Source organism: Oncorhynchus mykiss, chromosome 15, assembly GCF_013265735.2.
Source record: "Oncorhynchus mykiss isolate Arlee chromosome 15, USDA_OmykA_1.1, whole genome shotgun sequence".
Classification (NCBI taxonomy): Eukaryota; Metazoa; Chordata; class Actinopteri; order Salmoniformes; family Salmonidae; genus Oncorhynchus; species Oncorhynchus mykiss.
Window position 1 is genome coordinate 36,848,118 of NC_048579.1, and position 72,089 is coordinate 36,920,206.

At 41.3% G+C, this 72,089-nt stretch overlaps 1 protein-coding gene across 6 annotated transcripts; it reads left to right on the top strand.

Annotated features, from left to right (window-relative positions):
- The first annotated feature begins 21,095 nt into the window (after positions 1–21,095).
- Positions 21,096–53,947, top strand: LOC110490032 (cullin-2). Of its 6 annotated transcripts, none has more exons than XM_021563120.2 (22): positions 21,096–21,636; positions 22,603–22,741; positions 24,257–24,359; positions 24,558–24,652; positions 26,422–26,527; positions 27,967–28,049; positions 29,319–29,415; positions 36,400–36,510; positions 37,960–38,146; positions 42,036–42,160; positions 42,412–42,519; positions 42,794–42,853; positions 43,058–43,186; positions 43,462–43,548; positions 43,986–44,138; positions 47,763–47,840; positions 48,005–48,071; positions 48,738–48,832; positions 49,522–49,698; positions 49,787–49,888; positions 50,005–50,121; positions 53,204–53,528. In XM_021563120.2, the coding sequence occupies exons 2-22, from the start codon at positions 22,623–22,625 to the stop codon at positions 53,333–53,335; spliced, it is 2,331 nt and encodes a 776-aa protein (XP_021418795.2). In that variant the 5' UTR covers positions 21,096–21,636; positions 22,603–22,622; the 3' UTR covers positions 53,336–53,528. The 6 variants fall into 6 exon arrangements, with proteins under 6 accessions (XP_021418795.2, XP_036800220.1, XP_021418796.2 ...); XM_036944325.1 differs by having other exon boundaries at positions 21,096–21,310; XM_021563121.2 differs by having other exon boundaries at positions 21,097–21,402; positions 53,204–53,947.
- Positions 53,948–72,089: the final 18,142 nt, after the last annotated feature.

Sequence of the window (72,089 nt, forward strand, 5' to 3'; positions counted from 1 at the left end):
AAGGGGCATGATTTGTTGACATAATTGTCATCCAAACCCAACCTTAATTTGCTTGTTGTGATGCACTGAGGTTCCAAACTCTGTTTTAGACAAGTCTGACGTCATAACCCAAAATATTTACACTTTGTGGTTAATTGTAGTCAATTGCGACATAGGTCATTTTCAAAGGGATTAGATACCTTTTAGGGGCAGTCGCTCTTTAAATTTTAATTGGTTAGCTGCCGAAAAGAAATTTGATGATCATGCTTATCGGTATATACAGTAGGTTAATTAGCATTATTTAGTGGAAGTAAATTGGCGCGTGTGTATATTTGTTATTCACCATGTAGGTTATTTATCACATGCTGACAGCATACAGAGCCTAGTTTGAGAAGCGGAATAGCAATTCACCTGACAGACAGTGCGAGAACAGCTCCTCAAAATTCTGGTACTGGAGTGAAACGTGCTTTTATATGCCCAGTTATTGTGCAACAAATAACAATTCTAAATGCAATCGCGTGTTAAAAATGGTTTGGATTGCCACCATTAAAAATAACTATTTCTATTTCTCAATCTCAACTCGTAATTAAAGTGCGCCTCCCATCCGAGTGCATAGTCAATGTTAGGCAGGCTATCACAGCGTCACCCACCACTTTGCAATATGAGCTTGAGGCATTATAATTGTTTGAAACCTGAACATTTTACTTAACTTCAAACAAGCAGTATTGGGAAAACATGCCCTCCCACTATTGCCTCCTAATGCAACGCTTACCCCAAAAGTTTACAGCAAACATTGAAAGGAGCCGACACAAAGGAGTGGGTGCCTCTGCTAGCCATTAGATTGCATGCAGAAACATGCAAACACAGACCTCCGAGGAGAGTACCATCTGTGGCTCTTCAACATCAGAGAGGGGACTCTGGTTCAGAACCTAACAATTTGCACCCGCCTACCATAAAGCCAGCTGCGAAGCAGAGGCCGGTCAAAAGAGGGCGGCTGTCATAAACTATAGAAGACAGAAATGTTTTTTTTTATATCAACTTTCTTTTGTTGTCCAGAAGCCAAAGGCACAATACTAGTCCTATTAGCAATCCATCCTGGTTATTGCTATTAGATTCCCTCTCTTTCTCTGTTTCTAACAGATACTTTGATCTTTACAACATATGGAACCGCTTGGATTAGGTGTGCTGTTTAGAATGGCCTAAATCCATTTAGCGGGAAAACACCAATGTTTGAAAATTAGGTTTTATTAGCTGGCTTCATTATGGGAGGTGAATGTTTGCATGTTAACCTCTTAATGAAAAATGTCTGGTCCTTGTATGCATGCATAGTGTTTTATGTTGGGCACCTCATTTTGCTGTTTGTTGACCGGTTAATTTGCATCCCTACATGTGATATCCTTAGGACAATCTCTTTAACTTCAGCTCCATATAAGAACGGCACTTCGAAAGAAAGCAGTGGATTTACGGGATCCTGACCAACTGCTATTTTGTTAGTTTTTTTGCGCTGATATTAATTTAACTTTTGTACGTAATGTTTCCAGTATCTTGTCTATGACCGAAAAGAGCTTCTGGACATCAGAACAGCAATCGCTAACCTCGATTTGTATGAACATTTCTACTTCAATGAGTCGGCGGCACAGGGCATATTGCTCACCCCGGAACCCCCAAAAAACTTTGGCGGCGAGTACATAAACCGCCTCTACTGTGAACCATAGTCCTTGTGCCCAAGAATTCCAAGGTAACCTGTCTAAAGGTAGCCATGAAATGCTTTGAAAGACTGGTCATGGCTCACATCAACACCATCATCCCAGATATCCTGGACCCACTCCAATTTGCATACCGCTCCAACAGATCCACAGAGGACACAATCTCTACTGCACTCCACACTGACCTTTTCCACCTGGCCAAGAGTAACGCCCATGTGAGAGGGCCAAGCACGCCACCATTCACATATACGGGGCTGTATTGGAGTGGGTCGAGAGCTCCAAGTTCCTCGGTGTCCACATCACTAAGGATATATCATGGGCCACACCAGTGGTGGAAAAAAGTACCCAATTGTCATACTTGAGTAAAAGTAAAGATATCTCAATAAAAAATGACTCAAGTGAAAGTCACCCAGTAAAATACTACTTGAGTAAAAGCCTAAAAGTATTTGGTCAAAGGTAAATGTAATTGCTCAAACATACTTAAGTATCAAAATTAACAGTATACATTTCAAATTCCTTATATTAAACAAACCAGACGGCATGATTTTTTATTTTATTTTTAATTTACAGATAGCCAGGGGCACACTCCCAACATAATATACAAACTAAGCATTTGTGTTAAGTGAGTCTGACAGATCAGAGGCAGTAGGGAATGTTCTCTTGATAAGTGTGAATTGAACAATTTTTCTGTCCTGCTAAGCATTCAAAATATAACGAGTACTTTTGGGTGTCAAGGAAAATGTATGGAGTAAAAAGTTAAGTTGTCAAATATAAATAGTAAAGTACAGATACCCAATGAAACGACTTAAGTAGTACTTTAAAGTATGGCCTGTGTCTCCCATAGAAACCAATGGAATAGTAGCTGGGGCTGGTCTAATTCGTTCATAAACTTTCATTGAACCAGGAAAAAACTGGAGTGTCTCGCTTCCTCTTCCGTCTCTGCCAACTTCCACTGCAGATGCGGTGGCTGACATCGGTGGATACCTGCAGTAAACAGGATGGTCACAGCCACACGTTCACTGGTTGGATAGAACACAATATATATTTTAAATAGGAGCAATAGTAATGATACATGCCATACCTACACCCTTAATGTGAAGCTACATAAACCAATAAATTCAGAGTAAAAGTACTATTTTTTATCTTCATTTCTAAAGCAATGTCAAATATTATCTTAAGAACAAGCATATAAGGTTCACATATTGGAAAAATCATTAATATCAAATGTAATTTAATACACCTTTGGCTCATAAATATGTACCGTGAGGGTAATGACTTAGCATTGTGGTAACGACAGAGTGTGGTGGAAATTACATTTCATATAAAACTGATGAAAAATACCATTAAACATTTTAATGTCTCAGTTGTACATGTTTAATTTTTATTGAAGATATAGAACAGACCATTCGTTCCAATTGATCATGCTTTATGCACGGGGGCATTGTCATGCTGAAACAGGAAAAGGCCTGCCACAAAGTTGGAAGCACAGAATCATCTAGAATGTCATTGTATGCTGTAGCGTTAAGATTTCCCTTCACTGGAACTAATGGGCCTAGCACAAACTATGAAAAACAGCCCCAGACCATTATTCCTCCTCCACCAAACTTTATAGTTGGCACTCTGCATTAGGGCAGGTAGCGTTCTCCTGACATCTGCCAACCCCAGATTCGTCGGTCGGACTGCCAGATGCTGATGTATGATTCATCACTCCAGAGAATAGGTTTCCACTGCTCCAGAGTCCAATGGCGGCTAGCTTTACACCACTCCAGCCGACGCTTGCATTGTGCAAGAAACCCATTTCATAAAGCTCCCGACGAACAGTTGTGCTGACATTGCTTCCAGAGGCAGTTTGGAACTTGGTGGTGAGTGTTACAGCGTAAGACAGACGTTTTTTACGTGTTTCAGCACTCGCCGGTTCCGTTCCTTGAGCTTGTATGGCCTACCACACACTTTTGCAACCGTTGTTGCTTCTAGACTTTTCCACTTCACAATAACAGCACTTACAGTTGACCAGGGCAGCTCTAGCATGGCAGAATATTTGACAAACTGACTTGTTTTAAAGGTGGCATCCTATGATGATGCCACGTTGAAAGTCACTCAGCTCTTCAGTAAGGACCAATGTTTTTCTATAGAGATTGCATGGCTGGGCGCTCGATTTTATACACCTTTCAGGAACGGGTGTGGATGAAATAGCCGAATCCACTAATTTTGAATGGGTGCCCACATACTTTAGTGTAGGTCCTTTTCCTCTCCTTGGTTGATTTAGGGGGCATCTTATAGAAAAATGTAAAATAAATCATTAAAGTCAGTAATAACCATTGTAAGTCACATAATGTCAGCGTAGTGTGTATAGGTGGCAGGGAAGTCAGGCGCAGGAGAGTCAAAATGGAGTGTAAATGGAGTCTTTTAATAAATGTCCACGTAACATGCTCCATAACACTAAAATGTACAGACATAAACAAACATGGGTACGAGGACCCTTCGTGCACCTATACAACATAAAACTACACTGACAATAAAACAATCTCTGACAAAGACATGAGGGGAAACAGAGGGTTAAATGCACAACAGGTAATGAATGGGATTGAAAACAGTAGTGTCGGAAGACAAGACATAACCAATGGAAAATGAAAAATGGATCAATGATGGCTAGAAGACCGGTGACGTCGACCGCCGAGCACTGCCCGAACAAGGAGAGGCCGAAGTCGTGACACATAAACAGACATCAAAATCAGTCAATCATCCTAACATAATACAACATTTAATGGTCTTAGCAAATAAGGGTTCAATTTCAATTTAACCATGATCATATATGTAATTTGCTTGTCTTTTCAGGTCTTAAGGTAAGTAGAAATGTATGAACTAATACATTTAGTCATTACCACCACATTCTGTCCTTACCATCACAGTTCATTATGTGGTGGTAATGACGTGTGTTGGGAATGACATTTTTACAGTCTTTGGTCATAAATAGCAGGTAATCTAGCATGCCAACTCCTGTTGAACAGCTAGCATACAATGTATCCTAAAAATACCCATAATTAAACATAATTTCAAAAATCAAACATAATTGTATGAAATTATAGCCTATTTGGTAATGACGTACAATAAAAATATTCTCTTCTCAAGTCATATTTACCTTTTATTTTTCTATCATTTCCTGGCATCAAAATGGGAATTTCCATCCATGACATCCATGTGCCAACTGTCACTGTTCATATCCATGGTAACGAAGTACACAAACTTTTGACATTTTTTATTATCATGTCATTTGCTTTTCTTGGTGGTAGTTATACAATACTTAGACAATTTTGTGTAAAAAAAAAGTATATGGTTTCCATTTATCTATTGTTTAACCTGTACATTAAATATTTTGTCATTATCAAAACTTTTGTAAGTGTAATACATAGAAGAATGTAAAACGTTTGGCTGTGAGACAGGACAAAAACAGTGAAATCCAGACATGGAATGCTTTAGAAAATAAAAAACAAACATTTTGAAAGCTGAAAAAAAAAGTTGAAGGTTATTTTAGTCTCTACTTAATGGATATGAAAAACATAAAAAATTAAAATCTAACCATGCGACCCAAAAAGGCCCATATTTGCAAAATCCCCTTACTACAATGGCAGTGTATATGGCAGTGTATATATATTTTTATGAATTCGACAAGACATAATGAAAGGAAACCTTATTAACATCACACACTTTTCTGAAGTGAATGGGTTCAACCATTATTCTGCCTTCGAACAGCGGTGTATTTTAATATTACACTGCACAAGTGAGATATTACATTGCTTGCAGCTCAAATGACAGTGTGTTTACATTAGGAAGAGCCACCGATCTTAACTAGCTAATGTTAGCTGGCTGGCTCATTAGCTAACGTTATGTGACGTGTGTGTGTGTGATCTTAAACATTGTTTACCTAGATAGGTTCATTGTTTTCCTAGCTACCTAAACCCCCTCCTGAATCAGCTAGCTATATGACTTAAGCTAAAGTGTACTGTTAGCTAGGGTTCTTGTACCCACTTTTATTTATGTTGTATTTTGGATTTGAAGTTTTGTTAAGTTTATTAAACGACTCCATTCATACCAAGTTCGATTCTCCTGCGCCTGACTTCCCTGCCACCTACACACACGTTGTTACAGCTTAGGAGGGTGTGAATGATGCTGAATGGGTGTAGACAAAGAAGAGCTCTTCACTAGATACCAAAACATTCAAAGACGATTTTCTCAAAAGTGAGTTTACAAGTTGATCAACTTTCAAAGCAGAATTATTTTCCCATTGTTCCTCAAATTCAGTGTATGATATACCATTTTGTTGCTCTGAATCTCTACTTTTATTCTATGTAAAAAAAAAAGCCATTTCACATTTTGCTACATAAGACTGAATCCAGATGGTGAGTCACGTTTTTTCCAATGGTAATTCATTTTGGATCCATCCAGTGGTGGGCTATGCAAAGATAGGGGAGAAGTGACATGCCTCACAAACATTCATTAAAGGCTGCTTCCCTATATACATAGACTTGAAATCACTGACCACTTTAATAATGGGACACTAGTCACTTTAATAATGTTTATATATTTTGCATTACTCATCTCATACAGTATGTATATACTGTATTCTATTCTACTGTATCTTAGTCTAGGCCTCTCTGACATTGCTCGTCCAAATATTAATATTTTCTTACTTTAGATTGGTGTGTATTGTGTATTGTGTGTATTGTTGTGTATTGTTGTGAAATTGTTAGATATTACTTGTTAGATATTACTGCACTGTTGGAGCTAAAAACACAAGCATTTTGCTACACCCACAATAACATCTGCTAAACACGTGCATGTAACCAATAAAATTTGATTTGGTGTGTGTGTGTGTGTGTGTGTGTGTGTGTGTGTGTGTGTGTGGTGAGCAGAGTTGGGGAACTGGTCCACCCCCCTGAGTGGAACTGGGATCTGGGCAGCATTCAGTGAGTGATTAGGCACTGAACATTTTGCAGAGTGAGTGGATGAGGATGGAAGCGAAGGTTAAGAGCCCAGAGTTCTGACTGGGAAAATGTTTCACAAGCTCTGGGACCTCGAGCCTCCCTCCCGCCAGCTTTTGCTCTTTGAATTTTTTTTTTGTTGCTTGTTGTGACGCAGCCTCTGCTGCTGCCCATTGAACGCTGTTTAGATCTTTCCTCCTCAATTTCTCCGTATTGTTTCCTTAAGCAGCGACATTGAAATGAACCATTCTGCCCACAATAATTAATTTTAAGAACCTTACCGAACGTGAGGTTCTTAAAATCTTACCGGTTAAGAACCTTACCGAACGTGAAATATGTCTCCCGCAATGTAAAATCTTACATAGCATGACATTCACTACAGGTAGAATGACATCTACACTAAAGTATGAATGGTATAATTAAGTTATATGATATTTTTATCTGTCAATTCATTATCAAGTCCACAATGATCTTCATCACCAAAACAAGACAGAGGTTTGCAGGCAATGAGGAATAATAGCCCTGGTAGTCAACACAAATTTAGCAGTTGGTCAGCAGTGCCCCCTGGAGACCTGTATAAGCATGTTTCTCATATATTTTCCTAAACCACCGCGTATGAGAGCATTTACATGAAACGATATATCAAAAACAGCTTAAACCACATACAAAATACTACAGTTTACTATAGAATACTGTAGTGCTCTTCTTTAGTAAACTGTGGTAAACTGTAGTATACTGTAGAATACTATACCACATACTGTAGTATCCCTCAATTGTGTAGTGCTTACCATATAATTTTGTAGTACACTGTAGAATATTATACTGCACAAGGTAGTATCCCTCGATTGTGTAGTGCTTACTATAGAATGTTGTAGTATACTGTAGAATACTTTACTCCACACTGTAATATCCCTTCCCATGTGGATCAAGAGTGGTCCACCACTCAAAGGACATCCAGCCAACTTGACACAACTGTGGGAAGCATTGGAGTCAACATGGGCTTTCCTATTGAAAGGTTCTGAATTGAAAGAAAAAACATTTACCCACGAAAGTGGGTCCACTTTGAACTCCATGTCTCTACCTGTGCGTCCCAAATGGCACCCAATTCCCTATGTAGTGCACTACTTTTTACACTACCCTACAGTGCCGTCAGAAAGTATTCATACCCCTTGACTTATTCAAATTTTTTTTGTGTTAGACTGAATTCAAAACTCATTAAATATATGTTTTCTCTCACCCATCTACACACAATACCCCATAATGACAAAGCAAATTTTTTTTTTTTGAAATGTTTACACATTTTTTGAAAATGAAATAAAGAGATATTTCTCATTTACATACAGTAAATATTCAAACCCTGTAAGTATTCAAACCCCTGAGTCAACACATGTTAGAATCAATGTTGGCAGCGATTACAGCTGTGAGTTTCTGTGTAAGTCTTTAAGAGCTTTACATACCTGGATTGTACAATATTTGCACATTATTCTTTAACATTTTTTTCAAGCTCTGTCAAGTTGGTTGTTGCTAGACATCCATTTTCATGTCTTGCGATAGATTTTCAATCCGATTTAAGTCAAAACTGTAACTAGACGACTGAAGAAACGTTCAATGTCGTCTTGGTAAGCAACTCCAGTGTAAAATTGGCCTTGTGTTTTAGATTATTGCCCTGCTGAAAGGTGAATTTGTCTCCCAGTGTCACGAATCCCGTTTCCTGAGTCTGTTTTTTGCCTATGTTCTGTCCTGGAGTGTTTTTTCCGGCGTCCTGGAACGCACCCTGTCTGGTTGCCGGGCAATGTAGCCAGTTGGGGTTTCTGATTACCCGCACCTGTATCCCATCAGCTATCTGCACACCTGGTCCTGATCATCATCTCTCCTCTTCATAAGCCCGGACCTGACATCCATTCCCTGCCGGATCGTTAGCCATGAACAGTATGTTGTGCCAGAGTATCAGCCTCAAGTTGGATAGAATTTGTTTTGTTGTTTGTTACGTATTGCTTGCCTTAAACTTACCTCCGTTTGTTTTGTCTTCAGTTACTCACCCGGATCATTTACCCCATTCCCGCCTGGTCGTCGGAGGATTCCGCTTCCCCATTGGATCCACCTATTTACTCCCATCAACTCACCACCGCTGCCCGCTACGCCACCTGGATATATCTAACCATTCACTTTCACTTGTAAATAAATACTCACCTTCTTCCTACTCTCCTTGTCCTGGTCTGCTTCTGGGTTCGATTTTGAAGAAACCTGACACCCAGTGTCTGTTGGAAAACAGACTGAACTACATTTTCCTCTAGGATTTTGCCTGTGCTTAGCTCTTTTTTATTTATTTTTTTAAACTAACTAGTCCAGTGACAAGCATACCCATAACATGATGCGGCCACCACCATGCTTGAAAATATGAAGAGTGGTACTCAGTGATGTGTTGTGTTGGATTTGCCCCAAAACACAACAGGCTGTACAGGCTTCCTTCTTGTCACTCTTTCATTCAGGTTATTATTGTGCAATATCTACAATGTTTTTAATCCATCCTCAGTTTTCTCTTATCACAGCCATTAAACCCTAACTGTTTTCTTTCAGTCAGTCAACTTTGGTACAACATACTATGGGGAGTTGCATTTTTGCGACTTCGGTTGAAAAATTTTCAATCACGCCTGACAAAGCCGGATTCATTCCTTAAATTATTTCTATCTTCATCTCAATGTGAACGATTCACGCTACTAAAACAAACAATTGGAAAATGAGTTTTTTTTCTTGCTCCAACTAAACTGTCCCATAGTGGTAGAGCGTGCTCACCCCCTGGGCATTGTGTGCTGAAGGTTGTACTTGTTCTCATAAGTGTTCTAATCACAAACAATTAGTTATTCTTCAATTTGCTGCTGCAATGAGTAAGATGGCTAAGTAAACGATAAAGAAAACGATGGCCAGCTAAACGAGCGCTGCATAGCTATTACTAGCTATTTCTGCCTCCCCACGGTGGAGTTGCTGGGGTAGCTTCTTTGTTGAGTATAAGTCGCTTGGTAATTCTATTTTCAGTTGCTGGAGTTGGAGAGAGTGAAGGAAACGGGGTTTGTGTGCATCGTCGATGAAGATACAGCCCCCTGAGCACTTGGCTGGGGAACCCCCGGAGCGAAGGGTCTTGGCACAGGTCTAAGTGACCAGTGTGCCTCTCCGCAAAAACATTACTTTGGCAAACGGGGTACTATGTCAGCTTTTTGCCAGAGCCCCCTCTGCCTGTAAAGGGGCCAGGCTTCATGCAGGCTTTACAGTCTCACGGAAGCACAACGTATGTTGGAAGCTTGTCTATGTTTAATTTGGTCCCCTCTATTACCCTGTGTTCCACTGTGTTCATAGGGTTCAAGGGGTATATTTGGGTGACTGCTCACAAGGGGTCTTCCCTACCCATAGCTGGCTCATTACTGAGATACATTGCTGATTTCTGCCTGTAGCTCACTAGTCCCGATGTAGTGTCTAATCTAGTGATACAGGTTATGAGCTCCAAGGTGATTAGTTGTTGGTAGCGGAGTCGAGGGAGCGAGCAGGGTTGGATATGACCACCCTTTTATCCCACACACAGTCTCTGTGGTTCATATGAGGCCCCAAATGAGCTGCTTGTCTCCAGCTCAACCACAGGAGGTTGGTGGCACCTTAATTGGGGAGGGAGGGCTCGTGGTAATGGCTGGAGCGGAATAAGTGGAATGGTATCATATACATCAAACACATTGTTTTCATGTGTTTGATGCCAATCCATTTGCTCAATTCTCCCCTCAGCAGCCTCGACTGAGCTCAACACTATTAATTCATGGGAATCAGACGAATCACACCTGTCTGTTACAACAGACGGGTTCAGTTTTTCAGAGTTGTCCCATTCCCAGCTAGGTTACAATGCACTTTGTCGCCAGTACCTATTACTGGTCGGCAGGATAAAGTCTTTTCCCTGGGTCTATTTTTTATGTGTGCGGTCCAACGCTGGGTGCTAGCCGATCAAGGCTAATTGTGACAACAGTACCCCCAAGTAGTATGGCCAATCAGGGTACGTCGCTTATCGCCGGAGCCCATGTACCCAGAGTGGGCCGGGCTTTAGGCAAACCTTGGTACATAAACACAGTTTTTTCAACTGAGTTCCACAGTGTTCACGGGTGTTAAAAGTGTTCTCTGGAGTTCCAGTTTAGCATGTGAATGGAGAAGAAGCTTGTGGACGAGGCTATTAGTTAATTTTGCCAAAATTGTACTTTTCATTCCACTTTCTTACATATCATATTTGATTGATGAGTTAGTCAGTTACTTTTTTGATTCAAATGTCACATGACCTGAGGAGCAGAAGACCTGTAACGTTTCAACCGCGATGGCAAACGTGAATGGTAATAATGGTGCCGACTCCAGTCCAACTGTTCCAGAGCCTCATGCGGTCACACTCCCCATAGATCTTCAGAACCTCCGTACGGTTCTGGTCACGGAAATTACAGCTACCATTGCCACTCAGCTCAAACTGCCATCGATGCTGCTCTGGCCCCCTTCTCCACCATCCTAGATGGTGTACGAGCCGCTGCGGATGAACAAGGCCGCCGAATTGACGGCTTTGAACATGACCTGTGTGACTACAGTGACTGCATAGTAGCACTTGAGAAAACTGTCGCCCGTCTGAGCTCCGAAAACCAAAAGCTGATTGACAATACCGATGACCTGGAATCCCGTTCTCACCGTTGCAATCTTTGTGTTGTTGGAATACCAGAGAAACGTGAAGGAGGGAACTCAGTTAACTTCATGTCAGAATTCTTTGCGGATGTGCTAAGTCCAGCCATCTTTCCATCACCTTTGAAGCTGGATAGGGCCCACCACATTAGCCCCTCCCCAGCGGGCGAAGATGACAACTCCAAGCCTAGAGTGTTTATCATCCGTTTTCACTACTACCGTGACAAGGAGCGCATCCTCCAGAGGCAGGGCAGAGACCAGCTACACTTCTGCGGACGCAAGGTGTTCATCTTTCCTGACCTCAGCTCGATTGAGCTAAATTCCTCAATGTGAAACGCAAACTTCATGAGAAGAAAGTGAAATTCTCACTCCGCTTCCCTGCTCGTCTGCACATTGAACACACAGGGGAGGGATCTACAATTTGACTCCCACGAGGATGCCTAGCGTTGGTTTGACAGTCACTTCTGAGCCATATCTTGGATCTATGACCTAATATTTTGTCAGGTAGCATGCATAGCCTAGCCTTTAAGTCGAAGGTATGTTTGACTTTTACTGCAGGGCATTTTTTTCTTCTCTCCCTGTTGCTATTCCTTTTCTACTCGGCAGTAACACTAACGTTATTGAACTCTGATAAAAATGACTAATATGTGAGGTTGTCATTTAAGCAACATATTTGGGAGGTCCTTTTTAATTGGCTAGATGGCTAATGTAGTAATGCATGGCTACAATTCCAGGCTTTTGCAGAGCTTTCCTCAAATTTTTTTCTTTCTTTCCGTCTAGATACTTACTGAAGGACTTTTCACCACTTTACGCCCTATTGATAATTCGTCCATGTACAGACACTCAGCCCCTTTTCTTTTTTGTAACAGGGTAACATACTGTGGGACACTTATTTGGCCATCTTTAAGACACATTGTACGTATTGCAATGATTGAAGACTCCCTGAGTCACGACAGTTCCTTTTCACTGTTATGGGGTGTTTGTTTTGGTTATCTGTTGACCTACTTTACCGTTTTCAAATATATTTCACGACTGGTGCCTTGGAGCCTCTCCGTGTTATTAAAGGAAGTTTTTCTGTTTATATGCACTGAAGCTGCGCAAACTTCAATCTGCTGTCTCCATTTGCTGGGGAAGGAGACTTTGGGTTTGGGTGGGACCTTTTTCGGTCCTATTTTTGTATCATTTTTTTCTTTGCTTTTTTGCATTAGTTTTCTCTGATATCTTTGCAAATGCTTGGTCTATATTAGGCAGGAAAGTCACTTCTATGGACATGTCACAATATACACTGAACAAAAATATAAACCTTTTTCATTGCAATATTTTAGATGGCTAACAACGCTAATAATAGTACTATAGGTAGGCCTAATCCTTTAAAGTTTTTATATTGGAATACTAAGGCAATGAACAATCCTGTCAAGAGGTTTAGTGTCTCTCATTTGAAAAAGCTAAAAGCAGATGTGGTATTTTTACAAGAAACCCATTTACGCATTAAAGATCACTCAATGCTACAAAACTCCAGGTTTAGTCAGGTTTTCCATTCAGACTTGAACTTTAACAAAGCCAGAGGGGTTGCAATTTTGGTTAGTAAAAGAATACACTTCTCTACTACTAATGTTATTTCAGACAGTAATGGGAGATATTTAATCTAATTAATAGATATTTTAATTGATATTTTAATTGAATTAATAGTCCCTATGGGGGTGCCACAGGGTTCAATTTTTGGACCGACTCTCTTCTCTGTATACATCAATGAGGTCGCTCTTGCTGCTGGTGAGTCTCTGATCCACCTCTACGCAGACGACACCATTCTGTATACTTCTGACCCTTCTTTGGACACTGTGTTAACAACCCTCCAGGCAAGCTTCAATGCCATACAACTCTCCTTCCGTGGCCTCCAATTGCTCTTAAATACAAGTAAAACTAAATGCATGCTCTTCAACCGATCGCTACCTGTACCTACCCGCCTGTCCAACATTACTACTTTGGACGGCTCTGACTTAGAATACGTGGACAACTACAAATACTTAGGTGTCTGGTTAGACTGTAAACTCTCCTTCCAGACCCATATCAAACATCTCCAATCCAAAGTTAAATCTAGAATTGGCTTCCTATTTCGCAACAAAGCATCCTTCACTCATGCTGCCAAACATACCCTTGTAAAACTGACCATCCTACCAATCCTCGACTTTGGCGATGTCATTTACAAAATAGCCTCCAATACCCTACTCAACAAATTGGATGCAGTCTATCACAGTGCAATCCGTTTTGTCACCAAAGCCCCATATACTACCCACCATTGCGACCTGTACGCTCTCGTTGGCTGGCCCTCGCTTCATACTCATCGCAAAACCCACTGGCTCCATGTCATCTACAAGACCCTGCTAGGTAAAGTCCCCCCTTATCTCAGCTCGCTGGTCACCATTGCATCTCCCACCTGTAGCACACGCTCCAGCAGGTATATCTCTCTAGTCACCCCCAAAACCAATTCTTTCTTTGGCCGCCTCTCCTTCCAGTTCTCTGCTGCCAATGACTGGAACGAACTACAAAAATCTCTGAAACTGGAAACACTTATCTCCCTCACTAGCTTTAAGCACCAACTGTCAGAGCAGCTCACAGATTACTGCACCTGTACATAGCCCACCTATAATTTAGCCCAAACAACTACCTCTTTCCCTACTGTATTTTATTTATTTATTTATTTTGCTCCTTGCACCCCATTATTTTTATTTCTACTTTGCACATTCTCCCATTGCAAATCTACCATTCCAGTGTTTTACTTGCTATGTTGTATTTACTTTGCCACCATGGCCTTTTTGCCTTTACCTCCCTTATCTCACCTCCTTTGCTCACATCGTATATAGACTTGTTTATACTGTATTATTGACTGTATGTTTGTTTTACTCCATGTGTAACTCTGTGTCGTTGTATGTGTCGAACTGCTTTGCTTTATCTTGGCCAGGTCGCAATTGTAAATGAGAACTTGTTCTCAACTTGCCTACCTGGTTAAATAAAGGTGAAAAAAAAAAGAAAAAAAGAAATCATAACTGGCACCATTTGGCACACACTTGTAGTATTGGTCAATGTATATGCTCCCAATTTTGATGATGTTGAATTTGCCAATCGGTTGCTGGGGAAAATCCCTTCTCTGAACACTCATATTTTGATATTTGGCAGGGATCTGAATTGTGTTATTAGCCTGGCTTTAGACCACTCCAACCCCAGAACTATGTCAAAGTCCTTCTCAGATTGTATGGTTCAGAATGGGTGTACAGATCCCTGGAGGTTTCAGAATCCCCATGCAAGAGAGTATTCTTTCTTTTCACATGTACACCATTAATTTTCTCGTATTGACTATTTCTTTATTGATCATAAGTTACTTCCAAATGTCACGTCTTCTGAATATTTTACCCATTGTAATTGTTGACCATGGACCTTTAGCCCTCGACATTGTCCTATCAGGATAAACTCATACTCCTCCCTGGAGATTCAATTATCTTATCCTGTCTGATGCAGACTTCTGTAAGGTTCTCTACTTCTATTGATCATTTCCTTTTTCAAATCAGACAAGCTCAACCTATCATTCTCTCTTATGGGAATCACATAAGGCCTATTTTAGAGGAAAAATTATTGATTGTTCTTCTCATTTAAACATAACTCTGAAGCTGAACTTGAAGAACTCACTAAAGCCATCCTTGACCATCAATATTCCCTGACGCCATCCCCAGAGCTATATAAGCAACGCTTACAATCTGAATTCAATCCACTACAGATGCAGAACGGTTACTATTGCATTCACGTGGTACCTACTATGAGCATGGTGACAGGGCAAGTCGTCTGCTCGCACACCAATTAAAACGCAGTGTTGCTACCCGTCTGATTCCCCAAATTAAAGATTCCACTCATTTGATTTTTGACACTACGGGGATCAATGACACCTTCAAATCTTTCTATTCATCCCTGTATATGTCTGAATTTCCACCACATACTGCCAATATGACTACATTTTTGGGTGAACTGGAGACTCCCACAGTTGAAACTGTAGATTACTTTAATTCCCCTCTCAACCTTGATGAAGTTATTCAGTCTATCAAGTCAATGTAGAGCAGCAAGGCTCCAGGGCCTGATGGGTTTCCAACTGAGTTCTTTAACAAATTCTATACCAAGTTGGCCCTTTTACTTTTATCTATGTATAATGAATCACTTGAACGTGGCTCATTGCCACCTACCCTAACACAGGCTTCAATAGCGCTTCTCCTTAAGAAGGGGAAAGACCCCACTTCCTGTTCTTCATTTAGGCCCCTAAGTCTCCTTAATGTGGATGTAAAGGTGCTGGTGAAGGTGATAGCGAGGAGTCTGGAAATAGTCTTACCAGGACTCATATCACAGGAACAAACCAGCTTTATAAAGGACAGATATTCATGTTTTAACATTCGTACGCTGTTTAACATGATTTATTCTAAACAATTCTCCAACTTCCCTGAGGTGTAAATCTGCCTAGATGCATTCGAAAGAATTGAGTGGGAGTACCTATATGCTGTTCTTACAAAAATTGGATTTGGGGACAAATTTAGCTCATGGATCCATCTTTGTATACTTCTCCCCAGGCCAGTGTCGGTACCAATGACACCCGTTCTGATTATTTTGCCCTGGAATGTGGGACATGCAAAGGCTGCCCACTGTCCCCTTTATTATTTGCCGTAGCCTTCGAGCCCCTTTAAGTAGCTTTGCGGGCATCCTCCTCTATTTCAAGGTGTAACACGGGAAGGAGTTGAACATAGGTTATCATTATATGCAGATTATTTGTTACTCTAGGTAAATAACCCTGTAACCTGTTTACCTTCTAACCTTTCTATTCCAGAGAACTTGGCTCCTTCTACAGTTACAAGCTGAATCTCCAGAAAAGTGAGTGCTTCCCAATCAATACAGCAGCGCTACAGGTCCAGCAGACAGACTTGCCCTTTCAGCTTAGCCGCTCTGGTTTCATATACCTTAGAGTGAATGTAACTCATTCATTACATGCTCTTTTCTCTGCAAACTTTGCTCCCCTCCTTGCCCAAATGAAAACTGATTTTCAGAGATGAGGTAGCTTACCACTATCACTTATAGGAAGGATTAATGCTGTAAAGATGAACAGTTTACCTAAATTCCTTTTATCTTTTTCAATGTATCCCATTGGTTTTACCAAAGTGTTTTTTTTTTAAGTCAATCAATCAGGCTGTTACCACATTTATCTAGGGAGGAAAGGTACCCAGAGTCAGTAGATCTTTAACTACTAGAAAGAGGAGGAAGGGAAGCGCTACTAAGGTACACAATAGTACATTTTGGTAGATAGAAGGTGCTCTTTGGTAAATGGGGTAAATTGGTCATCAAAAAGAAAGGAGTACCAAGGCAAATGGAATACAATGTCCTCTTTTGAACAGCTTTTCAATTAGCCCTAATTGGAAGAGGGAGTGGTTACACAATTGATTGGACACACCTGGTAAGCAATACTATACACATTAAAAGGTCAAATACTGTAGCTACTCCTTGCTGTCCCCAGTCCACCTGACCGTGCTGCTGCTCCAGTTTCAACTGTTCTGCCTTATTATTATTCGACCATGCTGGTCATTTATGAACATTTGAACATCTTGGCCATGTTCTGTTATAATCTCCACCCGGCACAGCCAGAAGAGGACTGGCCACCCCACATAGCCTGGTTCCTCTCTAGGTTTCTTCCTAGGTTTTGGCCTTTCTAGGGAGTTTTTCCTAGCCACCGTGCTTCTACACCTGCATTGCTTGCTTTTTGGGGTTTTAGGCTGGGTTTCTGTACAGCACTTTGAGATATCAGCTGATGTACGAAGGGCTATATAAATAAATGTGATTTGATTTGATTTGAATGTATTGTTTAGTGTTGTGTAGTGGCTTTGCTGGCATTCATCCCACATGTTTTATTTTTTGCCCCACCAAGATTTACATGCTGAAATCGCCACTGCCTATATATATTTCCTCCAACACTGCCACCACGCACCCCTTAAATAGGCCTATCTCCTTTTTGCGTCAGACTTGGGCCTCATGTCTAAAATGTCAAATCTACTTCTGAAAGTGCCATGCTTAGATTCATAATGACATCTCAGATGGAATTATTTGCAAACAGAGACAGTTGCGTTGCAAACAAGACACACTGGTTTGGCATTACGGTACGATTCATATATTTTAGAGTAGGTAGGTCTATTAACATTGACATTGGTAATTTTACCACTGTAATTAGATCAAAATTATTACATTGTAAATTAATGAATTATCCCGCTAACCACGTGTTAAATGTGTTGTGTAGTCTACATTGTGTACGACTCTGAATTGTGCAGCTATAGGCTATTTGATAATAGGCTAATTCTGTTTAGCCTGCCAGCTAGCTAGCTACAAGCTCAAGAAACAAACTGGCTGGATGCGAAACCTAGTTGCCAACACCATTGCATAGGCTATTGTGGGGCGGCAGGTAACCTAGTGGTTAGATCGTTGGAAAGGTTGCTGGATCAAAACCCCGAGCTGACAAGGTAAAAATCTGTCATTCTACCCCTGAACAAGGCAATTTACCCACTGTTCCCCACCCTAGGCCGTCATTGTAAAATAAGAATTTGTTCTTAACTGACTTGACTAAATTCAATCATCCTTCAAATATCTCTGGGGCTTAGAACTGAACTTGAAGAGTTCATGGTTGTCTTGGAGAAGTGAAATGTTATTGTTGCTCACCAGTATGCTTTGAAGAGGAAAAAAAATACAATGTAACCAAATGTAGCTTGCAAAAGGCACAGATGTGAGATGTGTATTTCCCTACAGTGGGGAGAACAAGTATTTGATACACTGCCGATTTTGCAGGTTTTCCTACTTACAAAGCATGTAGAGGTCTGTAATTTTTATCATAGGTACACTTCAACTGTGAGAGACGGAATCTAAAACAAAAATGCAGAAAATCACATTGCATGATTTTTAAGTAATTCATTTGCATTTTATTGCATGACATAAGTATTTGATCACCTACCAACCAGTTAGAATTCCGGCTCTCACAGACCTGTTAGTTTTTCTTTAAGAAGCCCTCCTGTTCTCCACTCATTACCTGTATTAACTGCACCTGTTTGAACTTGTTACCTGTATAAAAGACACCTGTCCACACACTCAATCAAAAAGACTCCAACCTCTCCACAATGGCCAAGACCAGAGAGATGTGTAAGGACATCAGGGATTAAATTGTACACCTGCACAAGGCTGGGATGGGCTACAGGACAATAGGCAAGCAGCTTGGTGAGAAGGTAACAACTGTTGGTGCAATTATTAGAAAATGGAAGAAGTTCAAGATGACGGTCAATCACCCTCGTTCTGGGGCTCCATGCAAGATCTCACCTCGTGGGGCATCAATGATCATGAGGAAGGTGAGGGATCAACCCAGAACTACATGGCAGGACCTGGTCAATGACCTGAAGAGAGCTGGGACCACAGTCTGAAACAAAACCATTAGTAACACACTACGCCGTCATGGATTAAAATCCTGCAGCGCACGCAAGGTCCCCCTGCTCAAGACAGCGCATGTCCAGGCCCATCTGAAGTTTGTCAATGACCATCTGGATGATCCAGAGGAGGAATGGGAGAAGGTCATGTGGTCTGATCAGGCAAAAATAGAGCTTCTTGGTCTAAACTCCACTCGCCGTGTTTGGAGGAAGAAGAAGGATGAGTACAACCCCAAGAACACCATCCCAACCATGAAGCATGGAGGTGGAAACATCATTCTTTGGGGATGCTTTTCTGCAAAGGGGACAGGACGACTGCACCGCATTGAGGGGAGGATGGATGGGGCCATGTATTGTGAGATCTTGGCCAACAAGCTCCTTCCCTCAGTAAGAGCATTGAAGATGGGTCTTGGCTGGGTCTTCCAGCATGACATTGTTGAAGAAATTCTAAATTCCTCTGTTTTAATTTCCAATCAAAATTAAACACTCTGTCAATGCATTAAGGGTTTGTAAGACCCTATATTTTATAAGAATGGACAGAGCCCCGGTCTTAAAAGTCAAGTAACAGCCTTTAATTCAAGAGAGTACTCCCTTCATACACATTTTACCACAGGTTATAAACTGAAAATGACATCAGCGTTTTCTAAATGTTCTATCTCTTCTTGACACTGGTAGAGAGGCCCTATAGTTCTCAAGCCTTCCCTCCTCGCCTAAAGCCAAGGTCATTCAGTGTAGATAAGCATTCTAGACAGTCTGGAGATAGTCCATTCATTTGTACCAAGGCATTGTTCTAAACTCCTGACTAAATTATATACAATTGGGAATGGGAGCAAGAGAGAAAATTCATACATGTACAGTACATAATAGCATTTGGACTAGTCAGTCCTGATTGAAATGTATACATAATTAGTCATCATTGATAAAAATTCCTTTAACAGACATCGACCCGAAACACACAGACAGGGCAACTAAGGAGTGGCTCCGTAAGAAGCATCTCAAGGTACTGGTCTCCAGACCTAAACCCAATAGAAAACCTTTGGAGGGAGCTGAAAGTCCGTATTGCCCAGCGACAGCCCCGAAACCTGAAGGATCTGGAGAAGGTCTGTATGGAGGAGTGGGCCAAAATCCCTGCTGCAGTGTGTGCAAACCTGGTCAAGAACTACAGGAAACGTATGATCTCTGTAATTGCAAACACAGGTTTCTGTACCAAATATTAAGTTCTGCTTTTCTGATGTATCAAATACTTTTGTCATGCAATAAAATGCAAATTAATTACTTAAAAATCATACAATGTGATTTTCTGGATTTTTGTTTTAGATTCCGTCTCTCACAGTTGAAGTGTACCTATGATAAAAATTACAGAGCCTCTACATGCTTTGTAAGTAGGAAAACCTGCAGAATCGTCAGCGTATCAAATACTTGTTCTCCCTACTGTATATAGCACTGGTCCTCTTACATTTTTATTCCAGGTTGCATATCACAGTATTTAAGCGCATAAAAAAACAGTCAGTATTTGGTGTGACCACCATTTGCCTCATGCAGTACAACACATCTCCTTTGCCTGATTGTGGCCTGTGAAATGTTGTCCCACTCTTCTTCAATAGCTCTGCGATGTTGCTGGATATTGGCGGGAACTGGAACAAGCTGTCGTACACATAAATCCAGAGCATCTCAAACATGCTCAATGGGTGACATGTCTGGTGAGTATGCAGGCCATGGAAGAACTGGTATGTTTTCTGCTTCCAGGAATTGTGTACAGATTCTTGTGACATGGGGCCGTGCATTATCATGGTGAAACATGAGGTGATGGCGGCGGATGAACGGCACTACAATGGGCCTCAGGATCTTGTCACGGTATCTCTGTGCATTCAAATGGCTTACTACATGATTCCATATGTGCTATTTCATCGATTTGGTGTCTTCACTATTATTCTACAATTTCGAAAATAGTAAATAAAAAGAAAAACCTTTAAATGAGTAGGTGTGTCCAAACTTTTGACTGGTACTGTAATATTAATAGCACTGTAATAAATGTACAGTGTAACAGTCAATAATCAAGTCCACTTGAATGATACACTACTTTTTAAGTACACTGTTTCTTAACCGTTCCAATCACACGAATAATACTGCATATCTCTTAGTATTTATATACAGTTTGTATTTATATGGATGAAGGAAACGTTTAAGTTCTAGTTTTCATAAAGGACTCTTTGCTCTACCACAGCTCCCAAACGGGTACCCGTAGTTTTCGCCGACACCATTACAAAATAGGGGTCTTACTTTACAATGTTGTTCTGATAAGTCTTTGAATCGACGCCGTCTGTAATTGTGACTTTTGTTGGTTATTAATATTTTAATTGTGCACGGTACAAATTTAATTTGTCGAATATGAGTATACTGAATACTCATGACTACTACATCCTTAACGACTCCATTACAGTACACCTACAGCTGATACAATGGTATATTCCATAAGGTATGGAAATGGCAGTGCTGTAAGTGAGAGATCAAGCTTGTGACAGCGGAGAAACTTGACTTTTTAATAACACGTATATATATTTATTAGAGGTATGTATATACAGACAATCTCCATTTGACGTTGTAAACGTGTTTACCTAGCTACCTCAAATCGGTCGCTACTAGCTAGAATTAAGTGCCTAGCTCTAGCTAACTGGATCTCAAAGCTAGCTACTACTATTACCTAGCTATGTTGTTGCTTCTTCCTCATCCTAGCATGGTTAGTTAGTAAATGTGTAACATTGTTCGAGAAAAATATGACTGTTCGTGACTTCAGTGAGTAAGGTAAATATGTATGCAGCATGCTGCAATATTCTCCAAAACTGACAAGCTATCTAACTTTAGCTTGCTTGTTTGAATGACGAATGAAATTGATAGCTGCTAACTAGCTACAGTAGCTAGACAGCTAGCCAGGCCTTCTTGTATAAATCTTGCAGGATATCTAACGTTGGCATTCGACTCACCCTGTTACCTGTGACAGTTCAACTTAACGTTAATGCAACGAATGACTGCATATTGTTAGCAAATCGCTAACTAGCTATATTTGATTTGGGTAGCATGACTAATATTTTGGCGATTGGATTGTTTACACTGTCAACTAACTTAAGCTACGTTAGGTTGCTAGCAACCGCCCGTGAACAAGGGTGGAACATTCCATTTTATAACCTTCTAGCTAGCTATTAACAGGATTGTTTGTATGTTGAGGTGTAATTGTATTTAGGGGTAACGTTCAATCTCACATGATCGTGATAACTTGTGCTTTCACTATATTGAGTAGGAGATACAGTAGTATTTATCATCCCCTGCACATTTTTACATTTTGAGATGTCTTTTAGTTAGGTTATGAACCCATCTTGAAACTGTCATTTGACAAATTAATTAGTCATAACCTTGTTATCACAACATCGTGTTTGAGATTGTAATTGCGAATTTATATTCAGAGTTAGAGTTCTGCTACAGGCAGATCAGTAAATTATTATTTGTTTTAATAATCTGTCTTTTTAAATAATCTGTATGCCCAAGTATTGTTTAATTATTGAGACATTATGTAACAGTTTATCAAACCTGAAGAGGAAAGATCATTCCTAATTGTAGTTGGATTGATTACATTTGGCATAGTGTATTAACAGTTACTTGATTCAACATCCATACATGAATAATTAGCATTTATAATTCTAAACACTTTGCTCCAATATTCCAGTACTGTCCAATTACACCAATAACCATGCTGTTTTTACCTCTTTACATCAGCCTGAAGAAGAAGCCGTACGATGTCCTTGAAGCCGCGGGTGGTGGACTTTGATGAAACATGGAACAAGCTACTGACGACAATCAAGGCTGTGGTGATGCTTGATTATGTGGAGAGGGCCACATGGAATGACAGATTTTCGTATCCTACCTTGTTTCAGCTCTTTAGAAAAATAGTTTTTATGAGTTTCTGAACTTTCTGTGTTTTGTGGTTTAGTTTGCCATTGATTTAGTAGGCTAAAATGCCACGGATCTGTGCTTACATAGTCAAGCCATTAAAGGGTACTACAGGATTTGGGCAATGAGGCCCTTTATCTACTTTATCTTCCCCAGAGTCAGATGAATACCATTTTTATGTCTTTAACTAGGTTTCCATCCAATTGCTGACAGATTTTAATGTGAATGTTCTAGAATCCCCATAAATTAAAAATGTGCATTTTCCCACCAGTGGTATGTTTCCACCAAATGGACTTGTTGCGGACAAAAATCATTGCATGATGATGTAGTGCACACAAAAATGTACTTTTTCGGTTACGTTTTCATTTACCAAATAAAAATCTAAAGTTCAATGTGTTTCCATCGCATTTTAAACTCAGCCGATAGTTTTGTCATGCTACCTACTCTGGTCTTGGCACCTGCACTCTAACCAACAGCTCAGCTCACAGATACAGTGCCGGTAGGCTGTTCAGGGCCTCTAGTCTACATTAGATTATTATGGATAAGAGCGAGAGTATTTGTCAAACTGCAGTCAATAATCAATCATCATGTCACCAGAATGAGACCCCCTTTCAACCATTTATTGGATAGAAGGAGCAAGATCACCGTGCACTTTCACTACCCTGTGAAGTTCACCATAATTTATTTAATTCGTAGCCTAATAAACTGCATGGTTTCCAGAGTTGTAGGAGGAGGACCACAAACCATATCATCGCAAGACTCCAAATTTGCTTTGATATGGTGGTTATTATATCAATATTTGTGCATAAAGGCGTTTCCACTGCCATTTCCTGCATAATTAATTTCCCGTCACAAAAAGATCACACCATGTCGGATGAACAAATTACACCAAAACTTCCTTTTTTTACCTTTATTTAACCAGGCAAGTCAGTTAAGAACAAATTCTTATTTTCAATGATGACCTAGGAACAGTGGGTTAACTGCCTGTTCAGGGGCAGAACGACAGATTTGTACCTTGTCAGCTCAGGGGTTTAACTTGCAACCTTCCGGTTACTAGTCCAACGCTCTAACCACTAGGCTACTTAAATTGTGGTTGGAAACGTGGTTGGTGTCCAGTATAAAGAATGTTAGAGGTAGTTTTGCAAGCCAATGCTAACTAGTATTAGCGCAATGGCCGGAGGTCTATGGGTATCTGCTAGCACATACCCATAGACTTCCAGCCATTGCACTAACATTAGTTAGCATCGGCTTGCAAAATGTCCTCCAAGTTCCTTCATACTGGACACAGAGACCTAAACATGGTATCCACAAGTTAATCTGACTCTGTGGAAGTACATATCCCAAAGTATCCCTTTAAGGTTTAACTTTAGGAAATTCTCAAGTTCACTTAATGATTTTCCAGTAGAAAATAAATTGTCTGCATGATTTTTTTCCTCAGTGTTACAGATGAATGTGTTGGACTCCTTTACTCTAAAATCAGTGACATCTATGCCTTGTGTGTTGCATACCCAGAGCCTTTGGGTGAAAGATTGTACACAGAGACCAAGGTATTCTTGGAGAACCATGTCAGACAGTTGTACAAGGTAAATACGTTTCATAATTTGGGGAAAATATATTAGATCTGTTATCTACTGAATGTTAGTTCATAATGCCATTTTCACACAATTGACTAATTTCCCATTGCTCAGCTTCGGATAGCCTAATAGTTGTATTTGTTGTCTGCTTGTCATTGAAGTGCCAAGGTAATAAACTGATATTGGGTCTCTAATCTGTAATTTCAGAAAGTTCTGGAGTCTGAGGAGAAGGTTTTAGTGATGTACCACAGATACTGGGAGGAGTACAGCAAGGGAGCAGATTACATGGATTGCTTGTACAGGTAATGTTAGGGATGTGCATCTTTTTCTGTCTCGGTGATTCGATACGTATATGTTCTTCGATATGATACAGGAACGATACGTTTTAGTTTGAATTAATTCGGTTTGATTAGAGAGAGATTCGATGCGCCAACATTTTTTTTGCATAAACATGAATTTTCCATTCTAACTAAGTCTGCTGCTGATACAGCTCATGAGCTGGGCCTCTCCGAGCTGGATCTGTCTGAGCTGACTTGTGTGTGCGTCCGTGCGCGCACTTTGTCGGCACCTGAGCTTAGCCATAAGAGAGAGGCATCTACCACACGACTATCAGATTGGGGCGGTGGGGGGCAAACTAGCCTTTGTTTATTGTATTGTCCCCCCACTTTGGTTCTGAAATCACTATCACCCACTAATTAACTTGTCATTTTTGCAGATTGTATTTGAGCTAGTAATGTTTAAATATTTATAATTTACAATCTAACTATGACATAACCAATGAATACATAGCACAATTTTGGATTTTACCCCCATCTCAAAATCAAATGGTTTTAAGTTTTTCCTGAGTGTCTTTTCTTTTCCTCTTGTTTTGGCCATGCAGTGCGCCTCACAAAAGTTATTGCTGTCCTCCATATGAAATGATCAACTTTACCCTATATATATAAAAAAAAGACCAAATACACTGATTGTTTAAAGCAAAACTACCAAAACTGCTGATGGTGAACCAGAACAAACAAATTAAAATCTATTGCAAGCCCCTTTGAGCAAGTATAGCCAGAGGAGAGTTGTCTCCAATAGCTTACTTTTGTTCCAGTAAAACAACATTTTCAATAGCGCATATATGCAAATTACTTAGGTTGCCACTCAACTAATACAGTGTAATATCACGCAAGCCATTTTAGCATTTGAATGCTGAATGTGCTGCACAGATGTGCAAGATCAGGAACAAGCTGCCTAACTCGTGAAGCTGGGCACAGCGGGCAGTTTGATGAGACAGCATGACTTGTAGATCAATGACTGTCAACACAGTTACATGCAGTTCGACACATCAGTAGTCAAAAGTTGAGGTGTTTTAGAGGGATGTAACGATTCACCGAAATGCATCGGTCCCGGTTCAAATGTTTAATATATGAGGGGATCGGTCCGCGGGACCCCAAACCGATCCAAATGTACTGCTATTGGGTAGCTGGCGCTTATCCCTCAGCCAATTCTAATTTCTGATATAGTCTGAGATTGGCACCATGTGTAAAGAACACTGCCGCTTTTAGATATTTACAGATACTTCATATGTCACATTGGCAGATGTTTTGGGAAATTAACTCACACCACAGTGACAGCTTTGGATATCAGCATTTCTTACAAGAAGCTCCTTTCAACCATTTTTTAAGGGTCATTTAGCATGTTGTCGTCCCAGGATTTTGTATATATGAACTTGAGTTCATATCTCTTCTCATCACTGTCTGTCCTGCTAATGCCAAATAGACAGCCCAGCTGTGAAAACAACTTGTCATGTAGAATGTAGATAGAGCCCGGGTCAGATCAGTCTGATGACAGCCTTCAGAGCTAGCGTGTCTGTCTGCCTGACTGTATCTGTTTGCGTTCTCGCTCTGTGGTCTGATTGGCCCTGGGATCTTGGCCATTCACACACTAGTGAATCTGTATTGTGTTATTGGTTGCCCATAGCTAGCTAGTCTTACCAATACTTTGGGACAACTGTAGATTAATAACAGACTTGTTGTTATTTTAATATTATGTTGTGTAATGCTCTTTCTCTCCCTTCTCTCTAATATAGGTACCTCAACACACAGTTCATCAAGAAGAACAAACTGACAGAGGCAGACTTGCAGTATGGCTACGGAGGGGTTGACATGAACGAACCACTTATGGAGATAGGAGAGGTAAGTCTCCAATCATATCTCATTACTTACAATCTCAGTTATCCAGTACAAATGTCACAATATATCAGTTTCAAATCAAATTGTATTTGTCACATGCGCCGAATACAACAGGCGTGAAACAACACCTTACAGTGAAATGCTTACTTGCAAGCCCTTAACCAACAATGCAATTTTAAGAAATATAAGTGTTAAAGTATTTACTCAAATAAACTCAAGTAAAAAATGTATAAATGAAAAAATTATATTAAAGCCCAACATTAAAATGACAGTAGTTTTGCTCTCCACAAAAAGACACAACAATTGTTTCCAGCAGCACAGTTAGTCACCAACTCTCAGGTTAACACAAAAACTGCCTAACCAGCTCTGCTAGGGCTAGTAAAATGGTCAGAGTGGTCTCATTTGTGTCTGGAAGTAGCTAGCAAGCTACCCAACGTTAGCTTAGGTGCTTGACTGCCGTTGTAAGGCCAGAACGCTCAAATCAACCCTACTCCTTGGCCCGAGCGTCCAGTGTGCGGTCTGAATTTACAAATGCTCTAAATTTATGATCTAGGCACTCCAGATTGAATTTAACTAGGCAAGTCAGTTAAGAACAAATTTTTATTTACAAGGACCGCCTACTCCTTCCTCACCGTCGGGGAGTTGAACCCCGGTCTTCCGCGTGCCCTGCCCGCACAACACAGGGATTTTTTAGCTAAATAGCCCAGTACTGTACTGCCGACGTCACGTTGTACAGCGTCATATTGTCCGTTCCATACTAACAGAAACCCAGAGGGTTTTTCATTTTTCATGGAATAGAAACACCATAATATTAATCAAAATCATTAAGCAAGTACCAGTCAAATGTTTGGACACACATACTCATTCCAGGATTTTTTCCAGGAGCAACCACTGTAGTTACGAGACAAGTCTATCAATATCATAGTATATTGTGATACCATCTTCAATCACTGTCTAATCATCACAAAAACATTCTCTTTAATCTGGATATTTTCTACACAACTTAAAGAATGTAAACATCATATACACATTATGAAAACGCTTCAACTTATTGTTTGCCATAACATTTTCATTTAACTTTTAATGACATCACAAAATAGATATATACATTTTCCATATTCCACCTCTCATTATTACCAGCATTTGGAGGATGAAATATAGTGTCCCCGTGTCCATGGTTTAATGTTCTAGTTTTGGGCTGTAAATTCTTCATAAGGCACACAAAGAAATTCCAATCGTCCATGCTAGAGAAGAAATAAATAATCTGCTGCCTTACAATTTGATGTGTGTGAGGTGTCATAAAATCCCCACATCCATCCCTCCTCTCTCTGCGGGAGAGAGAGAGTTCTGTAGAGCTGATACACTGTAACCTGATCCTTTGGATCCTCACAGGAGAGTCATGACAATGTGCTCATACAATTCTCCCCACTTTGTCATTTCAGCTAGCACTTGACATGTGGAGGAAGCTGATGATCGAGCCACTGCAAGCTGTCCTGATCCGGATGCTGCTGAACGAAATCAAAAAGTTGGTTCATGGTTTATATTCATGGTTCATGGTTTATGTACAGTAGGATTCAGCAGGGCTAGCCTGGGAGAAGAAATGCTTGAAGTACAGTGCATTCGATAAGTATGCAGAGCCCTTGAATTTTTCCACATTTTGTTACGTTGCAGCTAGGTTTGCAAAATTCCGGGAACTTTCAATTAATTGCTGCTTTTCCCGAAATCCCTGGTTGGAGGATTCCCGGAATCAGGTACGAATGAGAAGGAAATCTGGATTCCTCTAACCAGGATATCTGGAAAAACAAAGGAATTGATTGAAAGTTTCTGGAATTTTGCAATCATAGTTGCAGCCTTATTCTAAATAGATTTTTTTTAAAATCCCGCATCAATCTGTACCCCATAATGACAAAGCCAAAACTGTTTTTTTTAGAATGCTCCGAGACAGGATTGTGTCGAGGCACAGATCTGGGGAAGGGTACAAAAAAATGTCTGCAACATTCATGGTCCCTAAGAAAACAGTGCCCTCCATCATTCTTAAATGGAAGAAGTTTAGAACCACCAAGCCTCTTCCTAGAGCTGGCTGCCTGGCCAAACGGAGCAATCGGAGAAGGGCCTTAGTCAGGGAGGTGACCAGGAACCCGAGCTCCAGAGTTCCTCTGTGGAGATGGGAGAACCTTTCAGAAGGATAACCATCCCTGCCAATCAGGCCTTTGTGGTAGAGTGTTCAGACGGAATCCACTCTTTAGTTAAAGGCACATGACAGCCTGCTTGGACTTTGCCTAAAGACTCTCAGACCTAGCCTGATTGCGAAGAGTCACACCTGGAGGAAACCTGGCACTATCCCTACAGTGAAGCATGGTGGTGGCATCATCATGCTGTGGGGTTGTTTTTCAGCGTCAGGGACTGGGAGACTCGTCAGGCTTGAGGAAAAGATGAATGGAGCAAAGTACAGAGAAATCCTTGATGAAAACCTGCTCCAGAGCGCTCAGGACTGAATGCACTGTAGGTCTAAAATGTCCAGTGCTCCTATTTAGCGGCTTGTGATTGTCATAATGACTTGATCTCTGGGTTTGTTTCTGTGAAGGTAAAGGATGAACATTTGCTCTGTTCTAACAGTACCTATTACTGTGTTATAGCAGGCTAATACAGTTCAGGGTTACTGTTAGGCTGCTTTGATATGTCATTTAAAACCACAAGTCACCTTTTACTCTTTTATTTACATTCTCTAGCTAGGCACAGGTTAATGCTCAACAGAAATAGTATCACTAATAGAGCTTGTGTTCTTCTCTTCCAGTGACCGGTGTGGCGAAGACCCAAATCAGAAAGTAATCCATGGGGTTATCAACTCCTTTGTTCATGTTGAACAGTACAAGAAAAAGTTTCCTCTGAAGGTAAGCAGCTGTGCTCTGTTGGAATCTAATAATAATAATTTATTTAACTTTTCCAGAAAATAATCTAAAAGTGCATAGGAAGCAAAACAAACAGCACCTTTTAAATTGAGATGGTAGAGATGGAGGTTGAATGTCTCCATTTGGCTTCAGATGAAAGGCTGGGAGTTAAGATTGGTAACTTCTGTTGAAGGTACAAGCAGAGAGAGAAAAAAATACATTGCTTCACCAATGCACCACATCTGCTTCCCCGACGGTCAGTTCCTCCATAGGACCCGCTCCTCTGTAGGTACTGGTCCTCCATTGCAGAACATGTAGCACCCACCTGGGTGAGGCCACAGGTGCTGAAATGCGTGCGAAAAGGCAGTGGTTAAGAACAGTCCCTGAGGCTATTTTGCCATCTCTGCAGTACTTGTTGTAATTCTTCCTGACAGATGAAAAAATAAAGCTTGAGCTGCATTATTTGAATACAAACTGTTGAGTGTGAAAAACGCTGCAGCACACAGCAGTTGCACCTGGCACCAACTATCATACCCCGTTCAAAGGCACTTAAATATTTTGTCCTGCCCATTCATCCTCTGAATGGCACACATTCTCAATTGCCTCAAGGTTTAAATATCCTTCTTTATCCTATCTTTATCCTACCCTTCATCTACAGTGATTGAAGTGGATTTAACAAGTGACATCAATAAGGGATCTTAGCTTTCACCTGGTCAGTCTGTCATTAAAAGAGTAGGTGTTTTTGACCTCAACCCCGTCGAACACCTTTGGGATGAATTGGAACGCCGACTGCAAGCCAGGCCTAATGTATGTATGTATGTATATACAGTGGGGCAAAAAAGTATGTAGTCAGCCACCAATTGTGCAAGTTCTCCCACTTAAAAAGATGAGAGGCCTGTCATTTTCATCATAGGTACACTTCAACTATGACAGACAAGTTGCTTGTACCAGACAAAAAAATCCTGAAAATCACATTGTAGGATTTTTAATGAATTTATTTGCAAATTATGGTGGAAAATAAGTATTTGGTCACCTACAAACAAGCAAGATTTCTTCTTTAAGAGGCTCCTCTGTCCTCCACTCGTTACCTGTATTAATAGCACCTGTTTGAACTTGTTATCAGTATAAAAGACACCTGTTCACAACCTCAAACAGTCACACTCCAAACTCCACTATGGCCAAGACCAAAGAGCTGTCAAAGGACACCAGAAACAAAATTGTAGACCTGCACCAGGCTGGGAAGACTGAATCTGCAATAGGTAAGCAGCTTGGTTTGAAGAAATCAACTGTGGGAGCAATTATTAGGAAATGGAAGATATACAAGACCACTGATAATCTCCCTCGATCTGGGGCTCCACGCAAGATCTCACCCCGTGGGGTAAAAATGATCACAAGAACGGTGAGCAAAAATCCCAGAACCACACGGGGGGACCTAGTGAATGACCTGCAGAAAGCTGAGACCAAAGTAACAATTCCTACCATCAGTAACACACTATGCCGCCAGGGACTCAAATCCTGCAGTGCCAGACGTGTCCCCCTGCTTAAGCCAGTACATGTCCAGGCCCATCTGAAGTTTGCTAGAGAGCATTTGGATGATCCAAAAGAAGATTGGGAGAATGTCATATGGTCAGATGAAACCAAAATATAACTTTTTGGTAAAAACTCAACTCGTCGTGTTTGAAGGACAAAGAATGCTGAGTTGCATCCAAAGAACACCATACCTACTGTGAAGCATGGGGGTGGAAACATCATGCTTTGGGGCTGTTTTTCTGCAAAGGGACCAGGACGACTTATCCGTGTAAAGGAAAGAATGAATGGGGCCATGTATCGTGAGATTTTGAGTGAAAAACCTCCTTCCATCAGCAAGGACACACCGCCCGGGCCACGAAGGAGTGGCTTCGTAAGAAGCATTTCAAGGTCCTGGAGTGGCCTAGCCAGTCTCCAGATCTCAACCCCATAGAAAATCTTTGGAGGCAGTTGAAAGTCCGTGTTGCGCAGCAACAGCCCCAAAACACCACTGGAGATCTGCATGGAGGAATGGGTCAAAATACCAGCAACAGTGTGTGAAAACCTTGTGAAGACTTACAGAAAAGGTTTGACCTCTGTCATTGCCAACAAAGGGTGTATAACAAAGTATTGAGAAACTTTTGTTATTGACCAAATACTTGTTTTCCACCATAATTTGCAAATTAATTCATAAAAAATCCTACAATGTGATTTTCAGGATTTTTTTTCTCATTTTGTCTGTCATAGTTGAAGTGTACCTATGATGAAAATTACAGGCCTCTCATCTTTTTAAGTGGGAGAACTTGCACAATTGGTGACTGACCAAATATTTTTTTGCCCCACTGTGTGTGTGTGTGTGTGTTATATATATATATATATATATATATATATATATATAGTAACAGTTAAAAATGTTGGACACACCTACTCATTCAAGGGTTTTTCTTTATTTTTACTATTGTCTACACTGTAGAATAATGGTGAAGACATCAAAACTATGAAATAACAATAACACATGGAATCATGTAGTAAGCACAAAAAAGTGTTAGACAAATCAAAATCATTTTATATTTGAGATTCTTCAAAGTAGTCACTCTGCCTTGATGACAGCTTTGCACACACTTGGCATTGTATCAACCAGCTTCATGAGGTAGTCACCTGGAATGGATTTCAATTAACATTTCAATGTGCCTTCTTAAAAGTTTGTGGAATTTCTTTCCTTCTTAATGCATTTTAGCCAATCAGTTGTGTTGTGCCAAGGTCGGTATATACAGAAGAATGCCCTATTTGGTAAAAGATCAAGTCCATATTATGGAAAGAACAGCTCAAATAAGCAAAGAGAAATGACAGTCCATCGTTACTTTAATACAGCCTTTCTTAAAGTATGGGTCGCTACCCAAAGTGGGTCACGACATGTCAGAGTACATTTATTATTATTGAATGAATTACTGGAATTGATATGGCCAAGTGCATCTGCGCTCTCTCTGTTCAGTGCTCTCTCTGCTTAGTAGCCGTCTCTGCTTAGTAGCCGTCTCTGCTTAGCAGCCGTCTCTGCTTAGCAGCCGTCTCTGCTTAGCAGCCGTCTCTGCTTAGCAGCCGTCTCTGCTTAGTAGCTGTCTCTGCTTAGTTTGCTTTGCGGTTTACCTGATCTTTTTTTCTGCAGTTTTCTTGAAGATCGCTCCGCAACACACACAATGCAGCGCTGTCATTCAAGCCACTGTCTTGTTATTCCCACTCGCCATCACTCACCGCTGTCATGAAATGGACTCATGCTAGCCACAAGTTCTGACTGAGCTCAATTGTCATGAAACGCATATACAGCGATGAGTTTCTCTCTCTTTCATATAAACTTATAACGAGGAGCGCCCACAATGTGTTTTGTACGGGGAAGTAATGAGTCTCTCATAACAAACAAATTAATAAAACGACACGTCCTGACCAAACATCCACAGCATGATGGTAAACCCAGGGAGTTCTTTCAGAACAGGGCAGAATGCTTCAGGAAACAGTGCTTCGACAGTGAGTTAGTCAACTAGCAAGGCATTGTTGTCATTTTATAACAGTTGATGAGCGGAAATAAGGGAGTACTAACTAACTCTCATAGTAGTAAATGTCAGTATCTCTTTCAAACAATCCCCTGGCCTTGTACACAGCTAATAGCTAACATTCGTCAAAGCAAGCTAGCTACTGATAGTGCAACCCTAGCAACAGTACAGATGAAGATGAAAAATGACCAGGCCTATTGTACATCTTACTGTAGAAATGATTGTTGAAAACAAGTCTAGGTTGGAACTGTTAAAATACAATAATACGTTTTGTTGAACTGGTATCATAAGTTTGAACTGAACTGGTATAGCCTGATTGAAGCAAGATGCTTTTTGAGGCAAACACACTCACACAGTTCTGGGTTGCTCATCTACAGCAGGAAGCGGTCTCCTGCCTGACTGAGAAAGCAGTAGATGTTCTGGTCCAATTTGGCACCACATACCTATGCGAGTCAAGGTTCTCAATTTTGACATACTTAAAAAACAAGTATTGAAACAGTTTCAAGGCTGTTCATGACCTCAGTGTTGCACTGTCAAAAACAGAGCCCAGAATATAGACATGCTCTCATTAGGACTGTGTGTGTGTGTGTGTGTTTTCTAGTCTACATCCGTGTGATGTGATAAATCAGTTTATTCCAGTTCAGAATGAAGATGATTTATTGTATTTTAACAGCAACAGTTCCAACCTAGGCAGATATGTAAGAGTGTTTTTAATGGGGAAAATAATCATTAATATATATTTAATTGTTATTTGTTTTTGTCTATATTATTTGTTTTTGTCTATATATAAAATAGGCTACAGTGTTTATAATGAACTGACGGGGAAGTTTGAATGGCGAAAGCTTCTCTGGTGTGCTGTGATCACATTGGCTGGTGTTCAAAAAACAATAAACGTGAATCCTCCGCACCCAATGTTTGTTTACAATGAAATGTATTGCTCCAGAATGCCTCATTTTCCCAATCAAATGTATTAAGTTGATTTCTGATCAGTCTAATTTGCATAAACATTGTGATTGGTTGATAGCTGTGAGGGTTATCGAATCAGGATCAAGTCCTCTGATCTCGAGCTCATTAATGATAGAATGTTCATATTTGAAGATTGCCGAAAGGCCTATTTCTTTGGCAAATGACAGGAGTGACGAGTGGAATGTAATAGCTGAATAGAGATGGCAACCAGGCTAGTAAACTCCTGGGTGCTCTCGCAATGGCTGCCTGGTATTGTGATGCAGTAACTTCAATGGTAATGTACACTAAAAAATATATAAACACAACAAGTAAAGTTTTGGTCCCATGTTTCATGAGCTGAAATAAAAGATCACAAGAGCACAAAAAGTGTATTTTCTAAAAGTTTTTGCAGAAATGTGTTTACATCGCTGTTAGTGGGATGTCAAGAAGCTGATTAAGCAGCATGACCAATGTGCAGTTTTGTCACACAACACAATGCCATGGATGTCTGAAGTTTTGAGGGAGCGTGCAATTAACATGCTGACAGCAGGAATGTCCACCAGAATGATTGCCATAGGATTTAATGTTCCTTTCTCTACCATAAACCGCCTCCAACGTCGTTTTAGAGAATTTGGCAGTACATCAAGCCGGCCTCAAAACCGCAGACGGTGTGTAGTCACACCAGCCCAGGACCTCCACATCCAACTTCATCTGAGGGATTGTCTGAGACCAGCCACCCGGACAGCTGATGTGCAAACCCACAGTTTCAATCTTAGAATTACGCTACAAACTCAGAAACCGTCTCAGGGAAGCTAATCTGCGTGCTCGTGGTCCTCACCAGCGTCTTGACCTGACTTCAGTTTGTCGTCGTAACCGAATTAATTTGGGGAATGCTGACCTTCGATTGCCGCTGGAGAGGTATGCACTTCACAGATTAATTCTGGTTTCAACTGTACCGGGCAGATGGCAGACATCGTGTATGACGCTGTGTGGGCGAGCGGTTTTCTGATGTCAACGTTGTGAACAGAGTGTCTGTTGGTTTATGGTATGGGCAGGTATAAGCTACGGACAACGACCACAATTGCATTTAATCAATGTCAATTTCAATGCACAGAGATATCGTGACGAGATTCTGAGGCCCATTGTTGTGCCATTCATCTGCCGCCATCACCTCATGTTTCAGCATTATAATGCATGGTCCCATTTCACAAGGATCTGGACACAATTACTGGAAGCTGAAAACGTCTCAGTTCTTCCATTGCCTGCATACTCGCCAGACATGTCACCCATTGAGCACGTTTGAGATGCTCTGGATCAACGTATATAGCAGTGTATTCCAGTTCCCGCCGATTTCCAGCAACTTCGCACAGCCAGTGAAGAGGAGTGGCACAACATTCCACGCCAGTTAACGTTAGCTCACAAAACTACCTTTAACTTCTTTCATACTGGACACAGATGTTAAATGGTATCCATGAAAGTGACATTCTCCGACGATGGAGAGACTCAGTTCATGGCTTGAGTGGAGATAACTGCTCAGAGGATGTGTTTGATGGTTTGTGTAGTAGCCTAGGCTATAGGTCCAATACATTATCACCGCATGTTGGCTATGCTTGAATTGCCCAGGCAATGTTCTTCTCAGACAATTGTAACAAAACAAAAAAAAACTTGAGGTTTTTGATCTCGTCGGTAATGAATTGATCAATTGTTGTATTGCTTGTGAGGCACAGCTGAGGGAGCATACATTGAAATACATGTTTTGTTTTTACTGGGATGATGGTGCCTGCATCTGATGGTCAGTCTCAGTGGAGGGATGTGGGGAGCAGTCTCTCACCGTTCCTCCGCTCTCCCTCCCTCCGCTGAGACTGACCAAAAAGGAGACCACTAGTTTCAGCTGATGGCAAAACTGGAGTCTCATTGCCTCATGCACAAATTCATGTTCCTCTATTAGCTGCAGCGCATTTCATGGCTTATAAACGTGTTGAATAAAAACTTGAACATAAACTCACTCGTAAAAACAGCATCTCTTTGCTGTATTCGTTGACAGTCTTTCTCTAGTCATGGTTTTAATACTTTTGAAATCTCACAAAATCAACTTTGCTGTGAACTTGAGGAAGCTGCAGGGAGACACGATAATCTAAACTATCCGATTGGCCAGCGGTAGGCCTATAGGTGCACTTGATATGCTCTCCGTGCCATCCGGGTAGGCGGAGTTTGTACCTAACACATTAAATCTTTCAAAATGGGAACACTTTGCCTACCCGCACGCAACCGCCAACAGCGCAAGACAAAATGAGAAAGTAGGAGCACAAGGCTTTTTCTGTGTTTTTTTTTATTGAAATGTTTGGAGATTGACCAGTAGATCATGATCGACCGGTTGGTGACCCCTGGTCTACTGTAGCCATGTCGATGCCTATGCATGGGTGTACAGTTTGTGCACTCTGTGTGTTCTCTAAACTCGCTATGCAGCTCACACTCTTTTATTGTGTTTCAGTTTTATCAGGAAATCTTCGAAGGGCCATTTCTGACGAAAACGGGAGAGTATTACAAACAGGAAGCTTCCAATTTACTGCAAGAGTCCAACTGCTCACAGTATATGGAAAAGGTAAGATGGCTGTAGGTAGCCCAACTCATAGAGATCCATACAGCTATATAAAATACAGGATCTCTATGGTCTAACTGCTCACAGTAGCCTTTATGGAAAAGGTAAGATGGCTGCTGGACAGGACATGTATTGCTGTTCACTCCCCTCCCTTATTACCTGCTGCTCTCTGTGGCTGAGCATAATAAGCTACACCCTGGTCATTTAATCAAATTACTCCTGTTTCAACCCTCCTAATGTTATTTCTTTGACTTTTTGTGCATATAATCCAAGGGCCTTAGAGCAGTCTGTTATGACCCTAAGGAATGCATATGTTACATCAGGAAGATGCTCAAGGCAATCCGTTGAGGCTTTTAGAAAATATTGATTTAGTTCATGTGATTTGCCATGGCTGCTAATTGGTTTTGAGTATTGTTGCTGTGCATTTATCGTGTTGTTGGTGTTATACTATTGGAGGCCTCAGTGACTCTCCGAGGAGACTCACTACCAGCTGTGGCACCGTCAGGTGTGTGTGTTTATGAAAATGTGTTATAATTCCAATGAAGGGGTTAAATCCTCCATCGTAAGGCTCCTTAGTTGCGGGGCCCGAGTGGAAGCCCTCCACCCCTGCCCTTACGCCAGACAGTGTTGAGATTGTGTGGGCGGTCTTGTGGATGTGCTGACTTAAGAGTTGAGTCTGTGTATTTCTATCTGACTGACTGTAGCGCAGAAAGGTAACAGACAGTCCCCTACATTAGCTAGCTCACATCATGGCTGCCTTCAGGTGTGTCTGCGACGGCACCCTATTTCCTATATTGTACACTACTTATGGGCTGTAGTCTGGTCAAAAGTCGTGCACTATATAGGGAGTAGGGTTCCATTTGGGACTCTGTTCACAAGTGGACCTGTAAATCATTGACAATGATAAGATTAATGTGATCGCCATTTAACAAGGATAACCACAACACTGGCTTCAAAAGGCATGGTGACCAGTCTACAGCATCTGTCCATCTGTTGTTGTGCTGTGTGGTGGTGACTGAAATCTCTGTATATGGGATATGCTTGCTGGCGGCATTAGCGCTGATTTTATGATGTGGTATTTTTCCCCCCACACAGTCACTTATCCCAGTATAGATCTTTCCAGGTTTGGGGTCAAATTCATTCAATTCAGAAAGTAAACCAAATTTCAATTCTACATTCTCCTCATTGAAAGGCATTGAAGGGAATTGGAATTTCAGTGTACCTCCTGAAATGACTGGAATTGAAATGGAATTGACCCCAACCCTGGTGCTTTCTGTTCACCTCCCTGTCATTGCATTAAGTAGACAGTGCTGCAGGTTAGATTGTAGTGGGTTATTGGCTTTCAGCCCTATTGGGGTTGGGCCATTTAGCAACTTTGAAATTAGCATAATTAACCATATTAAACAAATCAATGAATCCATTGTGTTCTCTTTCTTCCCTGTCTCCACTTAGGTTTTAGGAAGGTTGAAAGATGAGGAGGTGCGATGTCGGAAGTACCTGCACCCCAGCTCATACGCCAAAGTCATCCATGAATGCCAGCAGAGGATGGTGGCGGACCACCTGCAGTTTCTCCACGGGGAGTGTCAGAATATCATCCGCCAGGAGAAGAGAGACGGTCAGTCTGGTTACAGGAGTGACGGTCAGTTTGTTTGTTACTAATAGATACAGGGGCTGGCTTAGAACGTCTGTTACTCTAGTTAGATGGTAATTCTGTATTTAGATGGTCAATCAGTTAGTTAGATGGTCAGGGTGCCCGGGGCTGGCTTAGAGCCAGTCTTAATTAAGCATTGGTCATCCTTCCATTGGCGATCAAGCAGGCTGTATTTGAGATCCTGAGTGGAGTGGGATCCTGAGTGGCGCAGCCGTTTAAGGCACTGCATCATGCCTGAGGCGTCACTACAGACCTGGGTTTGATCCCGGGCTGTATCTCAACCGGCTGTGATCGGGAGTCCCATAGGGTTGCGCACAATTGGCCCAACGTCATCCGGGTTAGGGGAGGGTTTGGTTGGGGTAGGCCGTCATTGTAAATAAGAATTTGTTCTTAACTGACTTGCCTAGTTAAATAAAGGTTAAATAAAATATAACTTGAGCTGGCTGAATCCCATATGGTTCATTAACTGACTCCCATATGTTACTGGCCATTGGATATACAGTGCATTCGGAAAGTATTCAGACCCATTGACTTTTTACACATTTTGTTACGTTAGTCTTATTCTCAAATTGTTGAAATATGTGTGTGAGGCAGGCTGTTTGTCTTGACCCATAACAGATGGCAAGGAATCCTGCAGCTTGTGAGTGCAAATTCAAAAGTCCTCTCAAGCTTACGTAATTAAATTGAAGCATGCCCAGTGGCAGTTGGAGTGCTTCATATCGCAGGAAGTTTTGAAACTTCACTCCGTTTAGTGAGTAGGATCCGCCGAGGACTGCTCTGAGCACCTCTTTAGAGCAGCTGAAGGGTAAGGAGAACTACAGAGACCTGTGACAAGCAACTCAAATTGTCCTTCTGCTCTCCCACTGACAGACCTTGGTAGACAGGGGGTATTCAGTCAACTCCGCTGTCACTGTTGTAAACAAAAAGGAGCAGCCCTACACAGCACAGAGACCGGTGTATGATGCTGTAGAGAATGCAGTAGGACTGAAAAAGTCAACATAACGCACCAAGGATATCCTCCTGCAAGTCTGCAAGGCAGAAATATCAAGACTACCTGGATGCACAGCGTGACCACAGGAGGGCAGAGAAAATACAATTGGTAGACAATGAGGACCTCAAATAAAAACAGATTCCTGGAAAAGGACATGGAACTCTTGCAGAGGCAGACCTCCTCAATGTCCAGAGAATGCAGTATCACGTTCAACAGCTTCAGAAGATCAATAGAAGATAAAAAGGCTGAGCTTGGACTGTTGTGAGCACATCACTCACACACTCTCTTCAATATACACTGAACAAAAATATAAACGCAATGTAAAGTGTTGGTCCCATGTTTCATGAGATGAAATAAAAGATTCGAGAACATTTCCATACGCACAAAAAAATTATTGTTGTGCACAAATTTGTTTACATCCCTGTGAGTGAGCATTTCTCCTTTGCTAAGATAATCCATCGACCTGACAGGTGTGGCATATCAAGAAGCTGATTAAATAGCATGATCATTACACAGGTGTACCTTGTGCTGGGGTCAATAAAAGGCCACTAAAATGTGCAGTTTTATCACACAAGATAATGCCACAGATGTCTCAAGTTTTGAGGGAGCTTGCATTTGGCATGCTGACTGCAGGAATGCCCACCAGAGCTGTTGCCAGAGAATGTAATATTAATTTCTCTACCTTAAGCCACCTCTGTCGTTTTAGAGAATTTGGCAGTACGTCTAACCGGCCTCACAACCTCAGACCACATGTATGAGGTTGTGTGGGCGAGCAGTTTTCTGATGTCAACGTTGTGAACAGAGTGTCCCGTGGTGGTGGTGGGGTTATGGTATAGGCAGGCATAAGCTACAGACAACGAACACAATTGCATTTTATCAATGGCAATTTCAATGTACAGAGATACCTTGACGAGATCCTGAGGCCCATTGTCGTGCCATTCGTCCGCCGCCATCACCTTATGTTTCAGCATGATAATGCACAGCCCTATGTCGCAAGGATCGGTACACACTTCCCGTAAGCTGAAAATGTCCCACTTCCTCCATGGCCTGCATACTCGCCAGACATTGAGGATGTATGGGATGCTTTGGACTTGTACGACTGCGTGTTCCAGTTCCCGCCAATATCCAGCAACTTGAAGCCGTTGAAGAGGAGTGGGACAACATTCCACAGGCTACAATCAACAGCCTGATCAACTCTACGCGAAGGAGATGTGCTGTACTGCATGAGGCAAATGGTGGTCACACCAGATAATGACTGATTTTCTCATCCACACCCCTAACTTTTTTTTAAAGGTATCTGTGACCAACATATGCATATCTGTATTCCCTGTCATGTGATATCCATAGATTAGAGCCTCATTCATTAATTTACTGATTTCCTTATATGAACTGAACCTCAGTAAAATCTTTGAAATTGCTGCATTTTTTTGTTGTTCAGTGTAATTCAATTAACTTTATTGACATGGAAATGTTTTAGATTGTTGTTGAAATTAAATGGAATGTTTTCAGAGAGACAAAGGTCCTGTCTACCACTCTGAATGATGTATCAGGTGAGCTGTGATGTTGATCTTTGCGGTGCACACACTATGTTACATGTGTGTTATGCCCAAGGATGTGTTTTTTATTATTAACTGGGTGGTTTGAGCCATGAATGCTGATTGGCTGAAAGCCGTTGTATATCAGACCGTATACCACGGGTATGACAAAGCATGTATTTTTTACTGCTCTAATTACATTGGTAACCAGTTTATAATAGCAATAAGGCGCCTCGGTGGTTTGTGATATACGGGTCGTGCCGAACAGCCCTTAGCAGTGATATATCGGCCATATACCAGACCTCCTCAAGCCTTATTGCTTAATTAGACAAAAGGTAGCTAGTTTTCTCACCTTCAACTACCATTTGCTTTCAAAGTCTTTATTTCAACCATTATCACTATTAGCTAAACACATTCCGTATTCTCATCTCTCTGATATATTGTTCAGACTGCCATCTGTTATATACCATTTCAATAATGCATCTAAATCCATCTCTCTCTCTCTCATATTAAATTAACTTTATTGACATGCATTTTTTTGAGACTGTTGTAGGAAATGGTTCAACATGAAACATTTTGGTCTGTAACCTAAAATTAAAGGTTGTTTTATTGTCATTGAGTTTGTTTTACACAATCATGTTGATCTCACTGACTGATCCATAGCTCCATTTATGAATTTGAATTCACCAGAAACAGGTTGTTGTGACTTCAAAGATTATTGTGGCTACACTTTTTAAAATCAAGTCAAAGTTCATTTGTCACATGTACAACATGTGTAGGTAGACCTTACCATGAAATGCTTGCTTCCAAGCCCTTAACCAACAGTGTAGTTCAAGAAAGAGTTAAGCATATTGTGATATCAATTAAACAATATTACATAAAATGAACACAATTGCATAGTTACTACACTATTTAGTAGCTATTAAGTAGTAGATTCCCAAATTCCCTATAGTAAAACAATACGGCCATTGAGCTGGAATTGTGTAGTAATGCGAATAGGAAATGTGTTCACCAGTAGGCACGTCCCAAAACTGCTCATCACTTCTCAAATTACAACGTCATCACTACTGACGTACCACTCAAGTATGTAGTAATTAAGTATTGAAAGACGTGTTATTGGGTATGACTGAGGTAGTGATGAATAAAACACCTATATGTTAGGAAATATTACAAATGGATGGTCCTTGAAAATAAATATTAGTGCTTGAAAATGTACTTGAAAGTCCTCGAATTGGTCTGTCTGTACGAACCCTGTCTCTATGACTGACTCTCCCCTGGCGCCGTCTGTCTCTGCCTTCCTTCTGGTCTCGCTCTCCCCTCCCCTCTTTCTCCCTCTTGCTACCCCCTACAGACATGGCTAACATGTACACCCTGCTGAGAGCCGTGTCCAGCGGCTTACCCCACATGATCCAGGAGCTCCAGATCCATATCCACGACGAGGGCCTCCGGGCCACCAGTAACCTCTCTCAGGAAAACGTACGCCACGTCTTTGTGTATCACTATACGTTGTCATTGTACGTTATCTGATTGTCATCATTGTAAATGTACAGCAGCACCCTGCTAATCCTTTTGTCTAAATGTATTGTTTTTGGACTTCAAACACTACATTGTCGCTGTGCATTATTAGTATGTATTATCAGTAGGCCTATGCATTATCAGATTACCATTATCACAAAGATAATATTCACAACTCTACTAATTCTCCTGTTGTGTTGTTACCTCTTCAGATGCCAACCCTGTTTGTGGAGTCCGTGTTAGAGGTTCACAGTAAATTTGTTCAGCTCATTAACACAGTCCTGAATGGGGATCAGCACTTCATGAGCGCACTTGATAAGGTATTAATGTTGTGACTCCCTGGCTGGCAGGCTTAGAGGGGAAATCAGAATCTGGACACTAGGGACAGGTCAAGCCAGTAGGTGGCGCCAGTGAGTGGTGTTTGTGTTCGCTATGGAATGTGGCTCCATATTGTTTCTCACAAGATTGTTCCTAAGGATTTTCATAAATTAAAACATAACTTTTAACTGTATTTATTAGTTGATGTCTTAAGCTGTGGATGTACTGAAACTGATGGGGGGATGGGGAATTACTGGTTTGTTTGATCCTCCCCAGGCTTTGACTTCAGTGGTTAACTACAGGGAGCCCAAATCCATCTGCAAAGCACCTGAACTGGTGAGTGTGAGACTCATTCATGACACCTGAGGTTAGGAAATGTGTGAGGGTATCAGATAAGGCCATAGTGATAAACTAAGTAAAAACCCTGTACACAGCAGTTCGTCTAGATCTCTACTACTTTATCTGTGGGTTTTTTCAACATTTGTTTTGAGGACCATGGTTATGTCTGACCTTGTGTTGTTTTTCCCTTTACCCATGTAGCTCGCTAAGTATTGTGACAATCTGCTGAAGAAGTCTGCAAAGGGAATGACAGAGAATGAGGTGGAGGACAAGCTGACTAGCTTCATCACCGTGTTCAAGTACATAGACGACAAGGACGTTTTTCAAAAGGTAGCCGATTGACCGGCATTAGCGTTATTACTCTCATTATCTCAAATGACCAGCGATATTGACAGCTAGAATGGCTGCTTTTTTATTCCTTCCAGACTGAATTTGGAATTCGCTAAAGAGCATTATCTAAAAATGTTTTTAAAAGTTTTTGGAGACTGAGATGTTGAATTGATGTCTTATGTTTTCTTCTTAACCATGTTGATGACTCACTCTCTTGCCCCCCCTCTATCTTTCACTCTCTCTCCCACTCTGTCGCTTCTTTCTCTTTTGTACAGTTTTATGCAAGAATGTTAGCAAAGAGGTTAATACATGGGCTGTCCTTGTCCATGGACTCAGAGGAAGCCATGATCAACAAACTAAAGGTGAAGTTAGACTCCTTTCAACTTTAGCATGTGCAATTCAAGGTCTCTTATGCCTAAAGTAAGCATTTTCTAAACCAGAATGGCCCATATGGCAGGAGTTTATCTCTTGTTTCTGTAGCATGAGGCAGCATGATGTGCAGGTACACCCTCTGGATAAAACGCTATCAATGCCATTTATTAATGCCATAATTGAGCATCACTCTAAACTGTCAGTCTTTCCCTTTAATCTAGTATTCCACATAACTTTCAAACGAAGCCCTACAGCATGTGCTTCTAAATGTCTTCTAGCTGTGTGACTCCACTGTACTCTAATGCGTCTGTCATGTGTGATATTTGGCCGTAATGATGGACTTGTTTATTATAGTGTTTGTACTGGTGCATGTCTTTCAGTCATTCATACATACATACACACACACACATTCTCTCCCCCACTACAGCAAGCATGCGGCTACGAGTTCACGAGCAAGCTCCACAGAATGTACACAGACATGAGCGTCAGCGCAGACCTGAATAACAAATTCAACAACTTCATCAAGACCCAGGAATCACCGGTTGACCTGGGAATCAGCTTCCAGATCTATGTATTACAGGTGAGAGGGGTTTAGAAGTCTCACATCAATTCATATATTTATTGTCTTCAAATGTGTATAGTGCAGTTAGGGTAAGAAACAACATTAAAACAATAACAACCATACAACATGACATAGACATATACATTTTTTGTCCATTAAAATAACATCAAATTGATCAGAAATACAGTGTAGACAATGTTAAAGTTTTAAATGACTATTGTAGCTGGAAACGGCTGATTTTTAATGGAATATCTACATAGGCGTACAGAGGCCCATTATCAGCAACCATCACTCCTGTGTTCCAATGACACATTGTGTTAGCTAATCCAAGTTTATTATTTTAAAAGGATAATTGATCATTAGAAAACCCAAATGCAACTGTAGTGCTGATTATAGAAGCAATAAAACTGTCCTTCTTTATACTAGTTGAGTATCTGGAACATCAGCATCTGTGGGTTCGATTACAGGCTCAAAATGGCCAAAAACAAAGACCTTTCTTCTGATACTCGTCAGTCTATTCTTGTTCTGAGAAATGAAGGCTATTCCATGTGAGAAATTGCCAAGAAACTGAAGATCTCGTACAACCCTGTGTACTACTCCCTTCACCAAACAACTGTCTCTAACCAGAATAGAAAGAGGAGTGGGAGACCCTGATGCACAACTGAGCAAGAGGACAAGTACATTAGGAGACGCCTCAAAACTCAGAAGTCCTCAACTGGCAACTTCATTAAATATTACCCGTCTCGACATCAACAGTGAAGAGGCGACTCTGGGATGCTGGCCTTCTAGGCAGAGTTCCTCTGTCCAGTGTCTGTGTTCCCCATCTTAATCTTTTATTTTTATTGGCCAGTCTGAGATATGGCTTTTTCTTTGCAACTGCCTAGAAGGCCAGCATCCTGGAGTCACCTCTTCACTGTTGACATTGAGACTGGTGTTTAGTGGGTACTATTTAATGAAGCTGCCAGTTGAGGACTTGTGAGGCAGTTTTCAGCTGTGCTAACATAATAGCAAAAGGGTTTTCAAATGTTCAATTAGCTTTTTAAAATAATAAACTTGGATTAGCTAGCACAGCGTGCCATTGGAACACAGGAGTGATGGTTGCTGATAACGGGCCTCTGTAGATATTCCATTAAATATCAGACGTTTCCAACTACAATAGTCATTTACAACATTAACAATGTCTACACTGTATTTCTGATCAATTTGATGTTATTTTAATGGACAACAAATGTACTTTTCTTTCAGAAAAAAGGACATTTCTAAGTGACCCCAAACTTTTGAATGGTAGTATATATGATGGACAGCAAAGATATCAGTTAGTCATAAAATAGGAGCAATCATGTGCAAATGTGCAGTCGTCACCCATATTAATAGATATACCTTACTTTATGTGCAGGTAATGCAGGTTGATAGCTCAGCCATATTAATAGATAGACATTACTTTATGTGCAGGTAATGCAGGTTGATAGCTCAGCCATATTAATAGATAGACATTACTTTATGTGCAGGTAATGCAGGTTGATAGCTCAGCCATATTAATAGATAGACATTACTTTATGTGCAGGTTAAGCAGGTTGATAGCTCAGCCATATTAATAGATAGACATTACTTTATGTGCAGGTTAAGCAGGTTGATAGCTCAGCCATATTAATAGATAGACATTACTTTATGTGCAGGTTAAGCAGGTTGATAGCTCAGCCATATTAATAGATAGACATTACTTTATGTGCAGGTTAAGCAGGTTGATAGCTCAGCCATATTAATAGATAGACATTACTTTATGTGCAGGTTAAGCAGGTTGATAGCTCAGCCATATTAATAGATAGACATTACTTTATGTGCAGGTTAAGCAGGTTGATAGCTCAGCCATATTAATAGATAGACATTACTGTATGTGCAGGTTAAGCAGGTTGATAGCTCAGCCATATTAATAGATAGACATTACTTTATGTGCAGGTTAAGCAGGTTGATAGCTCAGCCATATTAATAGATAGACATTACTTTATGTGCAGGTAATGCAGGTTGATAGCTCAGCCATATTAATAGATAGACATTACTTTATGTGCAGGTTAAGCAGGTTGATAGCTCAGCCATATTAATAGATAGACATTACTGTATGTGCAGGTTAAGCAGGTTGATAGCTCAGCCATATTAATAGATAGACATTACTTTATGTGCAGGTTAAGCAGGTTGATAGCTCAGCCATATTAATAGATAGACATTACTGTATGTGCAGGTTAAGCAGGTTGATAGCTCAGCCATATTAATAGATAGACATTACTTTATGTGCAGGTTAAGCAGGTTGATAGCTCAGCAATATTAATAGATAGACATTACTTTATGTGCAGGTTTAGCAGGTTGATAGCTCAGCCATATTAATAGATAGACATGACTTTATGTGCAGGTTATGCAGGTTGATAGCTCAGCCATATTAATAGATAGACATTACTTTATGTGAAGGTTAAGCAGGTTGATAGCTCACCCATATTAATAGATAGACATTACTGTATGTGCAGGTTAAGCAGGTTGATAGCTCACCCATGTCAATAGATAGACATTACTTTATGTGCAGGTTAAGCAGGTTGATAGCTCAGCCATATTAATAGATAGACATTACTTTATGTGCAGGTTAAGCAGGTTGATAGCTCAGCCATATTAATAGATATACTTTACTTTATGTGCAGGTTAAGCAGGTTGATAGCTCAGCCATATTAATAGATAGACATTACTTTATGTGCAGGTTAAGCAGGTTGATAGCTCAGCCATATTAATAGATAGACATTACTGTATGTGCAGGTTAAGCAGGTTGATAGCTCAGCCATATTAATAGATAGACATTACTGTATGTGCAGGTTAAGCAGGTTGATAGCTCAGCCATATTAATAGATAGACATTACTGTATGTGCAGGTTAAGCAGGTTGATAGCTCAGCCATATTAATAGATAGACATGACTTTATGTGCAGGTTAAGCAGGTTGATAGCTCAGCCATATTAATAGATAGACATTACTTTATGTGCAGGTTAAGCAGGTTGATAGCTCAGCCATATTAATAGATAGACATTACTTTATGTGCAGGTTAAGCAGGTTGATAGCTCAGCCATATTAATAGATAGACATTACTGTATGTGCAGGTTAAGCAGGTTGATAGCTCAGCCATATTAATAGATAGACATGACTTTATGTGCAGGTTAAGCAGGTTGATAGCTCAGCCATATTAATAGATAGACATTACTGTATGTGCAGGTTAAGCAGGTTGATAGCTCAGCCATATTAATAGATAGACATTACTTTATGTGCAGGTTAAGCAGGTTGATAGCTCAGCCATACTAATAGATAGACATTACTTTATGTGCAGGTAATGCAGGTTGATAGCTCAGCCGTACTAATAGATAGACATTACTGTATGTGCAGGTTAAGCAGGTTGATAGCATAAGAGAATACGACACCCATCAAAGAAGTATCCAATGTATTGGTTTCCCATAATAAAGGTTGTTGACACTGGAGTGAAATCGGGTAATTGGGTAATTTAATGTGGTTTTGTAGATAGATTGAAGGTTAGGCACCTTCAGGCAGGTTTGCTGTGAGAACCTCAATGACAATGGTGGTGGAGATGTCTCACCGTGTGTGTTGTCTCGTTGCAGGCAGGAGCCTGGCCCCTCACACACATCTCTTCCTCCACCTTTGCCATCCCACAGGAGCTGGAGAAGAGTGTACAGATGGTGAGTAGTGGTTCAGGAGACTTGGATGTGGTTGTTTGGAGAGGGCATGCCCATAGAAATAAAACCTTATTTCTGTGATTGCCCCAAGATTACACATAGCTATTCAACAAAACTGCATATCTTAATCTTATGTAATTCTAACATGATTATGTTTTTCTCTACAGTTTGAGTTGTTCTATAATCAGCACTTCAGTGGGAGGAAGTTGACTTGGCTGCACTATCTCTGCACAGGTATGTATGCGTGCTCGCACACACACACACGGCAGGTGATCGTAGTATAGAAAACCCAGTGCAAATTATGTGGAATTTTTTGTCAGCAGCAGTACTTTATTTTTCACTGAAACTGCTACTATATGAAGGCCCACTTGCTACTAGCTGGAATCACATCCATAGCTCGACAGAAGTAACGGGATGATTATTAAATCGTCTAAAATGGATTATGTCTGTATGCTCTGAAGTGTTTTATCCCAAATCATAGTGACACTATTACATGTTAGTGGAGAGGCTCTGATTCTAACTAACACTGAGCTGCACCTGGCAATACTACTGCACAATCCATTAAATCCCACAGCGTGGGGTAGCTCCCTCAAACTCCATGTGGTAACTCCCCCAAAGTTTACAACAGCATACATACTTCAGGTGCAATCCTGACACTGACACTGCAGTTAACACATTGGAATTAAATCCCTGTGTGCGTTTACAAGAATACCCAGTGAACACATTAGGATTGGGGATTACTTTAGTCTGATTTCTTCTTGGTTTTGCTTACACTTGAGAGCAGTTTTTTTTATATACAAATACAAACCTGTTATCAATAGGTGGTGTGGCGAATAAGATGGTGGTACAGCATTGGTGTGGTGGTGATGATGATGATGATTGGCTCCCTTCTCTCTTTAGGTGAGGTGAAGATGAACTATCTCTCCAAGCCCTATGTTGCCATGGTGACCACCTACCAGATGGCGGTGCTGCTGGCCTTCAACAACAGTGAGACGGTGTGTTACGAAACCAACATGTTTAGTGGAAATGGACTGTCTTAACTGTACCTTAAGCACTAACTACCCCAATATCCTAACAGGTGGAAAAGGACTGTGTTAACTGTGCCCTAAGCACTTCAATTACTGTGCCCTAAGCACCGAACTAGTTCAATAACTGTGCCCTAAGCACTGAACTTGTCAATAACTGTCCTAAGCACTGAACTAGCTCAATAACTGTGCCCTAAGCACTGAACTAGTTCAATAACTGTGCCCTAAGCACTGAACTAGTTCAATAACTGTGCCCTAAGCACTGAACTAGCTCAATAACCGTGCCCTAGGCACTGAACTTGTCAATAACTGCCCTAAGCACTGAACTAGTTCAATAACTGTGCCCTAAGCACTGAACTAGTTCAATAACTGTGCCCTAAGCACTGAACTAGCTCAATAACTCTGCCCTAGGGACTGAACTTGTCAATAACTGCCCTAAGCACTGAACTAGCTCAATAACTGTGCCCTAAGCACTGAACTAGCTCAATAACTGTGCCCTAAGCACTGAACTAGTTCAATAATTGTGCCCTAAGCACTGAACTAGTTCAATAACTGTGCCCTAAGCACTGAACTAGTTCAATAACTGTGCCCTAAGCACTGAACTAGTTCAATAACTGTGCCCTTAAGCACTGAACGAGGTCTGTATCATATCCAAACAGGTGGGCTACAAGGAGCTCCAAGACTCCACCCAGATGAACGAGAAGGAGCTTCAGAAGACCATCAAGTCTCTGCTGGACGTCAAGATGCTTAACCACGACTCTCAAAAGGTCAGGGGTCAGATATCAGCAGCCACAGAATCACCCGGAGACCCAGAGTCAGCAGTGTCTTCTTTAGTGGTTAGATGGATTTAAAAGTAGCTCATCTTGGCATTTTTATTATTTCTCATGGTGGATACTATGTATGTAACTATTTTCTTGTCTTCAGGAGGAAATCGACACTGAGTCCACATTTTCACTAAATATGAGTTTCACCAGTAAAAGAACAAAGTTCAAGATCACAACGTCAATGCAGAAAGACACACCACAGGTACATTACCCTACTACACTGAGAGCTAAGACTGTATCCATCCAACAATGCAAACACCTATTCTCTGAAAGTGTCTGCCTCTGTTTAAACGTGTGTGTGTTTCTTCGACCTTGCAGGAGATGGAGCAGACGAGGAGTGCAGTGGACGAGGACCGCAAAATGTATTTACAAGCTGCTATAGTGAGAATCATGAAGGCACGCAAAGTGCTCAGACACAACGCCCTCATACAGGAGGTGAGTTCCACTCCTGTCATATTCCACAAACCCATGTAGAAATAGCAAACTATTTCACCCCAGGTCTGTACTGTACATATACATGGTGCTGAGAGGGAGAGATATCAAGGCTACAGGTTGAAGCAATGTGTGTGAATGGTACAGGCAAGTTACTGTTCAGATACAATACCTGCTAGTCCTGAGAGACCGGTTGAAACAAGGGAATGGAGAGATCCAAGTGTTTTCCTGAGGACAGAGCTATCACCTGACCAGTCGGACTACATCCTCCCTGGTTCAGGTCTCTAGTCTAGCCCCTGGCTCTCTTCCTCCTGTGTTGATGTTCTGGTGTGCTGTGTCAGGGAGGTAAATTCCTTCCTTGATGGGGAGATCTCTGAGGCCAGGACAGAACAGAGTGATGTCAGGAATGAGTGTCTCCCCTCTGGAATGATCTTGGAACATGCCTGGGGACTAGGAGAATCTATCTCACTCACTCACATATATTCTGTTTCCCCAACAACACAACACACCTCCAACCACTATTTCCTTTTCCCACTCTGTACTTTAATGGTTCAATATTTGTTATTTCTGTCAATGCAGAAAATTAGGACTGGATTAGTGGCGAACCCTCCCACCACATACACTCCCCTACATATACTCCAACATTTTGGATTTGAGATCAAATGTTTCATATGAGGTGACAGTATTTAAGGGTATTTTCGTTCATATCTGTTTTATCGTTTAGAAATTAAAGCACTATATATCTAGTCCCCCCATTTTGAAGGTGTCATAAGTATTTGGACAAATTCACTTATGTGTATTAAAGTAGTCAAAAGTGTAGTGTTTGGTCCCATATTCCTAGCACACAATAGCTACATCAAGCTTGTGACTGTACAAACTTGTTGGATGTATTTGCAGTTTGTTTTGTTTTGGTTGTGTTTCGGATTATGTTGTGCCCAATAGAAATGAGGAGAGCTTCCTGTCTAACAGAACACAGAGGGTGTTCGTTAATGGAAGCCTCTCCAACATAATCCAGGTAGAATCAGGCATTCCACAGGGCAGCTGTCAAGGTCCCTTTACTTTTTGCAATCTTTACTAATGACATGCTTTGAGTAAAGCCAGTGTGTCTATGTATGTGGATGACTCAACACTATACACGTCAGCTACTACAGCAAGTGAAATCATTGCAACAGTTAACAAAGAGCTGCAGTTTCAGAATGGGTGACAAGAAATAGGTTAGTCCTAAATATTTCCAAAACTAAAAGCATTGTATTTTTTGACAAATCATTCACTAAACCCTAAACCTTAACAAAATCTTCTAATGAATAATGTGGAAATTGAGCAAGTTGTGGTGACTAAACTGCTTGGAGTAACCCTGAATTGTAAATTGTCATGGTCAAAACATGTTGACGCAACAGTAGCTAAGATGGGGAGATAATAAAGCACAGCTCTGCTGCCTTAACAACACTATCAACAAGGCAGGTCCTACATGCCCTAGTTTTTTCACACATAGACTACTGTCCAGTTATGTGGTCAGGTGCCACAAAGAGGGACTTACGAAAATTGCAATTGGCTCAGAACAGGGCAGCACGGGTGACCCTTAAATGTACACAGAGAGCTAACATGAATATGTCAATCTCTCATGGCTCAAAGTAGAGGAGAGATTGACTTCATCACTACTTGTTTTTGTAATAAAGTGTTGACATGCTGAATGCACGGCGCTGTCTGTTTAAACTACTAGCACACAGCTCAGACACCCATTCATATCTCACAAGACATGCCACCAGAGGTCTCTTCACAATCCCCAAGTCCAGAACAGACTATGGGAGGCATACAGTACTGCATAGAGCCATGGCTACATGGAACTCTATTCCACCTCAGGTGCAAGCAGTATAATCAGATTTTTTTTAAATAGATAAATATTCACCTCATGGAACAGGGGGGACGGTGAAAAGACACACACACAGGCACATACACATGGATTTTTGTATTGTAGATACACTGTATGTGGATTCGGCTATTTCAGCCACACCACACAGCCATACTGATAGGAGTATAGAATCGAGCACACAGACATGCAATCACCATAGACAAACATTGTCAGTAGAATGGCCTTACAGAAGAGTTCAGTGACTTTCAAAGTGACACCGTCATAGGATGCCACCTTTCCAACAAGTCAGTTAAACAAATTTCTGCTAGAGCTGCCCTGGTCAACTGTAAGTGCTGTTATTGTGAAGTGGAAACGTCTAGAAGCAACAACAGCTCACTCGCTACGTGGTAGGCCACACAAGCTCACAAAACTGGACCGGCGAGTCCTGAAGCCCGTAAAAATCGTCTGTCCTCGGTTGCAACACTCACTACCTCGTTTCAAACTGCCTCTGGAAGCAACGTCAACTGTTCGTCGGGAGCTTCATGAAATAGGTTTCCATGGCTTAGCAGCCTCACACAAGCCTAAGATCTCTTGTGGCTGAATGGAAGAAAGTTCCCGCAGCAATGTTTCAACATCTAGTGGAAAGCCTTCCTAGAAGAGTGGAGGCTGTTATAGCAGCAAAGGGGAGACCAACTCCATATTAATGCCAATTATTTTGCATTGAGATGTTCGATGAGCAGGTGTCCACATACCTTTGGTCATGTAGTGTATGTGGTAGTAGATGAGTGGCCTGAGGGCACACAATGTGTTGTGAAAAGCGTTATGAAATGTCATGTAATAACACTTTTTTTTCTTTCTCTATTGTATGTACTTTCCTAAATGTAGCTGGACCCCAGGAAGAGTAGCTCCTGCTTTGATATCAGCTAATGGGGATCCTTAATAAATATAAAGTCACTTTTTGTAAATATAAATAGAAAATGTTTCTGGACACTTATACAGTAATGTGGATGCTACCATGATTACGGATAATCAGGAATTGTGAGAAAGTTACCGTGGCACAAAGATCATACCCCCAAGACATGCTAACTTCTCACCATTACCAATAACGGGAGGTTAGCATTTTGGTGGGGGTATGATATTTATACCTCTTAATCATCATTATTCACGATTCTACCAACAACAGAGTAACACGGGCAGTTCATTTCTCTCTTTCTGTCTGTCCATTTCTTCCCTCAGGTCATCAACCAGTCCAAAGCCAGATTTAACCCCAGTATCAGCATGATCAAGAAGTGCATTGAGGTGCTCATTGACAAGCAGTACATTGAGCGGAGCCAGAGCTCTGCAGACGAGTACAGCTATGTGGCATAATGGAGGAATAATGGCGTATAAGGCCCCCTACCCCAACCAACCGCAGGTTAAGCAAAGAACGACAGAGACCATTCTTCTTCATATATTTTTGGGCTGTTGCTGTCTCACGTGCTCCCGTAGGGAGGGAGGGATGAAGCAGGACTATGTGCCTCCATCTTGGAAACAAGCAAAACAAGTCACCCCAGACAGCCACCGAAACACGACACCTTCTGACCCCCCCCCCCCCCCCCCCCCCTTCTGATTTTATGCTGTTTACATCACCAGTGCCACGCACCGTTGCGTCAATGAAAATGCCTATAGCTATCCGTGTGCAAAGCTGATAATACATTTTTTGTTGACTTAACCGAAAACAAAGAAGAATGGAAAAAGAGCGAGTGAGCTGTGACATTGACGGAAATGTTGGAGACTAGACGTGGAAAACCATGCTTTCTTTTCTCACATTTACAGTTTTCTTTTTTTATGTATCGAAGTTAGAAAACAATATTGTAATAAAACCGGTATACTGATAATTGTATCTACTTTCAAATGTAAAGAACAAACAAATTGAGGTGACAAACATGGTCCCGCTGCTTGTCAAATAAATAAATAAAAACACTGAGGGATTTTGGGAAATATTTTAAAGGATTGTGTATGTGTTAGTGTAGCCTCTGCTTCCAGGCCTCGCTCATGTTGTGGTAGAGGCTAGTGTCAGTGTGATGTGAAACTTAGGGGATGAATGGAATGTCTATTTTCATTACAAAAGCCTACCTCTAGGTGGGGTGCAAGAGGACCCATTGTTATGAATAATTATGGAGTTACACGTTGTTATGTAACTTACAATGCTGCATTCTTGTATTCCAATGATGTTGACTGCCTGTTTGTTCATGCATGAGACAAGACCAGGGTCCACTGGTTACAACACCTTATACCAACCAGGAGCTGTACAAAACTCTGCCCAGGATCAGTGAGAAGATCAACGGGCGTAATGTCTCAAGCATATTGGAGAAGGAATGCTAGAATCAGGTAACTCCTGTGCATTAAATCCTATTCATTATGATCTAAAAGACTAAACTGATCCTAGTTGAGCACACCTACTGTGAGATGCTTGATACATATAGGGCCAGGAGGCTGAGATTTGCTGGTCACTGTTTCAACCGTCCTGAGCAAGGCACAAGCAGTCATACTTTGGGTACCTTCTAATGGGCTCCAGAGTGGTGCAGTAGTCTAAGGCACTGCATGTCAGTGCAAGAGGCATCACTATATTCCCTGGTTCGAATCCAGGCCCTATCACGTCTGGCTTTGATTGGGAGTCCCATAGGGCGGCACACAATTGGCCCAGCGTCGTCCTGGTTTGGCCATGGTAAGCCGTCATTGTAAATAAGAATTTGTTCTTAACTGACTTGCCTAGTTAAATAAAATAAAAACTTGTAATGAGACAAGACCTGGGAGATCACATGAAACATGCGTGGATAACATCTGCCGATACACTGGTCTGAGAACAACAGAGAGCTATTGCATGACATCCCATAAGCAAGTAAGCACATTACTTTATATTAAGCCTACAACTCTATACAAGTATATGTACTTTCACATGGCTGGGCAGGAGCGCAGCTGTAACTCAGTAAAATCATTGCTGCGTTTATATTTGTGTTCAGTATAAATATCACCCATTTTGAGAAATTCATTATGGAAATATAGCTAATAGAATTGGATTTTGTATTCAGGAAGTCCAATGTGTTTTTTTTTCTCCCTTAAATCTGATGAATCAGCAGTGAGCTCTGTACTCCAGCACTTTGGATTTGAAATGATACAATGACTATGGGGTTGAAGTGGAGACTGTCAGCTTTAATTTGAGGGTATTTTCATCTATATCAGGTAATCCATTTACAAATTACAGCAATTTTTGGTCCCCCCTTTTTAGGGGACCAAAGGTATTGGGACAAATGAAATTACAGTGTGTATTAGAGTAGTAACTACATCAAGCTTGTGACTCTGAACATTTGTTGGATGCATTTGCTGTTTGTTTTGGTTGCGTTTCAGATAATTGTGTGCCCAATATAAATCAATGGTAAATAATGTACAGTATATTGTCATTTTGCCATACCTCTCTGTTGTTCATCCAAAGTGAAGGAGTACAGAGCCAAAACAACAACAGTTTCACTGTGCCAATACTTTTGGAGCTCACGGAATACTGCATACTGCAGGAGAGGTGAAATATTTACAGGAGCTTAAACAAGTTGGGTAACACTTTATTTGACACCTAGCGTCATAACATGTTATGACACGGTCATATGTCATAATAGCTGACAACCTGTCATAAAATGGTTATAACACTGTCATGACACATACAGTTGAAGTCAGAGGTTTACACACACCTTAGCCAAATACATTTAAACTTAGTTTTCACAATTCCTGACATTTGATCCTTGTGAAAATTCCCAGTTTTAGGTCAGTTAGGATCACCACTTTATTTTAAGAATTTGAAATGTCAGAATAATAGTAGAGAGAATTATTTATTTAAGCTTTTATTTCTTTCATCCCATTCCCAGTGGGTTAGAAGTTTACATACACTCCATTAGTATTTGGTAGCATTGCCTTTAAATTGTTTAACTTGGGTCAAACATTTTGGGTAGCCTTCCACAAGCTTCCCACAATAGGTTGGGTGAATTTTGGCCCGTTCCTCCTGACAGAGCTGGTGTAACTGAGTCAGGTTTGTAGGCCTCTTTGCTCGCACACGCTTTTTCAGTTCTGCCCACAAACGTTCTATAGGATTGAGGTCAGGGTTTGTGATGGCCACTCCAATACCGTGACTTTGTTGTCCTTAAGCCATTTTGCCACAACTTTGGAAGTATGCTTGGGGTCATTGTCCATTTGGAAGACCCATTTGCGACCAAGCTTTAACTTCCTGACTGATGTCTTGAGATGTTGCTTCAATATATTCACATAATTTTGCTTCCTCATGCTGCCATCTATTTTGTGAAGTGCACCAGTCCCTCCTGCAGCAAAGCACCCCCACAACATGGTGCTGCCACCCCCGTGCTTTCCGGTTGGGATGGTGTTCTTTGGCTTGCAAACCTCCCCCTTTTTCCTCCAAACATAACGATGGTAATTATGGCCAAACAGTTCTAATTTTGTTTCATCAGACCAGAGGTCTGGCTTTTTTATGGAGGTTTTGGAGCAGTGGCTTCTTCCTAGCTGAGCGGGCTTTCAGGTTATGTTGATATAGGACTCGTTTTACTGTGGATATAGATACTTTTGTAGCTGTTTCCTCCAGCATCTTCACAAGGTTCTTTGCTGCTGTTGTGGGATTGATTTGCACTTTTCGCACCAAAGTACGTTAATCTCTAGAAGACAGAACGCTTCTCCTTCCTGAGCGGTATGACGGCTGCGTGGTCCCATGGTGTTTATACTTGCGTACTATTGTTTGTACAGATGAACGTGGTATCTTCAGGCGTTTGGAAATTGTTCCCAAGGATGAACCAGACTTGTGTAGGTCTTCAATTTTTTTATGAGGTCTTGGCTGATGTATTTTGATTTTCCTAAGATGTCAAGCAAAGAGGCACTGAGTGTGAAGGTAGGCATTGAAATACATCCACAGGTACACCTCCAATTGACTAAAATTATGTCAATTAGCTTATCGGAAGCTTCTAAAGCCATGACAACATTTTACGAAAGTTTCCAAGCTGTTTAAAGGCACAGTCAACTTAGAGTATGTGAACTTCTGACCCACTGGAATTGTGATACAGTGAATTGTAAGTGAAATAATCTGTCTGTAAACAATTGTTGGAATAATGTCTTGTGTCATGCACAAAGTAGATGTCCTAACCGACTTGCCAAAACTATAGTTTGTTATCAAGAAATTTGTGGAGTGGTAGAAAAACGAGTTTTAATGACTCCAACCTAAGTGTATGTAAACCTCCGACTTCAACTGTACACTACATGTAAGAAGTCCCCATCGTTTACGTTGTGGATGAATTATGAAAAAACGTTTTTTTGTTAAAATATGAATGGATTTTAGGAGCCATATGAGATCATTTTCTCCTATAAACTTTGAACAGTAAGTAGCCACGCCCCGAGTGAGGTCAGAGAGAGTGTCAGCCTGATGGAACCGGCCCTTTCGACCAGAGTGCATGAAAGGATTGGTAAAGAAATGAACATTTAGACCAGGAAAGATGGGGAGCTGCAGCTCACTTCTAATGTGGTTTGAACTCTGAATCTCAACACGAGGTTGACACAATAATGTCAATCAATAATGTACGGCTGATTAGCTGCCCAAAGTCAAATCTCTTTAAGTGGGATCATTCTACTGCTCTGTAAAATCACCGTAGTACGCTACTCTCATTACCCCACTGGAACCATCGACACGACTGGCTAGCCTATCTTCCAAGAAGCTTCAGGAGCAAATGAGAGGAGAACAACAGAGAAACACCTTTTGGACAATCAGGGCCTTACAAGCATGCCGCTGAAAAGTCGAACACCCTTCCTAAGGAGGGCTGGTTCCAACAGAGATCCACAGCGAACAAAGGCATTTTTAAGGTAAATATTTTGTTGATTTGTTATTCAAAACGGTCGGTTGTTCATGTGCAAAGTATATGATTACTGTGAAAGTAGTTCCTAAAATGTATCAACAATAAGTGTCTCTTTCTTTCTCTCTCCCCCCCCCCCCCCCCATGTCATTGTGTAAGAAGCAGCCATATGTTGTGTCAGTCCGCTAGGGACCTTTTCCTAATGTATTAAGTGTGTATGTTTATCCTGTGTTATCATTTAGTTAGCTAGTAAGAAAATAATTAAATCAATTTGTGCAGTACTGAATGTAGTACTGAAGTAAGGCTGAGGTTTTTGCAGATGCAGGAGGTTACGACTGTTCGGAGTGATGATATGATACGAGGTTATGATTTATACATGGACTGTTTTGAAGATGTAATAGGTAAAGTTTAATTCGGGAGTTGGTAACTCTTTAAACACCCACTCTCGTGGTGCCCCAAATTCCTAATGAGTTAATTGTTACATGATTAATTTAATCGGGTAACAATTAAACATGGTTAGTTGATTCAATAAATAACAGACATCAGATTAATGAAAGTAAAGTCCCAACAGAGCCAAAGGAAGAAAAGATGGGGGGATTGGAGACTCACTGAAAGAAAGTAGAAGGGGCTATTTTCTCTCTCTTGCTGTCTAAGTCTCCAATCCCCCTGCCTGCCTCCCTTGCTCCATCCCTCCCTTCATGTGTGGAGGGGGAGAGAGAGGGTGAGAGAAGGAGGGGTAGACAACTGTCTTGTCCACCATCATGCAAAAGCTCCTCTTTATCCGGGGAGAAAATCCACTGGGATTGACAGATCCTGAGACAGAAAGAGGGATGAATAGAAGCCTGAGGAAGAAGAATATGGAGCACTGGGAGACTGAGGGAGAGTGTGTGTGTCTGCTAAGGATTACACTATTACCGTGAAACAGTAACCAAAAGTTATGGATGAATACTGAACAGCTGATTGAAGACGGGACAGCCGTGCATTCTTGTGGTTGAGTCTCTTTTTGTGGTAACACGGACTCTTAAGTGGTTAAACTTTGTTGCTCCTTGCTGAAACAAGTAAACAAGTCTTCGGTTGCCTTGGCAACTCTCCCCTCCCTGCAGCAGCACAAATAGAAATATAATGAATAGAACAGGCTTGGAACCTCTAACCCTGGCAAATTGACTGGTAAACTCATGGGTGTCATACTTAGGCTGTTAGTTTGATTTGTACACACACACGCATCTATTTAGAATACACTAACTAGCCCCCATTCAATGGTGTCTTCAGACATGGACAAAACTTCCCTTCTGAGGGACTATGTGATATCCATTCTTCTTTCAGCTAAAATACACTGTTCTGCCAGGAGATTTGGTTGTTTTATGACCATGGTTTTAAAATCAGGCCAAGTTACTGGGCTTTCCTTTCAAGGGGCACTCAGTAGATTTGGGCACATAGGTGTTTATGATGTGCCTAGCATGACAGCTTGCTTAGACTTTGCCATTTCACCAAATGATTCCTGACAACGTGCCTGTATAACTAGTGCTTTAAACCAGACCTGGAATTCGACACTACTGATGAAAACACACACCCATACATTTACATGCACACACACACACACACACACACACACACACACACACACACACACACACACACGCATAGCCCCATCCCCACACACTTCCCTGTACACACTCCCCCACTGCTCTCTCTCTGTGTCATGCTAGGATGTTTGTCTTTGTTGACAGCTGTCAGGGCTAGTCTATCTCTAGTGTCTAAACATTTTGCCAAACGGCCCTAATAGCTGCCAGCGTGGACTCCCTGGGCCAGCCCTGCAACACCGGGAGGCTGATTTAGGTCAGGCACTGCCCAGGGGGACCTAAACAGAGGCGACATAGCCAGGCCCCCTGCTGGGATGGGGCTCCCCGTTACCTCCCCTCCTCCGTTACCCCCCACTCCCGGGGGCCCCAGGGCTTTCCAGGACCCGCTAAGATAACAGGCCCCGTCTCCTACTATGGGCATATGGGACAGATATTGGACTGATACACACCGCAGGCCCATTGATTTACTGACACAGAGGAGAGGCTGGATTCTCGTCTTGTGGCCCTGAATGCATGACTCTGAGGTGTTTTAATTTTTATGTCTGATGGAATAGTTGTCTGTGTCACACATACATTGGGATTGTATTTGCTGAAGTCAGAAATGTTTTAGGCTTTGTGCAAGCATATCCATCAGATTTTTGCATGTTCTAATCTGACATGGTTGATTATAGTTGTTATACCTTTTCTGAGGAGGGCGCCATTGGCTTTTCTTATAGTCTTCCAGTCCAATGACAAATATTCAAAGATAGTTTCTCTCTTAAACAATATGATTTTTTCAGGGAATTTTCTGAATTTGGTTTGCTAATCCTTGAATCTAGAAACATCCAATGTCAAATGTCACTATTCTTTACTACACCTGACCTTTTACACATGTGTAAAGCAACCATTTTTGCATGCCAATTAGGCCTTTAAGTTACTGGTAGGTCTCAAGTGGCCATACACCATGAAGCACTCTCTCTGTCTCATCTTCCACTTCAATGGTTCTCTGAAACCTTCTCTGTGTAATTCCTCCCCTCCCTCTGCCTCAAAGTCGCTCCAAGGTTGGTGCTTCAAATTGCCTCTCAAATTGCTTCATGAGAAGAGCCTTGCCACAGCCTCAGCCTGGGTCTTAAACTAAGTTAATATATTAGATCTAATATGATTTAGGCCTAGCCGGTATGCATGCCTCAGGTGCTGCAGTAGCGGTGCGTGGGTAAAATCACTGGGGAAGCCAGTTGCATGTAACGGACAAATATTTTTTCTGACATTTTTAGACCACTAAACAACTATTGATTTAGAACCACATTTACCGCAAGTCACAAAGAAAACAGGAGCTGCCTCAACTATTCCAGCACCATTTCAACTTCAACATCAACAAATCACCTCATGCCTAGTCTAATACAGTGACAACTAAAAGATACCAAAAACAATTTAGTACAATCAACATAAGCTAAATATGATGTGGCTGTCCATGGTTCTGATTTCTGTTTGTACGCTTGTGCTTTTGCGTGCACTTGCGTTTGTGCAAGTAGAAAACCTGTTGACTCACCCTACTTGTAGGGAAACGCCAATGCCACCCTCCTTTCTTTCATGTCAATGAAACGGACTATCACTCTATCATAAAGTGCACGCTTTTATTTATTTTTGTCCTAGGCTACTGGGCTAAAATACTTGCTAGCTAGCCTAACTTCAATTCCACGACTCAATTTTGTTGCTCCCAACCTATAGACAGAAACTAAAACAGGAAACGCCCGTGCTCAGGTCTGTTCAACGCTGGTCCGACCAATCGGATTCCACGCTTCATCAATAACATTGATGAATACGCTGATTCGGTGAGGGAGTTTATTAGCAAGTGCATCGGTGATGTTGTACCCACAGTGACTATTAAAACCTTCCCCAACCAGAAACCGTGGATTGTTGGCAGCATTCGCGCAAAACTGAAAGCGCAAACCACTGCTTTTAATCAGGGCAAGGCGCCCAGAAACATGACCGAATACAAACAGTGTAGCTATTCCCTCTGCAAGGCAATCAAACAAGCTAAGCGTCAGTATAGAGACAAAGTAGAGTCGCAATTCAACGGCTCAGACACGAGAGGTATGTGGCAGGGTCTACAGTCAATCACGGACTACAAAAAGAAAACCAGCCCCGTTGCGGACCACGATGTCTTGCTCCCAGACAAACTAAACAACTTCTTTGCTCGCTTTGAGGACAATACGGCATCCCTAGCCACGTCCTCAGAGCATGCGCAGACCAACTGGCTGGTGTGTTTTTCGGACATATTCAATCAATCCTTATCCCAGTCTGCTGTTCTCATGTTCTTCAAGAGGGCCACCATTGTTCTTGTTCCCAAGAAAGCTAAGGTAACTGAGCTAAATGACTATCGCCCCGTAGCACTCACATCTGTCATCATATCAAGGACCATATCACCTCCACCCTACCTGACACCCTAGAACCACTCCAATTTGCTTACCGCCCCAATAGGTCCACAGACGACACAATCGCAATCACACTGCACACTGCCCTTTCCCATCTGGACAAGAGGAATACCTATGTAAGAATGCGGTTCATTGTCTACAGCTCAGTATTTAACACCATAGTACCCTCTGAACTCGTCATTAAGCTCAAGACCCTGGGACTCGACCCCGCCCTGTGAAACTGGGTCCTGGACTTCCTGACAGGCTGCTCCCAGGTGGTGAGGGTAGGAAACAACATCTCCACCCAGCTGATCCTCAATACTGGGGCCCCACAAGGGTGCGTTCTCAGGCCTCTCCTGTGCTTCCTGTTCACCCATGACTGCGTGGCCATGCACGCCTCCAACTCAATCATCAAGTTTGCAGACGACACTACAGTGGTAGGCTTGATTACCAACAACAACGAGATGGCCTACAGGGAGGAGGCGAGGGCCCTCGGAGTGTGGTGTCAGGAAAATAACCTCACACTCAATGTCAACAAATCAAAAGAGATGATCGTGGACTTCAGGAAACAGCAGAGGGAGCAGCCCCCTATCCACATCGAAGGGACAGTAGTGGAGAAGGTGGAACGTTTTAAGTTCCTATGCATACACATCACGGACAAACTGAAATGGTCCATCCACACAGACAGCGTGGTGAGGAAGGCGCAGCAGCGCCTCTTCAACCTCAGGAGGCTGAAGAAATTTGATTGTCACCAAAAACACTTTGAGTGGCTGCTGCCAACATACTGACTCATCTCTAGCCACATTAATAATTAAAAATTGGATGTAGTAAATGTATCACTAGCCACTTTAAACAATGCCACTTTATATAATGTTTACATACCCTACATTACTCATCTCATATGTATGTACTGTACTCTATACCATCTACAGCATCTTGCCTATGCCGTTCGGCCATCGCTCATCCATATATTTTTATGTACATATTCTTATTAATTCCTTTACACTTGTGTGTATACGGTAGTTGTGAAATTGTTAGATTACTTGTTAAATATTACTGCATGGTCGGAACTAGAAGCACAAGCATTTCGCTACACTCGCATTAACATCTGCTAACCATGTGTTTCTGACAAATAAAATTTGATTTGGGAAACATTAGCTAGTATGTTGTTCAGTAATGTACATACTGAACTTCCATCCTCTAAGCCCAGGGCACAACAATGTATGAATTAATGGTTGGATCAGAATCGCTGTTATAATCATTGGCTAACCAGATCATCAAAAAGTTATACAGCTGCACCATCAAGAGTATCCTGACTGTTTGCATCACTGCCTGGTATGGCAACTGCTCGGCCTCCCGACTGTAAGGCGCTACAGAGGGTAGAGCATACAGCCTAGTACATTCCTGGGGCCAATCTTCCTGCCATCCAGGACCTACAGTGCCTTGCGAAAGTTTTCGGCCCCCTTGAACTTTGCGACCTTTTGCCACATTTCAGGCTTCAAACATAAAGATAGAAAACTGTATTTTTTTGTGAAGAATCAACAACAAGTGGGACACAATCATGAAGTGGAACGACATTTATTGGATATTTCAAACTTTTTTAACAAATCAAAAACTGAACAATTGGGCGTGCAAAATTATTCAGCCCCTTTACTTTCAGTGTAGCAAACTCTCTCCAGAAGTTCAGTGAGGATCTCTGAATGATCCAATGTTGACCTAAATGACTAATGATGATAAATACAATCCACCTGTGTGTAATCAAGTCTCCGTATAAATGGATCTGCACTGTGATAGTCTCAGAGGTCCGTCAAAAGCGCAGAGAGCATCATGAAGAACAAGTAACACACCAAGCAGGTCCGAGATACTGTTGTGAAGAAGTTTAAAGCCGGATTTGGATACAAAAAGATTTCCCAAGCTTTAAACATCCCAAGGAGCACTGTGCAAGCGATAATATTGAAATGGAAGGAGTATCAGACCACTGCAAATCTACCAAGACCTGGCCGTCCCTCTAAACTTTCAGCTCATACAAGGAGAAGACTGATCAGAGATGCAGCCAAGAGGCCCATGATCACCCTGGATGAACTGCAGAGATCTACAGCTGAGGTGGGAGACTCTGTCCATAGGACAACAATCAGTTGTATATTGCACAAATCTGGCCTTTATGGAAGAGTGGCAAGAAGAAAGCCATTTCTTAAAGATATCCATAAAAAGTGTCGGTTAAAGTTTGCCACAAGCCACCTGGGAGACACACCAAACATGTGGAAGAAGGTGCTCTGGTCAGATGAAACCAAAATTGAACTTTTTGGCAACAATGCAAAGCGTTATGTTTGGCGTAAAAGCAACACAGCTGAACACACCATGCCCACTGTCAAACATGGTGGTGGCAGCATCATGGTTTGGGCTTGCTTTTCTTCAGCAGGGACAGGGAAGATGGTTAAAATTGATGGGATGATGGATGGAGCCAAATACAGGACCATTCTGGAAGAAAACCTGATGGAGTCTGCAAAAGACCTGAGACTGGGACGGAGATTTGTCTTCCAACAAGACAATGATCCAAAACATAAAGCAAAATCTACAATGGAATGGTTCAAAAATAAACATATCCAGGTGTTAGAATGGCCAAGTCAAAGTCCAGACCTGAATCCAATCGAGAATCTGTGGAAAGAACTGAAAACTGCTGTTCACAAATGTTCTCCATCCAACCTCACTGAGCTCGAGCTGTTTTGCAAGGAGGAATGGGAAAAAATGTCAGTCTCTCGATGTGCAAAACTGATAGAGACATACCCCAAGCGACTTACAGCTGTAATCGCAGCAAAAGGTGGCGCTACAAAGTATTAACTTAAGGGGGCTGAATAATTTTGCAAGCCCAATTTTTCAGTTTTTGATTTGTTAAAAAAGTTTGAAATATCCAATAAATGTCGTTCCACTTCATGATTGTGTCCCACTTGTTGTTGATTCTTCACAAAAAAATACAGTTTTATATCTTTATGTTTGAAGCCTGAAATGTGACAAAAGGTCGCAAAGTTCAAGGGGGCCGAATACTTTCGCAAGGCACTGTATATACTAGGCGGTTTCAGAGGAAGCCCCTAAAAATTGTCAGACTCCAGTCACCCAAGTCAGACTGTTTAATCTGCTACCGCACGGCAAGCGGTACCGGAGCACCAAGTATAGGTCCAAAATGCTCCTTAACAGTTTCTATCCCTAAGCCATAAGACAGCTGAACAATTAAATGGTCACCTGTACAATTTGCATTGACATCCCCCCTTTGTTTTGACACTGCTTCTAGTCTCTGTTTATTATCTATGCATAGTCACCTATCCCCAACCTACATGTACAAATTACCTTGAGAAACCTGTACCCCCGCACACTGACTTAGTACTGGTACCACCTGTATATAGCCTCATTATTGTTATTTTATTGTATTACTTTCTTTTTTTTTTACTCTATTTTCTTAAAACTGCATTTTTGGTCAAGGGCTTGTAAGTAAGCATTTCACTGTAACCTGTTGTATTCAGCGCATGTGACAAATACAATTTTATAAGTGAAATAATCTGTCTGTAAACAATGGTTGGAAAAATTACTTGTGTCATGCACAAAGTAGATGTCCTAACCCACTTGCCAAAACTATAGTTTGTTAACAAGAAATTGGTGGTGTGGTTGAAAAACGAGTTTTAATGACTCCAACCTAAGTGTATGTAAACTTCCAACTTCAAATGTACCAGAAAGTGAGTACAACGTTGCATCAGGGCTCTCTGTATATTGAAATCCCTAATGTGAATTGTAATTCACATGAATTGTCTACTCCAGCTCCCACAGGGAGAGTATGTGTTGTCATTGTGTTATTGTTTGAGGTTCGATGTTTAATTACCCCCACTGTTACAGAGGGAATGTTGTTGTGACTGTACATCCTTCTGGGGGTTTATGTCTAAATTAGCTTATTGTTGTAATGACACACAGTTCATGTGTGGTGGCTTTGCTGCACAGTAATCACACACAGTTGCATATGCAGCCATAATGGCCCAATTTCTCCATAGTCTCTTCTCTCTTTTTTTATACTGCCACACAGCATGGAGGGTGCTGTAAGGCTTACGAGGAAGATTTAGAGACAGCTCATTTTTTACAGTCCCGTCATTTGATCTAAGAGCTTTTGAGCTGACACGGGGGGATACATCTCTGTCTGTCCGTCCGCCCGTCCGTCCGTCTGTGTCTCTCTCTCTCTCCCTATCCCTTTGTGTGTGTGTCTCTCTCTCTATCTTTCTCCCTATCCCTATCCCTTTGTGTGTGTGTGTCTCTCTTTGTCTCACTCTCTCCTGTGTACCCTCATACAGAGAGACAGACACATATATCCTTTATTCCATCCCCTTTATTAGGTCTGGGAGTCCCAAAATGCCTCCAGCCACAGTACCAGAGCCATCACACGCGTACAGCACAGCACAGCAGGCCCTTCTCTGTTCAACACTAGCTACTTTACAGTGGTATAGAATGCTTGAGTTAGTGGTACCACACTTTAGACAGCCATCATCTTTCCTCTGACTTTGAGCAGGTAATAGACTGAGCAATCCTTAACTCCTTAACCACTATACAAGGGGGAGGAAGATACTGTAGCTAGCTAGCTAGCATGTCAGGAAGGAAGGAAAACACACAGCTGCCTTCTCCTCCTCCTCCTCTTTCCCCCATCCCACTCTCTTTGTACTGTACCAGCTGGATCATGTTTCATAGTGTTGCCAGTCCACCTCTAGACCCTAGGGGCATTTGGCAGGGCAGTGACCCACAAGCGGGGCACAGAACCAGGGAATCATTTGTGACATTACAACTCTCTGGAGGGATGGTGATGGTGCCTTGACACAGATGCGTTAACTTCACCCCTCACATCCTCTGGTGATGTCTCTTACTTCCTCTCTGTATACTCCATGGAGTGCGTGTGTGTGTTCTCTGTGTCCTCTAGAATGAGTATGTCAGAGTGACATTTTACAATTTCGTACCATTTCATGATTATATGTATATTGAATATTTATTTTATATGTTTATTTAATTTAAATCTATGGCACAGCCAGTGTTAGTAATTCCTTTGTTTTCCCCATTTCAGTTCTCGCTCACTTGTTTGCTCTCCTCTGTCACAATATCACACTTCCTTTAGATCAAACCTAACAGTCTGTGTCGCTGTGTTTTGCACTGCTTTTATGTTCAGTAATTAGTTAGTGTTCGGATTTCACAGAGAGAGTATGCAAGAGAGAGAAGATTGAGAGAGACAGGTGCAGTGTTGGAATATAGGAATAACAGAGCAGAGCGAAAGAGAAACGGAGGTTTGCGTTGTAAGCACAGCCATTTTTGATGCGTCTTTTTCCTATCTCTGGCGCTAAGGGTTGATTTGAATAACAAAGCCCCTCGCCCTTCTTAGCAAGTGATGCCGCCCACAACGCTAAACAGTCTTTGACAGGCGGCCTCTGCTGGCGAGGGTCTGGGAATGTGTGTGTGTGTGTGACTGAGCAGGCTGTGTGTCTTTGAGAACATGTGTGTGTCTCTGTGAAGAAACATGGCTCCTGTCTGTGAGCTATGACACCCTCTCCCCTCCCAGCCTTATTTAACGCTTGTGAAGTTGCATGCATTAAACCCCCGGAACAGCACTGCGCGGTGCGGTGGGGAAGTTGTGTTAGCACAGAGAGGAGTGCCAAGCTTGGCTGTTTATATTCATATTAACGGCTGATGGGCTCAGTGACGCATAAAGCAGGTATGAAGTATTGAAGTATGCAGACAGGGAGCACTTCTCCCCTCTTGTATTTGTTTTCTGTGTTTTTCCGTCTACCCACCAATCAGCAGGGAGGTGTATACTGAGCCATCAGCAGAAATAACTGTGTTTTGACCTCTAGTGACCTCTGTGATGATGATCCATCCTGTTCAGGCCTGCGGGTTAGAGTTGGACTGCAGCCATGCTGAGTCGGTCGTAGAGAAGTGTTTGTGTTTCCTAACCTGTTTACAGACAATAGGTCCATAATGGAGGTCCTATAGGGAATTGTCATTCCCCGGACCGTTGCACTTCTCTTCTCTGAATGGTGTCATTATATAGGGGTGATTGCACAAGTCATTATGCAACAAAAACATACACAATTAAAGACACACACACACACACACACACACACACACACACACACACACACACACACACACACATCCAGCCCAGAAATTAAATTAATTACAACATGCTGTATCCCAGCGCAGTACAGTGGCCCAGTGATATGTATTCAGTCTCTGGTGTATGTTGTCTCTGATCACAACTGTTGTGGAGGTGTGATTCAGGGAAGGGGTGTACAGTGTTACCCGCTGGAACATCTAGTGTGTGTGTGGCTGCAGTGAACAAACAGGATAGGAAACAACAGGGACCCCTGCTGCAGGCTACCTGGAAGTAGAGGGTGATTCTCACATTCACCTCTGATATTGGCTTGGCTACCCATGAGTCATTGAGGAAAGATGGGCTGCTTTTCAATAGAAACTGCCATGGTGTGAAAGGTTCTTTGTTGAGTCAATGAGTTTATTGCTACTAGCGGGAGATTACATGGAGCTCTGAGTTAAAATCACTGTGGTTGCATGGAAAACGGCAGTGGAATGAACTACCAGACCAGCTGATCTGACGTTGTTCCGGTGTGAAGCCGGCTTGATGACATGGGAAATGATCATTGTCTCCATTCACTACTCCTGCCCCAATGAAGTAGCAACCTATTAGGAACCACTGACACAAATAAGAAAAAAGATAAATGAAGTAACAACCTATTAGGAACGACTTAAACAATTATTAAAAAAGATAAATGAAGTAACAACCTATTAGGAACAATTAAAACAAATAAGAAAAAAGATAAATTAAGTAACAACCTATTAGGAACAACTAATAAAAATAGGAAAACAGAAACTGAATGTTCAATTGACATATTGCAACAGATCAAAAATGATTAGACTGGAAATCTAGCCTCAATTACACTGATTTAGTTAACACGTTTCATGACTACAAAATTATGCCTACATTGATGCTACTGGGGGGTCTGGGTGCATGCCCCAGGATAATATAAAAGAAAGGTTTTAAATGTTCATGTTCTACTGACTTTTGAGAAAAGGATAAAGACAAACCTAATTTACAAGGCTAAGAGGGGTCTTGCAGAGGGGCACTGAATTGGCTAGGTTTGCTCCTAGCAGAATGTGGCTAGTCGAAGTGAACATCAAAAGAAATCTGCAATATTACTGTTTGTCCCTCTTGAGACACCGTACAAAACAACATACAGTAACGCTTCCTCAAAATAGTCATCAATCAAGATAAATCAAGATATCTGACATTTTTGCCGAGGAGGTCTTAGTCATGCAATTTTATAAATAACTAAGATGTTTGGTGCAATATTTCTCATGTAAAAAATGTGCATAAAAACTAGTAGTCTGTCATTGAATGACAACAAACACTTTATTGGAGAATCCCTACCGTTGACCAATCACAGATGAGGAGGTGTAGACTTCGGCCACTAAAGTTTTCATCTGTTACATTGGTGCCAGTGATTCTGAGCTGCCTCTGTATCCTCTCCACGTTGTTTGCACAAACTCCTGAAAAAACGCTTGCCAATGACCAAAACAAACAAAAACATCACAAAAACTGTTTTGACTGGAAAGCATGCAGATGGCTTTACTCTGGTACAGTACAATCAGTCTTAGGGCCATGGCCATTCATACTGTACTGAATACCAATTTGACTGTTAATGTGGATATATTCAACTAAACAACAATTTTGTGCTCTTTCTATGCTATTGTATGATTCATTTCCTAGTATTTTCCCACTTCCCCTATGTCAGGTTGTTACTACTGCTGCTCTACATATTGTATGGTTTGAAACTTAATGTAATATTATACTGTAATAATAACCAGCAACATACACAGTTAAAGCCGCAATATTTAACTTTCTGGGAGACCTGACCAAATTCACATAGAAATGTGTGTTATATTTATAAAATTCTCATTGAAAGAAAGTCTAAGAGGCGGTAGATCTGTTCTATGTATGCTATTTCTATGCTTCCTGTTCTTAAGTTTTCTTTTTTGCTTCTTTCACTTTCGGTTTTGTGCACCAGCTTCAAACAGCTGGAGGAAAAATATTATTTATGGTAAATATATTTCACAGCATGTTAGCAATGGATGTACAATGACTCTCTACACTATACTTCCTTGTTTTGTCACATGAACAGAAACTTGGCAAACTATTCTATTTTTAGCAACCAGGAAATGTCAGAGCAATTTCTGCATAGTGCAACTTCAAAAGCTGTTTTAATTAAAAATAAGTAGTCATGAAAGGTCGAACTGAAATGAATCAATCTCCACTCTATCCTATTATCAAAAAATAAAGTATCATCATGGCTGCCTCCTGCATGAAATTAGCACATGCAATGAACTACATGAGCTTTGGAGAGGCACTTTTCACTATCTTACATGTTGGTTTGTGGCGTCTCTCTCTCAATCCCTCTCTGCCTGTCTGTCTGTTCATGGCTACTAGCCAGGAGAAAGCTTATAGTTGCTCACGTCGGTTCTAACCCTAAGTTATAGCCCTGCAATGATGTATGTGGCCAAAGAGCTCTATTTTCATCTCATCTAACCAAAGAACCGGTTCCAGTTCAGGTGTTTACATTTGTTGGATGACATGAAAATAGAGCTCTTTGGCCACGCACACCAGTGGTGAGTTTGGCATCGAAATGAGAATACATGAGCAGAAAATAACCCCATAACTACTGTAAAATATGGTGGTGGATCTTTGTTGTTATGGGGCTACTTCTTCTGGTGCTGGGACCCTTGTTAAGGTCAATGGCATCATGGACTTTACCCAGTACATTTGACCAATTTTTAACCATTTAGCCATTTTAGCCAAAAACCTGGTTGCCTCTACCAGAAGGCTGAAACGTGGCCACAAGTGGATCTTCCAACAAGACAATAACTAAACACAAGCACACATAAAATCCAAAACGTAATGGTTTTTATGGCCACAAAATCAACATTTTGCAATGGCCATCCCAGTCTCTGTGGTTTGAATTGAAGAGCGAAGTCCATAATCGCAGACAAAGGATGTCTGGAAGGATTCTGTATGGAGGAATGGTATAAGATCCCTCCGAATGTGTTCTCCAACTCTTAAAACATTTTACAATAAAGCTCAGTGTTGTTATCCTCACAAAGAGAGGTATTGAAAGGTATTGAAAACAGGGGTGTCAATAATTTTAGAAAAAAAGATTTTCAAATCAAATCAAATAGTATTACTCGTTAAACAAAATGCATTTCTCTGAGCAAGTTGCATTAGTATAAAATTGTATAATTTCCCCCAAAAATGTAGCATACAATATAGTTCAGTATTTTAATTATTTATTTTATACAGTCATTTTTGCTCATCTTTATCAAGGGTGTCAATAATTTCGGACCCCACACTGTCCTACCGAGATTATACTCTACAGCAGCAGAAGGGGGCACTGTGGTGTTACTATTGATGTGTGAAAATATAAGAGGCCATGGCACGGACTCATCCAAACACCAAACCAAACTCTCGCTGATCAAACATACACACACCAAACTCAGATGGGCATTATGCCTACCTGTATGCTGGGGTGTTTTTGAGAGTGTGTGTGTGAATGTGGCGGTCTGTTCATATTAACATGCCTGCCCCCAATCGTGTATCATGTCAATGCACTTGTGTACATTGGCATGTGTGGACCCATCTGGTTCCAATGTCCATCCAATATACTGATGGGTATAGTGGAGTAGAGAGCAGAGTGTATAGTGTACATCACCACACACACACACACACACACACACACACACACACACACACACACACACACACACACACACAAACAAGCACAAAAGCACACACAGATCGATACTTTGACTCCAAGTATCGATTTGCGCCAAAACTTCTGTATTTTTCTTCCAAACTGACTTGTTCTCCATATCCTTTTAAAATAGTGAGCAACATGTTTTCAGAACTTTTTTCCCATGACTGATCAAAATGAATTTTCTCATGCCCTCTCGTCTCTCTGCAGTAGACATGTAATGAGCAATATGTTTGGAAACTTCAAATCTTAATAAAAACGCAGTATCAAATCGCAATACACATAGAATCGCGAGAATCGCAATAGAATCGCAGCACTAATAAAGAAGTACCCCTTTGCTCTCAAAACAGCCTCGATTTGTCGGGGAATGGACTCTACGAGGTGTCGAAAGCGTTCCACAGACTCCAATGCTTCCCACAGTTGTGTCAAATGGTGGGGGACCA

Coding starts and splice junctions, on each gene's coding strand:
- LOC110490032 (XM_021563120.2), top strand. CDS start 22,623: ATGTCCTTGAAGCCGCGGGTGGTGGACTTTGATGAAACATGGAACAAG. Junction 24,653..26,421: donor TACATGGATTGCTTGTACAG/GTAATGTTAGGG, acceptor TCTCTAATATAG/GTACCTCAACACACAGTTCA. Junction 49,699..49,786: donor CAGCAGTGTCTTCTTTAGTG/GTTAGATGGATT, acceptor TCTTGTCTTCAG/GAGGAAATCGACACTGAGTC.